Here is a 72,089-nt window from a genome sequence, read left to right as displayed (position 1 = left end):
CATCTTCCGACTCCATTTCTGGAGCTCAGCCACAGTGATCTTTGGGTTCTTCTTTACCTCTCTCACCAAGGCTCTTCTCCCCCGATAGCTCAGTTTGGCCGGACGGCCAGCTCTAGGAAGGGTTCTGGTCATCCCAAACGTCTTCCATTTAAGGATTATGGAGGCCACTGTACTCTTAGGAACCTTAAGTGCAGCAGAAATTTTTTTGTAACCTTGGCCAGATCTGTGCCTTGCCACAATTCTGTCTCTGAGCTCTTCAGGCAGTTCCTTTGACCTCATGATTCTCATTTGCTCTGACATGCACTGTGAGCTGTAAGGTCATATATAGACAGGTGTGTGGCTTTCCTAATCAAGTCCAATCAGTATAATCAAACACAGCTGGACTCAGATGAAGGTGTAGAACCATCTCAAGGATGATCAGAAGAAATGGACAGCACCTGAGTTATATATATGAGTGTCACAGCAAAGGGTCTGAATACTTAGGACCATGTGATATTTCAGTTCTTCTTTTTTAATAAATCTGCAAAAATGTCAACAATTCTGTGTTAATGAGGAAAAAAATGAACTTAAATGATTTTAGCAAATGGTTGCAATATAACAAAGAGTGAAAAATGTAAAGGGGGTCTGAATACTTTCCATTCCCACTGTATATATACATGTACATATTTTATAAATATACAATATATATGTACATAATAATCTGTATTAATTTTTGCACTTATTCGTTAGCCCTGAAGAAGGGGGAGTTCCCCTGAAACACACTGGAATGGTGTACATGTTTACACTTTTTACACCTACAATAAATGTCTTTTGAACCATGCAGCAAAAGTTGCAGTTTTCAGGACACCGGACCCATCTTCTTCCCTACCCAAGTCTTCTTGCTGAAAGACCGTATTGGAAAGATAGCAGCCAAGCCCTTAAGAGGGTCCACCACCATCACCACCTACTATTGGGTGAGCCCCATTCGAAAGGGATTTCTTCCCCTTTGCCCGCATAACCACCCAGCCATGACCATTGACTGGTCCAGTCAGTCCAGTGCAGTCTCCAACATAAATCAGACAAAAAAAAAGAAGGATACCAGAACCACAAAAATGTGTGTCCACTGGAAAAATGAAAACCTAGATAATCTGGGCTCAGTGTCCAAATAAAAATTGGCTGAAACAGTGCCTTGAAAAAGTATTCATACCCCTTGGAATTTTCCACATTTTGTCACGTTAGGACCAAAAACGTAAATGTGTTTTATTGGGGTTTTATGTAATAGACCAACACAAAGTGGCACATAATTGTGAAGTGGAAGGAAAATTATAAATGATTTTCAATTTTGTTTACAAATAAATATGTGAAAAGTGTGGTGTGCATTTGTATTCAGTCCCCTTTACTCTGATGCCCCTAACTAAAATCTAATGGAACCAATTGCCTTCAGAAGTCACCTAATTAGTAAATAGAGTCCACCTGTGTGTACTTTAATCTCAATATAAATATAGCTTTTCTGTGAAGCCCTCAGAGGTTTGTTAGAGAACCTTAGTGAACAAACAGCATCATGAAGGCCAAGGAACACACCAGACAGGTCAGGTATAAAGTTGTGGAGAAGTATAAAGCAGGGTTAGGTTATAAAAAAAATATCCCAAACTTTGAACATCTCACGGAGCTCTGTTCAAACCGTCATCCGTAAATGGAAAGAGTATGGCACAACTGCAAATCTACCAAGACATGGCCGTCCACCTAAACTGACCGGCCGGGCAAAGAGAGCATTCATCAGAGAAGCAGCCAAGAGGTCCATGATAACTCTGGAGGAGCTGCAGAGATCCACAGCTCAGGTGGGAGAATCTGTCCACAGGACAACTATTAGTCGTGCTCTCCACAAATCTGCCCTTTATGGAAGAGTGGCAAGAAGAAAGCCATTGTTGAAAGAAAGCCATAAGAAGTCCTGTTTGCGGTTTGAGAGAAGCCATGTGGGGGACACAGCAAATATGTGGAAGAAGGTGCTCTGGTCACATGGAACCAAAATTGAACTTTTTGGTCTAAAAGCAAAATGCTATGTGTGGCAGAATACGAACACTGCACATCACCCTGAACACACCATCCCCAACGTGAAACATGGTGGTGGCAGCATCATGTTGTGGGGATGTTTGTCTTCAGCAGGGACAGGGAAGCTGGTCAGAGTTGATGGGAAGATGGATGGAGACAAATACAGGGCAATCTTAGAAGAAAGCCTGTTAGAGTCTGCAAAAGACTTGAGACTGGGGAGGAGGTTCACCAGCAAGACAACGATCCTTTCTTTCAACAATGGCTTTCTTCTTGTCACTCTTCCATGAAGGCCCGATTTGTGGAGGGCACGACTAATAGTTGTCCTGTGGAAAGATTCTCCCACCTGAGCTGGTTTAGATGGTTTAGATCAAAGCATATTCATGTGTTAGAATGGCCCAGTCACAGTCCAGACCTAAATCCAATTGAAAATCTGTGGCAAGACTTGAAAATTGCTGTTCACAGACGCTCTCCATCCAATCTGACAGAGCTTGAGCTATTTTGCAGAATGGGCAAAAATGTCCCTCTCTAGATGTGGTAGAGACATCCCCAAAAAGACTTGCAACTGTAATTGCAGTGAAAGGCTGTTCTACAAAGGGGGGCGCCAAACAAATGCCCCCCCACACTTTTCACATATTTATTTGTAGAAAATGTTGAAAACCATTTATAATTTTCCGTCCACTTCAGAATTATGTGGCACTTTGTGTTGGTCGATCACATAAAATCCCAATAAAATATATTTACGTTTTTTGGTTGTAACATGACAAAATGTGGAAAATTGCAAGGGGTATGAATACTTTTTCAAGGCACTATATATCTGAATATACCAAATACCAAATCATACATAACAACTCAATTAATATGATAATTCACAGGTGACCAATCTGTGAATAATGAAACAGCAGCACTTGCTGGTAAAGAAATACACATACATACAGATGCCACTTTATTAGGTACCAATTACCTATTACCAATTGCTTGGTAATAGTGATGGGCAAATGGTTGGGGCCGAGCATCAGTTCGGCCCATGAACAGCACCCATTCGGGTGTTCGCAGAACACCCCAAATTTATGGGCCATTCGGTGGGATTTTGACCCTCTGAGCTCCCCACAATGCACTGCACTACACTGCACAGTACATTCTAAGCCATAATTGGTTGAACCAATGCACCTGGCTGCTGGTCAGGTTCAAGGCTTTACCCAATTAGGGCACAGTGAATAGCTGATTGTTAACAAGCAGGCCAGGAAGCTGGATTATCAGCTGTCAGCCGGCCCTTTGGGTTTGGTATGAATTTTAAGGGGAACCCCATGCCAAAATAAAAAAAAGTGGCGTGGATTCCCCCCCAAAATCCATACCGTCTGGTATAGATTTTGAGGGTAACCCCATGCCAATTTTTTTTTTTTAAAAGGCGAGGGGTCACCCCAAAATTGAGCACCCCTCTCCATTCCTGAACCATACTAGGCCACATGCCCTCAACATTGGGGGATGTGTGCTTTGGGGCAGGGGGGGTCAGTGGCCGGTGGGTGTATATCTGGTGTTGCGCTGTCTCTATGATATGTCTCTATAATATATATATATAAAACCCTCATATAATTAAATATTATATATACAAAGTGAAAAAAATGTCATCCAATAAGTTAATTAGGAGCTCAAACACAGTGTGATGTAAATACAGTCCAATAAATAATGGTGCAGCTGTGATCTTCAATGTCAGGGCTTCTTTCTTCCTCCTAATCCACATGCAGGGCCAATTGCCAGATACCCGGACCTTGTGAACGGTCTCAATGTGCTTTATCTCAATAATGTAGAACACAGGCAGCCATGATGTCATCCACCCGCATATGGGCTCCAACCAACGCAAGCCAAACTATAATATATCATAGGGTAAAGAAAGCAAACACTCTATAATATACTGAAACTTCAACTCGGTTTACTAACATGAAAAGAGGTACTCACAAGGCTAGGAGTAATAAAAACATGTAACACAGAAACTTCGATTTGCTCTGGATGGCAAGCAAGCTTGATGACGTCAAACGCAATAGCTCCAGCTGGCGCATTTCGTCAAAACTGATGTCGTTTAGGGGCACAGGCAAAGTGGTGGACTCATTCCCAGACTCTATAAAGGATACCTGAGGACAGAACTAGAGGGCGCGCCAATCAATACTAGAAAACCAAAATGGCGCAGGTGATGGTATGAAGGGCAATCAAGCTCATGCAATACTTATATTTCCAAAAACGAGTATCAATCTTAAATAAAAAAATTTAAACAATCAACATATAATAAATCAGCCAGAAATATATATTAAATAGAAATTAAAAATTGGTTTGAAAATGAAATTAACTCAATAAAAATTTTTAAAAAAGAAACAAGCGGCATCTTGTGGTCAGAAAAGGGTATGACATCCAACTCCTATAAAAAAAAATAAAAACCTATAAAAGGATGAGCTCAATAAAGTATTTATATACATAATAATGATGTGAATGTACAAACCAAAATACATTTTCCTGTTCCCAATGATCACAGCGATATGACTTATGTGTTCTTCATTTGTTGTTTGTACCTGTAGTAGGGCCCAGAAACAATGGTGCAAGTTTAGTTTTTTTTTTTTATCCTACCTAAAACACACTGACACTGATAATAATTTCAAAAATGCATTTTTTTTATCCTACTTAAAATATACTGACCCCCACCTTTAATCCTGACCATTACATTGTATACAATGTATTATATAATATATCCTGTATGTATATAATGTTTTATATAATATATCCTGTATGTATACAGTGTACTATATAATGTGTCCTGTATGTATACAATGTATTATATAATATATCCTGTATGTTTACAATGTATTATATAATGGAACCTGTATGTATACAATGTATAATATAATATATCCTGTATGTATACAATGTATTATATAATGGAACCTGTATGTATACAATGTATTTTATAATATAACCTGTATGTATACAATGTATGATATAATGTAACCTGTATTTATACAACATATTATATAATGGATCCTGTCTGTATACCATGTATTATATAATATATATGTATGAATGTGAGTTAAGGACCTTAGATTTTAAGCTCCTTGAGGGTAGGGACTGATGTAAATGTACTATATATACTGTATATATATATATATATATATATATATATATATATATATATATATGTAAAGCTCTGCGTAAATTGACATTGCTATATAAGTACCTGAAATAATAATAATATCCTGTATGTATACAATGTATTATATAATGGATCCTGTATGTATACAATGTATTATATAATGGATCCTGTATGTATACAATGTATTATATAATATATCCTGTATGTATACAATATATTATATAATGGATCCTGTATGTATACAATGTATTATATAATGGATTCTGTATATATATATATATATATATATATATATATATATATATATATATATATATACAATGTATTATATAATATAATGGATCCTGTATGTATACAATGTATTATATAATGGATCCTGTATGTATACAATGTATTATATAATATATCCTGTATGTATACAATGTATTATATAATATATCCTGTATGTATACATTGTATTATAAAAACATATCCTGTATGTATACAATGTATTATATAATATATCCTTTATGTGTACTATGTATTATATAATGGATCCTGTATGTATACAATGTATTATATAATGGATCCTGTATGTATACAATGTATCATATAATGGATCCTGTGTGTATACAATGTATCATATAATGTATCCTGTATGTATACAATGTATTATATAATATATATGTATGAATGTGAGTTAGGGACCTTAGATTGTAAGCTCCTTGAGGGTAGGTATATATGGATATAGATATATCTATATATCTATAAATGTACTATATATATAGATATAGATATAGATATATCTATATATCTATATCTATAGATATAGATATATAGATATATCTATATCTATAGATATATATAGATATCTATATATATATATAGATATATAGATATCTATATATATATATAGATATCTATATATCTATATATCTATAGATATAGATATATAGATAGATAGATAGATAGATAGATAGATAGATAGATAGATATAGATATATATATATCTATATCTATCTATCTATCTATCTATCTATCTATCTATCTATCTATCTATCTATCTATCTATCTATCTATCTATCTATCTCTCTCTCTCTCTCTCTCTCTCTCTCTCTCTCTATATATATATATATCTATATCTAGATATATATATATATAGATATATATATATCTAGATATAGATATATATATTTATATATCTATATATATGTAAAGCACTGCATAAATTGACAGTGCTATATAAGTACCTGAAATAATAATAATAATATCCTGTATGTATACAATGTATTATATAATGGATCCTGTATGTATACATTATAGAATATATCCTGTATGTATAGGGACTGACCATTGTATTATCCAATCAGAGGCTATTACAGTGATCAGGTGATCAGGAACCGGGAGTTTCGTTCTCGTCTCGGGAGGATCGTTAGTTGGAGATCCAGGGGTTTCGGTGAGAGTTCGGTCTCTGTGCACAAACACAAGAACCCATATATGTAATGTAGAAACAAAAGAAAATGGTCATGGGACGTTAAATGGGTCACAAACTGAGCACAACTTGTATACAATTGATGATTTATTATAAGTTCATGGTATACAAAAATACGTAAAAATGTTTTATATATATATATATATATATATATATATATATACACACACACACACACACACACACACACAGTGCATATATATATATATATATATATATATATATATATACAAACATACATACATATATACATATATACATACACACACACATACATACAAGAAAATCGTATAAACATTAACAGTAAAAAAATCCATATGATGATGAAACACCATACGTATATAAATAATCATGAAAATATCACAATGCACAATTGGTCCTTAAATGAGCGAATGTGTTGTAGCATCTGTGGAGCTCTACGCGTTTTGTGGATCTCACTAGGGTCTACTCATCAGGAGTTTGATGCAGCAATTCATCTATGAAAATATATTTTATATACATATATCTATATATATATATATATAGATATATATATATATATATATATATATATATCTATATCTATATCTATATCTATATATATAGATCTATATATATATCTATATATATAGATCTATATATATAGATCTATATATATAGATAGATCTATATATATATATATCTATATATATATATATAGATATATATATATATAGATATATATATATAGAGATATATATAGAGAGATATATATATTGATATATATATATATATATCTATATATATATAGATATATATATATATCTATATATATATAATGCCCAGGTTTAAAGCACCTAGACATCACATATCTGTCCGTTTCTTTCATAAAGAAGTCTATACAGGCAATAATATTCCTCACATCATGAGAAGGATCCAACTAGTCTCACATTGATAGGAATTGGTAGGTTTGTACCTCACTGGCGGGGTTCCAATCACAAAAGGGAAATCTCACGTTTGCAAGTGAAATGGATCTATGAAATGAAGTCCTAAAATCTCTATGGATTAAATGTGGAGTGTGATATAAATTATCTTATTACTAATAGTCTAGTTAGGTGGATGAATATTTTTATGTGTGTATGTTATCTTCAGATTATTTTGCTTTCATGTATAATTTTTATGAAATTAATTAGTAATGATTTTTTATAAATGTATTATTATGTACAGTATATACACGCTCTATTGAGCTCATCCTTTGGATTGCAGTTTTTAAGAGGTGGATGTCACACCCTTTTCTGACCACAAGATTCCGCTGGTCTTTTGATCCTATTGAGTGAATTTCACCAATACATTTTTTAATGTTTGTTCAATATATATTTCGCATCGATTTATTATATCTTCATTGTTTAAATCCTCCTTTCAGTTTGATACTCGTTTTTGGAAACGTAAGTATTGCATGAGCTTGATTGCCGTTTCTACCATCAGCTGCGTCATTATGGTTTCCTAGTTTTGATTGCTGCATCTTCTAGTCCTGTCCTCAGTTATCTTTTTAGGGGTCTGGGAGCTATGCCTGTGCCCCTGGATGATGTCAGTTGTGACGAAGCACGTCGGACGGAGCTACAGTGGTGACATCATCTCGCTCGCTCACCACCAGAGAGAAAAGGAGTTTCCGTGTTACATGCTTTTATTACTCCTAGCCCTGTGAGTACCTCTTTTCTTGATAATAAACTGAGTTGCAGTTTTATTACACCATGGGGTGTTCTCTTTCTCTTCCCTATGATGCATTATAGTATAGTCTGGATTGCTTTGGTTGGAGTCCATATGTGGGTGGATGGACATCCTGGCTGCCTGCGTTCTACACTATTGAGATAAAACACAATGGGGTTGATTTGCTAAGACTGGAGCGTGCAAAGTCTGATGCAGCTGTGCATGGTAACCAGTGCTGGGACAAGGTCATCTAAAGCCCAGGGCAAAAAGCTTGAATTTTTGTGCCCCCCCATCAGATTTCTGTGCATTACATGTCATTAAAATTGAGCACTAATCTGCATGCTTACCCCCTAGCATATATTCCCCCTCCTCCCAGTACAAATCCGCCCCTTACTTAAAATGATTGTAAACCTTTGTTTATTGTTTTTTTAAATAACAAACACATTATACTTACCTCCACTGTGCAGTTCGTTTTGCACAGTGTGGCCCCGAACCTCGTCTTCTGGGGTCCCCGGCGGTGCTCGCGGCTCCTCCTCCATCGGTAAACCCCCTATGAAAGCGCTCTCCCAGGGGGTTACCTTACGGGCGCGCTCCAGAGTCCAGCATTTGCGTGCATAGACACAGAATGCTGGACTCAGCCCCGACCCCTGGCACCCGCGTCTTTGGATTTGATTGACAACAGCGGGAGCTGATGGCTGCGCTGCTATCAATCTATCCAATCAAGAGCCGAGAACCCCGGGCAGAGAGGAAGAGCGCATCTCCGCCAAGGGAAGAAGGGCTCAGGTGAGTAAAACGGGGGGAGGGGCAGCTGGGGGGCCGGTTACTGTCAAAAGTTTTTTCACCTTACTGCATCCTATGAAAAAACACGAGGGTTTACAACCCCTTTAAATTCCCCATCTCAGCAAAAATCTTTGCCCCCAGCTCAAATCCACTCTGTTTATATGCCCCCAGCAAAAATCTCCCTCCCCCTCACAGCACAAGTTCCCCTTCTCCAGTCCCCCATTCTAGCAAAATCCCCCCCAATTTCCCCTCCTGGGACAAATCCCTTCCCCCCACTATATCAGTTTTTCTAGCACAAATCCTCCCCTCCTCCCAGTACAAATTCACTCCCCTGCTTAAATCCCCCATCCCAGCAAAAATATTTGCCCCCAGCTCAAATCCTCCCTGCCCATATGCCCCCAGCAGAAATCACCCCCACACCCCACACCAAAAAAATAAAAAAAAGTTACATCCTAGCAAAAATCCTCTACCCCTCAAATTTCCCCTCCGAGCACAAATCCCCCCTCACTTCAAATCAAGTTCCCCTTTCCCCCACTACCATATTATATTTTTAGCACAAATTCCCCCCAGCACAAGTTTCCCTTCTCCAATCCCCCATCATCCTAGCACAAATCCACCCCAATCTTTCCTCCTAGCACATCCCCCCAACCATACTATGACCTTTTCTAGCACAAATCCCCCCTCCCAGCTCAAGTTCCCTTTCTCCCATCCCCATCCTAGCACACATCCCCCCTCCCCCAAATTTCTCTTCCTAGGACAAATCCCCTCCCCTCCTCTACCATATCACCTTTTCTAGCACAAACCCCACCCCCCTCCAACCCCCCATCCTAGCACAAATCCCCACCCCAATTTCTCTTCCTAGGACAAATCTCTCCCCCTCTACCATATTACCTTTTCTAGCACAAGCCCCCCCCCTCTCAGCACAAGTTTCCCGTCTCCAATCCCCCATCATCCTAGCACAAATCCCCCCCAATATCCCTTCCTAGCACAATCCTCCCCAAATATTTTTTTCCCCTCCTAGGACAAATCCCCTCCCCTGCTCTACCATATCACCTTTTCGAGCACAAATTCCCCCTCCAACCCCCAATTTTAGCACAAATCCCCACCCCAATTTCTCTTCCTAGGAAAAATCCCCTCCCCCACCATATCACCTTTTCTAGCACAAATTCCCCCTCCCAACACAAATTCTCTTCCCCCTCCCAACACAAATCCACCCAAATTTCCCCTCCTAGCACTATTCTCCCCCACCATATCACCTTTTATAGCACAAATCCCCCTCCCAGCAGAAGTTCCCTTTCTTCCATCCCCTGCTAGCACAAATCTCCCATCCCCCCAAAATTCCCCCTCCTAGGACAAATCCCCTCCCCTCCTCTACCATATCACCTTTTCTAGCACAAATCCCCCCCTCCGATCCCCCACTCCCCCTCCTAACCCCACCCCAATTTCTCTTCCTAGGAAAAATCTCCCCCCCCTCTATCATATCACCTTTTCTAGCACAAATTACCCCTCCAACTCAAATCCCCACAATTTCACCTTCTAGAGCAATTCTTACCCCCTGCCCCCTCCCAAAACAAATCTCCACCCTCGATCTCCTCATGGTGCCCCCCACCTCACATGAACACAGTGCCCATGGCTGCTGCCCCTCTTGCCCACCCCTTGTACCGGCCCTGAAGGTAACTGATCAGTCTTCAGCTTGTTCAATTAAAGTGATTGTAAGGCTTTGTGTTTTATTTTTTTAAATAACAAACATGTCATACTTATCCCCGCTGTGCAGCTCGTTTTGCACAGAGTGGCCCCGAAAATCCTCTTCTGGGGTCCCCCGATGGCTCTTGTGGCTCCTCCCTGCATCAGATAACCCCCTAGGAGAAGCGCTCTGCCGAGGGGGTTACCTTGCGGGTGCGCTCCCGAGTCCATCATTTGCGTCCATAGACACGAATGCCAGACTAGACCACGCCCCCCCCCCCCCGGCGCCCGCATCAATGCATTTGATTGACAGCAATGGGAGCCAATGTCTGAGCTGCTATCAATCTATCCAATCAAGAGCCGGGACCCTGAGCAGAGAGGGAGAGCGCATCTCCGCCGAGGAAATGTATGGGAGTCAGGTAAGTAAAACAGGTAGCTGGGGGGCCGGTCACTGCCAGAAGTTTTTTCACCTTATTGCAAAGGATACATCAAGGTGAAAAAACATGAAGCATTATAACCCCTTTAAAGGGGTTGTAAAGGTAATTTTTTTTTTTTTTTAAATAACAAACATGTTATACTTACCTTCACTGTGCAGCTCTTCTGCACAGAGTGGCCCCGAACATCCTATTCTGGGGTCCCTCGGCGGCTGTTTCAGCTCCTCCCCGCAAGAACTAACCACCTTAATGCGAGCTCCCTCGCATGGTGGTTAGTTATTGCGGGCGTGCTCCCGTGATACAACCGGCGGCTATAGCCGCTCGCTGTATCACTCGGCCCCGCCCCCCGGTGCGCAGCGTCATTGGATGTGATTGACAGCAGCGCGAGCCAATGGCTGCGCTGCTTTCAATCCATCCACTATAGCCAATCAGCGAACAGGCTGAGCGGCGAACTGGAGGTCGGGAGCGAGCGGCTGAGTTTCGAGGTGTCAGGTAAGTAAAACGGGGGGGCTGGGGGCGGCGGTATTGTCAAAAGTTTTTTCACCTTAATGCATAGAATGCATTAAGGTGAAAAAATGTATACCTTTACAACCCCCTTAAGCTTTAACAATAAAACATGGAAGCTGATTGGTTTCTATGCAGAACTGCACCTGATTTTTCACTCTTTTAGTAAATCATCCCATTGAGAGCGATCACAAGGTCCGGGTATCTGGTAAGTGGCTTTGTGTGTGGATTAGGTGAAAGAAAGAAGCCGTGGCACCATTTTTTATTGGACGGTATTTACATCACACTGTGTGTGAGCTCCTAATTCACGTATTGGATGACATTTTCTCACTTGGCTCACATTATTTTTTTCATTATATGAGTGTTTTATAAATATTTATGATTTAAAGAGACAGAGAAACACTATCTATTTCTTGAATGTTATTTTTGATGAGGAGTAATGCACAATAATTTATTATAAACCAATCAGAGTCCAGAACCCGCTGAGATAACATATCACGTTCACGAGCGGAACACGTTTTTCTGCTGTAATATTATACAGAATATTGCAGAAATTCCCACACTTCCCTTTTGTTTATTTTTAGCATTTTTTTTGTAAACTTTGCAAAAATTAAAAAAATGAAAAACAGGGCAACACCTTCTTTTAAGAAGGTTATAAAAATAACAACGTATGTTGAAGACGCAGATTGTGCAGAACACGGAATCGGGTTTGACCGCATCGTACAATGAGAGGAGCTGAGAAACTGGAGATGGAAACAGGTAGGTGGTAGATGTGATCATTGATTAATATTGAGGGGGGAGGGGGGAGAGATCCTGCAAAAATAACATGTGATATCCTTAAATATTCCCACGAAATATTTTTGTTAAGTCTGTTTAATTAGAGTAAAGAATTTTAGAAACACTTATAGCCAGCACTGACTGGCATCACTAATGGGCACTGGTGGTGGCACTTGTGGGCACTGATTGCTGGCACTGGAGGGCAATGGTGGGCACCGATTGCTGGCACTGATTAATGACACTAGTGGCACTATAATGTAAACAGTGCCCTGATTACATGTTTTGTTATCCCCTGGGAGGAGATTCCGCTGATCGGCTCTCCTCGCCACACACTCTGTCAGTGTGAGGCGAGGAGCGCCGATTACCAGCATCTCGGTGTTTACATGTGACCGGCTGTGATTGGACACAGCCGATCACATGGTTAAAGAGCCGTGGACACGGCTCCTTACAGAGATGGGGTCACACCATGTCCTAGCGACACGGCACGGCCACGATCGCCACGCTGCACGCCCCCTGCAGGCACGTGAGAGCGGAAGTTCTGGGATGACATCATATGATTTCGATATGACCACTTGAAGTCGAATGGCGTACCAGGTACGTGATTTGGTGGCCAGTGGTTAAAAAAAAAAATTGTATTTTGTTTTCATTTTTTTTCTTTACAAGCAGAGCAGAGCACTGTACTACTCTAGGAAAGTGATCAAGATTTTTTTATTATTATTATTTACACTATGATTGCTTAAAACAGTGATAATCATTTTTATGACTGGCATCCATTCATGTGCCATTATGTGCAATTGTGATTAGCTGTGATTGACCAGCTATCACATGGCACAGGTGGGCTGTGATTTGCCCTGACACTACTGTGGGCGGTGATATGAAGGGGGCAGAGGACACTACTGTGGGGGGTGATGTGATCGACACTGCATTGGGAGGGTACAGAACACTACTGTGGGGGGAAGAGGACACTACTGTGGGCGGTAATGTGAAGGGGGGCAGAGGACACTAAAGTGGGGGGGTGATGTCATGGACACTGCATTGGGAGGGTACAGAACACTACTGTGGGGGGCAGAGGACATTAAAGTGGGAGATAATGCAAAGGGGGCAGAGGACACTAAAGTCTGAGGTAATGCGAAGGGGGGCAGAGGACACTACTGTAGGTGGTGATGTGAAGGGGGCAGAGGACACTACTGTAGGTGGTGATGTGAAGGGGGGCAGAGGACACTACTGTAGGTGGTGATGTGAAGGGGGGCTGAGGACACTACTGTGGGTGGTGATGTGAAGGGGGCTGAGGACACTACTGTGGGCGGTGATGTGATGGAAACTGCATTGGGAGGGTACAGAACACTACTGTGGGGAGCAGAGGACACTACAGTGGGAGGTAATGTGAAGGGGGGCAGAGGACACTACTTTGGGGGTTGATGTGAAGGGGGGCAGGGGACACTACTGTGGGCGGTGATGTGAAGGGGGGCAGAGGACACTACTTTGGGGGTTGATGTTAAGGGGGGCAGGGGACACTACTGTGGGTGGTGATGTGAAGGTGGGAAGAGGACACTGCGTTTGGAAGGTAGAGAAAACTACATATATTTCTTTATTGGGAGCTTGATATTTTTTGTTTGCTTTTGTTTAAGGGCTCCGCCTAGTACACCCTGGGGATCTTTGCTTTCCTCCATCTTGTTCAGGTAGATCCCAACCTCCAAAAGGTTGCCTACACCCCCCCCCCCCCCCCCCCTTTACACAGCCCTGTGTTTTTTAATAAAGATTTGATAGAAAGTATATTTTATTGTGGTGGACATTTCCTGTATACTTTTGATTGGTGGCTGATAGTCTAGCCCTGTGAGACAATGTCTGAAGTACCTCACCAATATTATAAGTATTAATAACCCAGCCCCCTCACTAATTAGAGGTGGACCTAGAGGGTAGATCTCTGAAGCTTAGACGGTATAACAGAACATATGGTGTGCAGTAGACATTCAGTTCTGAAGAAGAAGGGCACCCTTGAAACACATCAACATCTGCAGGTCTTCGTGACATCTTCCCAGTCCATCTGGAGGCGTGTGTGATTTCTTCTTGAGATCTGTGATGAACCTTTTGTGAATAACCGTTTGTGAGTATATTACCTATTTTTACTATGGAAATAAATGTCATCTTGGTTAATGCAGGATGCTGGTGTGCCCTCTTTTGTTTTTTTGCATGTAGTACCTATAGATACTGCAGTCTGGTGGACACCAGAGGACTGAGACCATAAACTTGTGATGCCTCAAATACAGAGGGTCTTACCACAGCATTGGTGCCATACTTGAGTGGAGATGTAGTAATATTATTATTATTATTATTAGCATTGCAAACTTATATACAAAATGGAACAAGATTTTTTTTTTCCAATGTTTTTTAAATACCAAAATAATCATATTAAGAAAAATAAAATGCAGTAAAAAGAATTAGTGCCTTAAACATAGTCCCCGTTTTCCGTTGTAACACTTGAATTTGGTCGGAGGTATTACATGTTTTGTGATAGTAAAATTAACTTTTATTAATCTCTGCCTAAAATGTTTTATTTAATTCTGATGAATTCCTCAAATGTGTAAATATAGATTGTTATGTGGGTCCATATACAGTATCATATTATGTATTATTGGTTAAATAATAAGGTGGAACTCTCTGTTACTCTACAAGTCTTCATGAATAAATTCCTGGCATCAGAATATACAGAATACACAGAATATGTAGTAGCAGTATCGTTTTTTTTTCTCTTAACTTTTTATTAGGTTTTCAACCAAATGTCATATCCTGAACTTCAACATAGATGGTACGACACGCAACTGGTTACGATTGAAGTACCCATATGTGTGGAATGATACAGGCATAGGTTACCTAAGTGTTACTCTAACTAAGTCCACCAAAGGATTTTACAAAGAAAACTATATACCTTTGAGAGCACAAATGGTGTGGGACCTAGATAACCTAGCCAAATATGACTTTTCATGGGCAGGCCGCCTAGCAACGTTCAAAATGAAAATACTTCCACAGCTATTGTACTTCTTCCGAACTCTGCCTATTCATATCCCACATATCCCATATGCTAAAGGTCTCTCTCCAAAAGTCTCTCCGTATCCTCTCCAGCATAGATGCGGGAGGTGTGGATGGAATGAAGAGATTTGTTGTGATGTGAGGTACCATTGCTGGGAATTTTCTTCTGTCAGTTCCCAGAGGGAGGTGCTGTGTGCTGTATGGTAGATTGACTTAAATGCATGTTGCCATTGGGATGTAGTGAATTGGGTTCCAATGTCCTTTTCCCATGTAGTAAAGAGGAGGGACTTCTCAAACGTCCTTTTTCCTGTACAAGATTATAAAAAAGAGATATCCATTTTTTGTTGGGGGATAGGGACTTGAGGTATAGCCATGCTAGAGTTGGAATTTAGTTTGTTAGATGTGTCTGCTTAGCTAGACAGTGGCTAATTTTCAAGTATTGGAACAGGTCTGGGGGGTCCATTAACCGGTCTTGTTGCATCTGAGGGAAGGATTTAAATTTATCTCTATTATAAAGGTCACTTATCTCTCTATGGGGGACATCCAGCAATGCTGGAAGACATAAGATGGGTATCATCAGCTTTAGTGTTGAGTATTTTCAGTGAGGATGTGGGAGTCTGTTTCCACTGGGAGGTTATGAATTTCCACCAGGTAAGAGTGGCGGCTTTGAGTGTAAGTGGTAGATGTTGTGGGATATTGCCTCTAGGGCCTGTACTATATAGCCATTTTTTTTTAGGTTCTTCCCTGGCACCATTGTTCCAGTTCACACCAGTGGGTACTATAAGTTGATCAGAACCAGCTTCTCAACTGTGCTAGGATTGTAGATTGATAGTAGTCTTTGATTTCCACTAGTCCGGAGCCTCCCGCTAACCTGTGTTTGATGAGAATACTGTGCGCTCTACGGGGTGTTTTCCCTTTCCATATGTAAGAGTTTAGGTGTTTTTGTAAGGAGGAAAGGTAGGAAAGTGGGATATGAATAGGCAAAGTTCAGAAGAAGTACAATAGCTGTGGAAGTATTTTCATTTTGAATGCTGCTAGGTGGCCTGCCCATGAAAATTCATATTTGGCTAGGTTATCTAGGTCCCGCACCATTTGTGATCTCAAGGGTAGTTTTCTTTGTACAATCCTTTGGAGGACTTAGAGTAACACTTAGGTAACCTATGCCTGTATCATTCCACACATTTGGGTACTTCAGTTGTAACCAGTTGTGTGTCGTACCATCTATGTTGAAGTCCAGAATATGACATTTGGTTCTGTTCACCTTATAATAGGAAACGTTAACAAACTGTGTCAGCACATCTTGTACCGCAGCCAGGGAAGACGAGGGGTTTGTGAGCATTAGAATTACATCATCTGCAAAGAGACTAATTTTGTGTTCTTGTGAGCTAATTTGGAATCCAGTGATTTAGGGGTGTGACCTAATGTATTCAGCAAGGGGTTCCATGACCAGGTTTAAAATCAGAGGGGACAGAGGACACCCCTGTCTGATGCCGTTAGAAATGTGAAAGGGGGTGGAGAGCATTTCTGAAACATAAACCTGAGCTGAGGGGTTGGAATAAAGTGCCATGATGGCTGAGATAATTCTATTTTTGTATTCAAACTTCTGGAGGACAGCTCTCAGATATGTCCAGGGCACCCTGTCGAACGCCTTCTCTGCATCCAAAGAGGGGAGCAGAGAAAGAGTTTGAGTGCGTTCCATCAATTTAATAATGTTTATTAGGTGCCTGGTTGCATCCGAGGCCTGCCTCCCCGCAGCGAAGCTGGTTTGGTCCTTGTTGATTAGGTTGGGTAATATATGCATAAGTCTAGAGGCGATGAATTTAGCATAAACCTTGATATTGGAATTAAGAAGGGAAATGGGATGGAAATTTTGGGGGGAAGTTGGGTCCTTCCCTGGCTTTGTTAGTGTAACAATCAATGCTCTCAACATGTCTTCAGGTAACACAGAGGAGGAGGCATTGTCATTAATCAGGTTGCAAAGATATGGGGCTAGGATTAGTTTTGTATTGCTTATAGTATTCACCTGGTAGCCCATCAGGGCCAGGAGTTTTGTTGTTTGGCAGAGATTCAATGGCGGAGTAAATCTCATCTAGGGTAAAAGGTTTGTTTAACGTGGTCAGTTGCTCATTTGATAGGGATGGAAGTTTGGTGTTGTTTAAGAAGGCATTAATAAGGTCTGGGTCTGGTTGTGTGGTGTCTGCATCTTCTTTGATATTATAATGGAATTATGAGGGAATTATAATATGTGCTGAAGGCGTCTGCTATCTTCTGGGGGTCTACCAGTATGATTTTCATTATAGCGCGAGTTAGAAAGGGAATCTTACGGGGCGTACACATGGTCGGACTTTTCGACCGGACTGGTCTGATGAACGCCGACGGACCAAATCCGGCAAACAATCCGATCGTGTGTGGGCTTCACAGGACCTTCAGCGGACTTTTCCAGTCGCAAATCTGACGGACTTTAGATTTGGAACACGCTTCAAATCTTTACGTCGTAACTCCGCCGGACCCAGAAATCCGCTCGTCTGTATGCTAGTCCGACGGACAAAAACCGGCGCTAGGGCAGCTATTGGCTACTGGCTATCAACTTCCTTATTTTAGTCCGGTGTATGTCTTCACGTACGAATCCGTCGGACTTTGGTGTGATTGTGTGTAGGCAAGTCCGGTCATTAGAAACTCCGTCAAAAGTCTGCCAAAAGTCCGTCAAAAGTCTGTCAAAAGTCTGTCGGACAGGCTGTCGGACTTTTGTAGCTGAAAAGTCCGACTGTGTGTACACGGCATTAGCCTTATTCCTCACACCTCTGATATGTGTGGCCATGGCCTTACCAGCTTTATTGCTTGTGTTGTAGTAGGTGGCTTGTAATTTCCTCTGTGACTTTTTGTAATATTCTAGCAGGAGAGTTCTAAGTTCCTGCCAAAGGGAAAGCAACTGTTTCTTGTGGTCACAGAGTGGTTGTTCAGGTCTTCTATTCTGTTAATAAAAGAGAGTAATTGGTCAAGAGGCTGTGTCCTCCTTTTTTTTTGCTTGTGAGCTCATTTGGTGCAGCACACCCCTGGCGAATGCCTTGTGGGCGTTCCATATGTTTGTAACCTCCCTCACAGAGCTTACATTGTGTTGAAAAATCTCTAGTTCTTTATTTATAAGGGGAAGAACGGAGGATAAAGGTATTGGCTCACCAGATTTTAGGAGTAGTAGAGTGGGGGCTTGCATGTAGGGATATGCAGATGGGAGCATGGTCTGACCAGGAGATGGTTGAGATGTCAGAGCTGCACACTGCTTGAAGTAACCACTTGTCCACGAAAAAGTGGTCAATACATGAGTAAGAGTTATGTGTCGCTGAAAAGAAAGTATAGTCACATTCTTGTGGGTGATGGCAGCGCCAAACATCAAATAGGTCATTGGCATGAATGACTGTGGACATAGGGGACTGCAGTCTCAAGTGTGAGGAGGAGTCCATTTGGTAGTCAGGAACTATGTTAAAGTCCCCAATTAGGATAAGGTGGCCTTTGTGTAGTCGGCGGATCCGCTTAATAAGTTTGTCTAAGAAATGGATTTGACCGGAATTGGGGGCATAGAGAGAGACTAGTGTATAGACAATAGAGTCAATCTTGCAAACTAGGATTAAAAAGGCGGCCATTTGGGTCCAAGTTGCTATCCAGGAGTTAAAAGGATACGGTATCATGTATGGTAATAAGTACACCCCTTTTTTTCTCTGGGCTGTTAGCTGTAAAGATGTGGGGGAAGGCTTTTTGTGTACATTGCGGCGCAGATGTGATTTGGAAATGCAGAGTGTGCAGAGGATGTCACACCTACGCGGTAAAGCCATCTTCCACAAGGAGGCTCTCTTGGCCGGGTGATTTAACACTTTGGCATAAAGGGATAGTATTTTAAGTCCCATTGGTATGTGTGGAGTGCTGGGTGGGAGATTCTATACTCATAGTTAGAATGCGTATGAGGTAGTTGATAGACCAGATTACCAAGAAGCCTGGGAGATCATTTCTACTTGCAGGGAGGGTGGGGTGCGGGTAACCATTCGACGAAGAGACAAAGTGGATGGTGTGTTCCTTAGGAGATTCAAAAGAAGAAAGGTAATATAAGAAGAGCTGTAATAAAACAAAGCATACAAAATACAGACAGCGGTGGCATATGCTGTGACTAATACTGTGGGTAATCAAAGGGGATAGTGTCCATGAGACCAAAGCTAGGCACTCTATGGTGACATCCAGGGAAGAGGGCTAATATGTTGAAGGATGGAACTAAATTCCAAGGAGGGGGACCCTGTGAGCAATTATTTGTTTCTGCATTGCAGGCGATGGGTGGATTTTTGCCAGGGGGTTGTTACTCTCCGGGTTTATGCATATCCACTTGTGGTGGTGGCTCAGGAATGATGCTCCAGGTATGCAGAATATCTAAGCCCTTATTCACACAGGCGATATTATGAGATACACAATTTCTTTCCACAATGAGTTTGTTGGGATTGCCCCATTTGTAGGGGATGTTGTGATTACAACATGCTTTTGTCACTGTGGAAAGTTGCCTCCTCATGTCCAAGATGTATTTGGAGAGCTCCACATAGGGAGATGGAAACTGGCCAATTGACCTGGATTTTGCTAGGAGTTGCTCTTTAATGTGAAAAAAAGTGTATGCGAATGATGACATCCCGTGAAATGGTTTCTGACAAGTGATTCGGTTTAGGCAGGTGGTGTATGCGGTCAATGGTTAGGTCCAAAGGAGTTGCATCAGGTAGAAAGGAAATGAACATTTTAGTGGCGTAGCGTTTTTAAATTGCCAGGTTGCACTGACTCCAGGATCCCCCTTAGCTTTAAATTATTGCGCCTGAACCTTCTAAATCTGCAATTTTTGCTTTCATCCACTGTCTGTCTTCTAAGTTGTCATCATAAGCATCCATCAGGTCATTTATTGTAGTAGTGATTTCTCCCATGGAATCCTCTATGCGATTCACTCTCTCACCTAGTGAGTTTATTTCAGAGGAGAAATTATGGGTCAGAGTGTCAAAATCAGCATGCAGAGAATTTTGCAGTGATATTAGCATATCCTTCAGCAATGTGTCCATCACTGGCTGATTAGAGGTAGGAAATGAGGCTATAGAGCAGGGGCGGACTGACAACTCATGGGGCCCCAAGGCAATAGGAGATTATGGGGCCCCCGGGCAATAGGAGAAGATTATGGGGCCCCTGGGCAATAAGAGATTATGGGGCCCCCAGGCAATAGGAGATTATGGGGCCCCCAGGCAATAGATTATGGGGACACACAGTATACACAATCACACATACAGTACACACACACACAGACATAGAATATACACACACAGTATACACACACAGAATACACATACACACACTGAAAAGGTACTGGAGAGGCGGGGCAGTTATAATCTTGGGATTTTTAAAAAAAAAGATTTTTACATACTGTCCCTGGTTTTATTGAGGCTGGCAACCCTGATGGGGCCCCCAGTGGCATGGGGCCCTTGGGCAGTGCCCGAGTGCTCGAATGGTCAGTCCGCCCCTGCTATAGAGGAGTGGTGGGGAGATTGCATCATGTGTTCAGGGACAGCATGGCTCACCTCTGATTCTTGTGAACTGTCATCCAAGCACATTCTAGCTTTAGCAGGACTGGCACACAGCTGGCTGGGTGATGAGGGTGGGTTTGGTGAAAAGCCCTCATTTTGGAATCCTTCACTCCCAGGCTGGCCATCTGGCAGGTCTGTGTAGGAGCCCATTCTGAGAGAGGAGGAGGCAGGGCCCAAGGTGGCGGTGTCATCTTTTTGGCCTCCTCGCGTGGGCAGAAGGAAGAATTTGGTTAGCCTCTGCAGGCGCCGATCGTCCTTCCTCTTCCTGGACATATCAGCAGTGTTCCTGCGGGTGTCAGTCAGGTGCTGAGGTATGTCGGTTGCGGCTCAGGTCCCCCAAACCTCATTGGAAGCCCTAAATTCTCCGGAGCTCGGTTCCTATGCTGCCATACAGTGCGTGCGCTGGCCACACCCGCCCTATCCTTTCCTTCTTTCTCCCTCCATCCCCCTCTATCTTTATATCCTTCTTTCTTTCCTTCTTTCTCCCTCCATTCCCCTCTATCTTTATATCCTTCTTTCTTTCCTTCTTTTTCCCTCCACCGCTCTCTCTCTTTCTATCCTTCTTTCTCCATCCCCCTCTCTTTCTACCTGCATCCTCCTCTCTTTCTTTCGCCATCCATCCCCCTTTATTTCTCTCTTTCTGTGACAGCTTGCCAGAATAGGTAGGATCTGTGAGAGCAGCTTCCCTGTGCAGCTCTGCTTGAGGAGAACATATCTAAATTATTAATTACTGCCCCTATACTGTGCCCTCCTGCCCCCTGCACTGTGCCCACTTACCTACCCCCTGTACTGTCCACTTACTCTCCCGCCTCCTGTACCGTATCCTCCTAATAAACATTAACTGTATCACTTGAATTATTTTTCCCATTATGGGTGTAAGGGGGGCCTGATGTTTAAGTTTTGCCTAAGGCCTCACAAAGCCTAGAGCCACCTCTGAAGGCAGGAGTCTAGTGAAGGGGGAAGTCTAATAGTAGGTTTGTAGCTGCAATATAGGAGACTTACTGAATTTAAGTTACAAGTGCAGTCGACCTTGCTGGGTTTGTTATCACAACTTATGTCATGTCAGTGGAGCCTAGTACAAAGGTGTAGAGACATAAATTTCGATTAGGGGACAATTTTTTCTGCCCTAGCATCAGCAGGCCAGGGGGACCAGTCTAGGAGGAATTTTGTCATGGTTAGATTGACTTTGGTGAACATGTGTTCCAGGTGCATGTGTTGGTTGACAGTGTCTATAGCTTGTTGAAGGGTTGGAAGGGTACTGCTTTTCCATTAACAGGCTATGGTTAGACGAGCAGCAATGAGGATGTGTGTCAGGATAGGATGGGAATGTCTGGGCCAATCTTCTAAACCCAAGGCCAACCGCGGTAGTAATATTTCTCTCCTACCAGCAATATGATTAATCAAAGACTAAATTTCTGTCCAGAATTGTGCAAGACCTGAGCATGTCAGTTTCAACGTTTATCATGTAAAGTCATCCTTGAGCTCCAGTCAGGGACTTTGCCTAGGGCATGGGTGCTCAACCTGAGGCCCTCCAGCTGTCGCGGAACTACAAGTCCCATGGGGCATTGCAAGGCTGACAGGTACAAGCATGACTCCCAAGGGAAGAGGCATGATGGAACTTGCAATCCTACAACAGCTGGATGGCCACAGGTTGAGCACTTATGGCCTAGGATGAGAATATGTCATCAGTCTGATGGAAGGAATATTGAGTGGAGAGTATACATCGCTCTCACAGAGCTCCATTATATCTGCATTGCATTGCCTGAATGTCCTCCCTGGAATCTTAGGTTTTCATATGAAGGTCTCTGTTCCCTTATAGATCAACTTTGTGAGGACAATGTATATACCAAAACATGTGATCGCGATATATGGAGGATGAGGAATACATCAACAGCCAAAGGTGAGTTATTATAATGAGGGGTATCCTCTTCATTCATTATAGACAGCTGAGGACCCGGGTCTCCATTTATAGGACACATGTCTACTAATACTGCTATACTAGATCTATAAACCAAATGAACCAATCAGATATCACCTCTTACTATCTCTGTATAGAGGTAATAAAAGCCAGTATCTCATTGGTTGCCATGCTTCAGTATAAATTTCACACCCAGATATGATATACTGTATGCTGCGTGACATAATATATTGATTTATGTGAAATAACAATGTGATAGAGATATACTGTATAACACAGATAGATATAAAATGTCTTTATGTGAGATAAGAATTCTGGAGGATCATTATACTGGCTGATACACGCAGGGTTATTCACTATTCTTTGTCTGTAGAGATTCCGGCTGCTAGGAGTAGAAAGCACCGGGTGATACTGATCCTGGGAGTCCTCCTAATATTGGCCTTCATTACTGTGGTCACCCTCATAAGTTTCCTCTTCATTTACTGTGAGTATCTCTATTATAATTAACATTTGGGTTATTACATGAAATTAAAAGAGAAGGGAAAACTGTACTATTTGAGCATTGGCAGTGCAGGGATGTATTTACCATAATTGCATTACAAATTGTGATAACGTTTCCTTATTTTTCTTCTCTGTTCTGTTCACCTCTGGACACTGATAATTGTATTCAATATAAAGAAAATGAAAGGGTGTGCAGAGGGTATGCAGAGGGGTTGGAGGGGGTGTAAGGGAAAAGGGTGTAAGAGATGTTAGAGGGAAATACACACAGGAGATGTAGGGTTCAGGAGATGAGTAGTGAAGAGGGAAGTTGGTTCAGGGAATGTAAGAAGAAGGGGCGTGCATGGGATGTAGAAAGAAATACAGGGCCACCACTAAATCATGGGACCCTGTACAGGTCTACAAGCTGTAAGCCAAAAGGTTTAGGTTGTTCATTGTGGAGAAACATGGCAGCTTCCTGCTATCAATGGTTGCTAGGGGAGCAGCAGATGCAGGCACCCACCATGAGCTTAGCATCTGTGGCCATGTAGATGAATGGATTTTTTATTAAGACTTAAATTGAAACATTACAAATGCACAAGTCCTTTAAATAACATGACTGGTGAATGCCCTAAACCTGCCTGTGAAATCAGGCACTTGTAGGAGGTATTAAAGTGTTATTTCAAAAGAAAATGTGCTGCTAAATGATAGTTCCAATCCTCCTCCTGTTTCTATTTGTAAGATAAGTGGGATCCCTGATGACATCATTGACGCCATATTGTCATGGTCATATAGGATCAATGGAGTCATCCAGACAAAAAGGAAAAGAGAGAGGCAGCAAGTGTATGGCCTTCATGCACTATAACAGTCCTTATTCCCTCATCAGTTGGTGGATCCCTTGCTACAGGGGGCCCTCTTAGTAAGGCACTATGTCTCTATATTGATGGGAACAAGGGCCTCATCCACCCAGTTCTCAGCCATGGTAGTGAGGATCTGCAGGGGGGGTTATAAGAATCTGGAAGCCCTCTTTAAAATAGGGAGGTCCCCATATATACCACTGCCCCCTACTTGATTAAGTAAGGGTTTCCTTGTACTCTTGGTTACTAAATACACAAACTGTAATTTTATTTAAAGTGGATGTAAACCCAATGTCATCCTTTCTAAACTACTGCCATAGGGGTTATCTATAAGGATATACATGCCTCTTACATGTATCTTTACCTGTCAAATGTCTCCCCTCTGTCTGTTATGAGACCCGAAAAACTGCAGATTCTGTGGGCGGGTCTGTTGTCTGGAGCTCGGTGGGTGGAGTCATGATGTCAGTAGACACCCCACCCACCTCTACACTCCCTTTGTCAATATGCATTTTCTCTTGTGTATTTCTAACACTGAACTTCTGTTATGATCTCTAACATCCAGTGAAAAGACAGGAAAATGACCACATGAGCTGGTTAAACTCTGTGTGGCAAGACTGGGCTCAAATGATAGGAAATCTTATACTCTACATTATGACATAGAAAAAAAAAATTTGGGTTTACATCCACTTTAAGAAAAATTCCCATGGTGTAAATAGTAAATCATGCTGGTAAGCAATGCTGATCCATCATCAATCGAGGAAGGAAGGAAGGAAGGAAGGAAGGAAGGATGTGTGGCCATCAGGCTCCGTCCTTTCTTCCGCTTGAGTGCTTCTTTCAGTACACTGCTTCCTCTTCCTCCAGTATGGATCTTCAGATATTACAGCCCATATATTGTAAGAACCAGGCGAGACTAGCTCAGTTACAAAACTGCAACATGGAACTATTTATTGAAACACAGGTACACAGAGATATTCAAAAATCTTCTCAGTAGACTGTCCAATCAGTACTATCAATACTATATTCTTTAGAAAGTGAACATCGTGTTAGAGATTTTTTTTTCCTGTTCAGCACTGGGTATGGATTCTTGGCATACACTGTGTGACAGCTGATTGGAGGAAATGCACACACCCCCACTCCACATAGAGGAAGGAAGGAATGTGCAGAGCTGTGCTGTGAATAGACCAGCTTTCTGCTAATCTATTTATTGCACCCACCCCGACACAAATCTCAGGCTGGTTTTATCTCTTTGTCGGAGAACTTGTCAGAAGTTATCATGCTGATAACAGAGGAACGAAACAGCAGAAAGACATGGGACTCAGGGCTTTGGAGAGAGATAAGAAAACACTACAAATATATGTGCTTAGGTCAAATTTCATAAATCAGGTTCACATCCACTTTAAACTCTTCACTACCGCACCACTGGATCCTACCTTCCCTCCTTTCATTCACAAGTCTTCCTTGCTCACCCCCCACCAACTCCCAGTCTATTGTCTCCTGAATCAAAACCATATAAATATCTTTCCATATCTTGCCAGCTTCATTTGACCCCTGTGATCCATCATAACTTAGGGTTTCCACCTGTCCAGGATTCACCCGGACAGTTCAGGTTCGGAACCATGCGTCTGGGTTTCAGACTGCCTGAAACCCGGACACAATATTCAGACCGGACTATGACTTCCCTGTAGGGTTGCTGGCTGCAGTTGTCTAAGCTGAGAAAGTCTGTTACACTCTATTTCACCGCGCCCAAAGCCGGCACTAACAATACCCCCTCCCTAACACACACACACACAGACGGGGGAGGAGAGAGGGATCGATCTGCACCTCTTCCTCCTCCCCACCCCTTGGCGCTGTGCCTCAGAAAAGAAAAGTGGGGGCAGGAAATTTGAAGTCCAGCAGCCTCAGATACATCTGGATGAGAGGTGCTGACTGCCAAGGGGTGAGTGAGCTCACCATCCGTCCCTGTCTATGACCAAAGTCACCCACCTTCTCTCTCCTGCCTCTGAGTGAGTACACTAAGGTAATTCAGGGTTCTCAGTGCACCCCTTACATCACAGGCCGCAGAGTTCCCCTTACATCAGAGTACTCAGTGTTCCCCCTTAAATCAGGGTTCCCAAAGCATCCCTTATGTTATAGTCCCCATAGTTCTCCCTTATATCAGAGTCTGCAGAGTCCCGCCTTACAGTGAATGGGAACTCTGAGAGTTCAAATGTAAAAGAGGAACTCTGGATTCAGATGTAAAAGGGGAACTCTTGTTATTAGCTTCATATGATTTTATAAATATCATTTAATAGCAAAATATATGTATAGTTTATACAAAAAATTTTAAAAAATTCTGTGCGCCGCTTAAGTGTTCGGGTTTGACTTGAAGAAAAGGTGGCATCCCTATTATAACTCCACATATACTGTGCCAAAGGATTTATGGATTCTTCCCATCTTAGACATCTAATGTACATTGAACAATGCTGCCCTATATTTGACTTGCTAATCCCAGGCCCTTTATTTTTATTTTATTTTCATAGGCAGTTTTCTAGTAAATGTCCTCCATTCTACTATTTCACTTCCCTCCACATCCCTTATATCCCCTCCCACATTCCTATATTGACTTTGAATATGCATAGTTTACCCATGCTATACTTACACCGATTGTGAAATGTAGCGATGTTTATGTACTAAAGTGTATCTTTTGTTCTTATATTTTTTACTTGAAAATCAATAAAAAACTCAGAGTAAAAAAAAAAAAAGTGCTAGTAACACACATGGATAAAACAAATAAGTGCCCATGCTAGTGCATTGGCTAGGTCTTGTGTCCTGGTAACAAAAATTGCCCTGATCAGCCCTAGCCCAAGAAAAAGCAACAAATAACGTGGCCATGTGCTCATTCTCACAATGGGTTTCCCAGGTGATAATTAGAGCACCCCTGGAGTGACCAAATCCCAGGGGGCACTGACAACTTGGGCTCTCTGCCTTCCCAGCTCATGAACAGACCAGGTAGCACCATTCAAATCAGGAGGCACTGGGTCCCTCAAGTACATCACCATAGAATTCTTCCTGTGCCCCACCTTACCTAGGGAGCACCCCAGTTTCTGTTCCTACAGGACAAACCTTTAGAGTCCCCATCATACCAGAAATAATATACAGCCAGCAAAACCAACCAAAAGCCTAGAGTGACAGCAGAGCATCCCTACTGGACACCGCCAACAACAGATACTACACTTGATCTTAGCCAAAAGGCCAAGACGAAAGGTGGGATGTGGAATGGCTTGTTTACTATATGAAACAAACTGGCAACCAGCAGTCTCATTAGTTGCTAGAATGCTGGCAGCCATCTGCAGATGTGTGGCCCAATGGGAGCCTGGGACCATGGTAAATGCTTTCAGAATGGAAAGTGGGAGGATCTTTGGGAACATCCATTCTCTGGTCTCCTCTGTGATGAATGAGCCTGGAAGCAGCAAGCATTTTGTCAATTACAGGTTCAGAACCATCATTCCGTGGATGCTGTGGCTGATTAGCTGCAGTGGAGGGCAAGGTAGACAATAGGGGTCTAATAGACCCATGATGTTTCCAAAAAGAGAACCTGCCCATGCTATTACATAAGGGGCTTGTTAGCCCCCTTGTGATAGTAATAAAGTTAAACAAATAAATAAAAAGCATGTTAAAAAAAATAATAAAATTCATAAAAATTATAGGAAATCTTTAAAAACACCACATTATCCCATGTACACAGTCATAAAGCTTGACATGTTGGGTTTCCATTTACAGAGCGAAAGCTCATCTTTTGTATTTTACAGAAAAAAAAATTGTGAAGATCCACAGCATTCAGACTTCGGTGCAATCTGTTGATAATGCCTTTAGACTTTTTTTTTCTAGCTGCATTTGCTTTTCTGAGCTCCCCAACAGTCAAGGGATCTTTTCTGACATGATTTTATTTTTTCTCATTAGATAAAAGTTTACAAAAGGAAATGCTACAGATGAAGAATGGTGAGTGTTTAGGAATTCAGGGTTGCTATTGAGTGGCTTCATAAGTTACTTCCAATATATGCAAAACATTTTTTGTGGAAATAGCAGAAGACATGATTCTGTAAAGGAGGAGGGTAGTGGAAGCATATCCTGCATACATAATTCTGTGGAGGAGGAGGGTAGTGGAAGGAGATCCTGCATACATAATTCTGTGGAGGAGGAGGTAGTGGAAGAAGATCCTGCATACATAATTCTGTGGAGGAGGAGGTAGTGGAAGAAGATCCTGCATACATAATTCTGTGGAGGAGGAGGGTAGTGGAAGGAGATCCTGCATACATAATTCTGTGGAGGAGAAGGTAATGGAAGGAGATCCTGCATACATAATACTGTGGAGGAGGGTAGTTGTAGGAGATCCTGCATACATAATTCTGTGGAGGAGGAGGTAGTGGAAGGAGATCCTGCATACATAATTCTGTGGAGGAGGGTAGTTGTAGGAGATCCTGCATACATAATTCTGTGGAGGAGGAGGTAGTGGAAGGAGATCCTGCATACATAATTCTGTGGAGGAGGAGGGTAGTGGAAGGAGATCCTGCATACATAATTCTATGGAGGAGGAGGTAGTGGAAGGAGATCCTGCATACATAATTCTGTGGAGGAGGAGGGTAGTGGAAGGAGATCCTGCATACATAATTCTGTGGAGGAGAAGGTAATGGAAGGAGATCCTGCATACATAATACTGTGGAGGAGGGTAGTTGTAGGAGATCCTGCATACATAATTCTGTGGAGGAGGAGGTAGTGGAAGGAGATCCTGCATACATAATTCTGTGGAGGAGGGTAGTTGTAGGAGATCCTGCATACATAATTCTGTGGAGGAGGAGGTAGTGGAAGGAGATCCTGCATACATAATTCTGTGGAGGAGGAGGGTAGTGGAAGGAGATCCTGCATACATAATTCTATGGAGGAGGAGGTAGTGGAAGGAGATCCTGCATACATAATTCTGTGGAGGAGGAGGGTAGTGGAAGGAGATCCTGCATACATAATTCTGTGGAGGAGAAGGTAATGGAAGGAGATCCTGCATACATAATACTGTGGAGGAGGAGGTAGTGGAAGGATATCCTGCATGCATAATTCTGTGGAGAAGGAGGTAGTTTGAAGGAGATCCTGCATACATAATTCTGTAGAGGAGGAGGTAGTGGAAGGAGATCCTGCATACATAATTCTGTGGAGGAGGAGGTGGTGGAAGGAGATCCTGCATACATAATTTTGTAGAGGAGGAGGCAGAAGGATGTTCCCCCATGTGATTCCATCACTATAAAACACTCAGCCTGTTACTGGAAGATGTTCATCTCTTATATTTAAAGAGATAAAAAAAAAAACGCTCAACGTGTATAGGTCTTTAGGAGTCACAAACGCAAGCTGATAAGGTCCTCAGGAACTCCAACCAGCCAGACACTAAGGGGTTAATAGTGTGGCTTGTGCAGTACATGAATCCCTTAAACAAGAGCCAAAGGAGCCGGCATAGTGTTACACCACCAAAACAGGTTTATTACAACACTGTAGTGCAATAGGCAAACACTTACACAGGGGTGGAGACAGAGTTTCACAAACTGAAACTGCAACACTATCCAAACATGGCAGGTCAGGTTTCCTGTCTGGCCACAGGACATCACAGGCCCTCTTCTGCCCTCAGCACTGGGTGGGCCCTGATGTCGTGGACCTTTGAAGTCATGGACCCTCTTCTTTCCTCAGTAGTAGGAGCATTCTGACATTCTGACATCATGGGCCCATTACATCACAGGTCCCCTCCTTTCTTCAGCAGTGGGTGGATCCTGACATCATGGGTCCCCAACTTGACAGGTCTGTTTTTGTCCTCAGCAGTGTATTTTATTAAACTAAAGTTGTGCTTTAAAGCAGAGCCATTATCAGATAAGACTTCCACTGCCCAGCCCACCATGTTCCATGGTAACAATCATGTTCACCACTTCTCCAAAATCCCACTATGGTCACATGACTAAGTCCCTAGAATCAGAGTTCAGACTGCTTGATCCTTCTCTTTAGTAGAAGAGTGTGACCCCCCAATTGGGGTGGGTAGAGTTGTGGGCAGGGCTTAATGTGCTCCTGGCGCTTGCTAATGCCTGTGCTCACAAGCACAGGCCTTGGTCACTGGAAAACAGTCTTAAGACTGCACTCTAATTTAGAATCAAGCATGTTCGGCTTGCACAGTAAACCCTTTGTGAAGGTCACACTCCTTAGTGACCCACGCTTCACTTTAACTGTACTCTGACTTCTCCCAATGGATGCTGCAATTCTGAGTGGGCACCAGGGAGCCTGTACCCCACTCACCAGCACAGCCCAACATGTCACCTCACTCCCACTATGAGGCTTCTCCCAGACACATACAGAGATCATCTCTTCACATGTTCCCAAGCTTCTCCACTCCCGAGGGCACTCCTTTCCTCTAGCCTTCTCTGACCTCCAGGCTGGGTACATGGGGTACCCTGTGTCGCAATATCAGTCCCTGGATGTAGGGTATTATTCGCTAGGGTGGGGGTTAAACTCACAAACTCCCTCACCACAAGGGACTTCTGTCACCTAAGCCAGGCCACCACCACTTCCTTCTGACTGGCTACTTTATTATTAAGTGTTCTTGCATAGCAAGACCACTTACTGTTATCTCACATATATATTATTCTTATTATTATAGCCAAATTTACCACCCTAACTCCTCCCACAGTTTTTACACTACATAGACAAGTAATATACCGAAACGTGCGGATTGTTCCCGAATGGTGTGCTATTACTTTGTGGAACGTTTCGCCGAATGGTTCACGAAATATCGTCGTTTTTGCGGCGAAATTGGTCCCATAGGAATGAATGGGGAAACTAGAGTGGGAGATGACAAAAGCTGGAAAATCAGAACATGATTTCTAAACTGCCGCCACTCCCTCATTTTCAAGCCCACCTACACAAATCTTATATCAAAACGTTCAGCTATCCCTGCTGCCACTAAACATGTCCACGGCTAAGCCATAGTCCTGATAGTTTTCACAATATGACCATTTGTTTGTAACTCACGCCGTCCATTGACATTCATTGAAACTACACTCTAGCCCCCTCCAAATTTGAAGGGCAATTTCTAAACTGCGACCGTGCCTTCATTTTTAATATTTCAGAGACATACTATACATCAAAATCTAGGTCTGGGTCTTGTGATTCTCACAATATAAAGATCTTCGCTGTAGGATGTATAGTTTTTAAAATACGGCCATTTGTTTAGAGGTCATTTCAGGAAATTTTAGCCATTAATCAGAGTGTACTGTTAGTGTTTGTTTTGTTGCCATGGTTACCAAAGCTTCTGTTATACACAGGGGGAAGGTGGCTGGAGCATCTCAGCTGATTACAGAGCCCGGGGGAGGGGACAGACACACCATGTACTGATTTATAATAGAGGAATATGATGGGGCAGTTTTGATGGGGTAATTCTGATGGGGCAGTTTTGATGAAGCAGTATTTGGGAAGCATAAACAGGGCATGAGCGTTGCTAGGAAACAGTGGTTGTAAACACAAGATGCTGAGACACCCCAAATGCATGTGACTTCATCTGCTAGACTTGATAATGCTTGTAGACTCCTCCCACAGTTTTCACACTACATAGACAAGTAATATACCGAAACGTGCGGATTGTTCCCGATTGGTGTGTTATTACTTTGTGGAATGTTTTGCCGAATGGTCCACGAAATGACGTTTTTGCGGCGAAATTGGTCCCATAGGAATGAATGGCGAAATGTTCAAAACTAGAGTGGGAAGTGACAAAAGCTGACAACCCCATGATCAGCCAAAACATTATGACCACCCCATGATCAGCCAAAACATTATGACCGCCCCATGTAAAAAAAAAAAATATTTTTGAAAAAAAAAAGTAATTTTTGAAAAAAGTAAAAAAATAATTTTTGAAAAAAAAAAATCATTTTTGAAAAAAAAAAAATATATATTTTTGAAAAAAAAAATATTTTTGAAAAAAAAAAAATTATTTTTGAAAAAAAAAAATATTTTTGAAAAAAAAATTACTTTTAAAAAAAAAATTATTTTTGAAAAAAAAATATATTTGAAAAAAAAAATATTTTTGAAAAAAAAAAATTATTTTTGAAAAAAAAATTACTTTAAAAAAAATAATAATTTCGAAAAAAAAATTATTTTTGAAATAAAAAAATTCATTTTTGAAAAAAAAAATTACCTTTGAAAAAAAAAATTACTTTTGAAAAAAAAAATCATTTTTGAAGAAAAAAAAATCATTTTTGATTAAAAAAAATTCATTTTTGAAAAAAAAAATTACTTTTGAAAAAAATGTTCAGCTCTTTCAGCGAATGATGGAACTTTTTTACTACTATTTATACTTTTTAAAATATTAAGCTTTTTAACACTTTTCACAGTTACTCAAGCCACTCCACCCCACCCAGTTACTCCGCCCACTCCAGTTGTAGAGGGAAGAACACTTTCACAATTTCCCCAGAAATTGTACCTTTTCTAGTTATTATTATTATTATTCAGGATTTATATAGCACCAACAGTTTATGCAGCGCTTTACAATATAAAAGGGAGACAATACAGTTATAATACAATAAAATACAAGAGGATTAAGAGGGCCCTGCTCAGAAGAGCTTACAATCTAATAGGGTGGGGCAGGTGGTACAAAAGGTTGTAACTGTGGGGAATGAGCTGGTGGAAGTGGTAGGAGATTAGTTGGAGACGTGATAGGCTTTCCTGAAGAGATGAGTTTTCAGGGATCGCCTGAAGGTAGCAAGAGTAGGGGATAGCCGGATAGATGGAGGTAGCGAGTTCCAGAGGATGGGAGAGGCTCTGGAGAAATCCTGGAGATGAGCATGGGAGGAGGAGATGAGAGAGCTTGAAAGCAGGAGGTCTTGAGAGGAGCGGAGAGGTCAATTTGGATGACATTTGGAGACAAGATTAGTGATGTAGCTCGCGGGACTTTATCACCCAACATAACTCCAGTTACCCTTGACAGCTGCAATATCGCCTTCTCCACTCTACTGCAGACAAAATCGTTGTAATGTGTTCACCCCAAATTCTCTTCATCCCCCCCTCATCCTAAGCCCTGTTCTTTTGATATGCCATGGATGCACTTCTTTTGAATGAGCATCAGGCCAGACACTTTTAGAACTTTTACTGGAAACTTGTGCAGGTACAGAGCAATATAAACATCAGTCTCTCACAGATTCTTCCACACACATCTCTAGTTCATCCTAACTTCAGGCTGCCCTCGTTCATACCTTCAAATAGAGCAAAGTTCTTTGAGTAAAGACTATGAACCTGTCTATGGTACTCCGACTGGTTACCCACCAAGGGGGAGCCCCCAAAAGTTATAGCAAGAATATAGTACAGGTGTCTGCAGTCCTCCTTGCAATTCCCTATCAAAAGGGCACCGATAGGTTGCCTCTTGTATTTACAGCCCTCCATAAGGGAGCAGAACCATGACACAACACTTGAGAGTGGGCATCTTAACCCCCTCCTGACTTCTAGGCAGCTTAATAGATAAAACCCACTAACCATAATTGCTCGTTAAAAACAGTACAGAAATACAACATGAGGTAGAACTTGGCAAAGTAGGTGCTCCACAATTAGGCACCTGCCTACAGGTTAGTGGGTGTGTCTTGAATGAATGTATGTAGAGTACAGAGGGGTGTATAATGATAAACCTGAATATACTAATTGATATTGGTTTTCCTCTCTTTCTCAGATTCTGACGTGAAGCATAATTTAACAGATCGAATCATGGGTAATTATGTACTGCTCAAAGTATATTAGAAACGTTTTGATAGCTGTTATCTAAATATTCCAATCACCTTCTGTATCCAGTCCCTATTTATGGACCCACAAAGAATGGGGGAGTTTTTCTGAAGCATGTAGAAGATTGTCAGCTCTGGTCATTGCTTCAATGTATTGGGGATTCTCCTTAATGGATAGCGGCATATTTTTCAACTAGACTCGCCTCTGTTAGTGATGAGCCAAAGTCATCTGGGTTTGGTTCTAGCAGGGTCCAAAGCAGGGTTCCGAAGTATGGGAGGTGTGAAGTTTGCAGAACCATCCTGTTCTTGTTGCGTAATCCCATCCTTTGTGCCAGAAAGAGTTGGATACATTCAAATTTCTGAATAACGAAAAATGTGTCTGAATTTCGATTCAAAATGAGACCGACCACACATGTTTAGGATATACCATGCCTGAAATAGCCTCAGCCCCTTCTCCTCAACATGGTACTGCGAAGTGTGGTTTACAATCTCCATCAAAGTCCACCTTTACATCACATTCTCTCCTTACATCAGGTTCCCCATAAGTTTCCCCCAATACATTGGAGTCCCATCAGAGTCCCCTTTACATCACCCCTTATATTAGAATCCCCATCAGAGTATCAGATTTTCCCCTTTACACCAGAGTTCCCATTATAGTCCCTTTTCCATCAGAGTTCCCTCTTATATAAGGGTCCCCATTGGAGTCCTTCCTTACATCAGGGTGACCACCAGAGTCTCCCTTACATCGGAGTCCACCCTTATCTCACATGCTTACAATGTGGCTGTAGCAGCAAGTCTAGATGGAGGATGTGTGGTCCTGCTGTGAATACTATTTGATTGCATTTGATTGGTTGTTAGGACACCAGCAGTCCTAGCAACTGCAGTCCAGTGCAGCCGAGAGAACCTGCGCTGTGGACCAGGATGGGTGGATGTTGGTGAGAAATGAAGACTGTAGGCATGTGAGGGACTGCAAACCCCTCGCTACGGGCCAGATAAAATCTTAGTTTAGAGACCTCTGGTATAAAGGAAGTAAGCTCTTTCCACTTCTGTGTATTTCAGCTTATTATTCCAGCGACAATCGGAGGATTATGGAGTTGTTGGGGAAAGTGTCAGAAGATCTCCAGAACATGAAAAGTAAGTTTAACCTAAATTATTACATCCAAAATGTCTTCAAAGGCCCACAAATGATCTACTGAGAGCTGCACCTATGTAATTCCAGATAAATATAAAAGCACCAATAATTTATATTATAGTTATAATTGTATGTTGTACACCACAGAAAGGGACAAGAAAACATTTCCTAAAATATTTAACCTCAAAATGATAAATGGAACCCTGTTTCAGGGGGGTTGTGTGGGGTGATCCTCACCTTGAAACAATACCATTCCAATGCTGTAACTCCAGTATAAAAGGAAGCTGAGCCTCCTCTAAGTGAGAGTTCCAGCTACATTTCTGGGTTCTTAGATTAGAGAGACCATTTTACCATTTTAAAAAATGCAAGTAAAAGCACAGAAAAATCAAGACTTTAAAAAGCTTCCTTGCATTGTTTTTCTTTTCCATAAATACTTTTACTCACTTAAAATGTGCCTTTGTACTTGCCAGAAAAATCGACTAGTACATTAACTAGCACAGCCCCCTCCCTTCTTGCACATCATAGCCCTCTCCTCTTCTGGGAGTGTTCGTATACTGTCTGTGTGGGCGCAACTCCATCATCCCTTCCCCCACCTCCCTTATAACCTTTTATATAGCTGCTGGGGGAGGATACTTTAGAGTGCCACTGGAATGAGTCTGCTGGGGCTGCTGACATCACGTCCAAGATGCCTACAGCACCCAGCAGCAGCCTCAGGTTTTTGGATGCCTACATAAAGGAGGATCACACAGTCTTCATGCACAGGTAAATTAACCTCTAGGCCTGGGCTCCAGGTCCCTCACCCTCAAGGAGAGTATAGGAAAAAAAAACACCTTCCAGAACATTGCCTCCTTGTTTAATCAAAGATAGGTCCAATCCACAGATGAAAACTCATCTGGGTTTGACCGGATGAAGGACTTTCCAGAACATCACCTCCATGTTTAGTTAAAGCTTGGTCTAATCCCCTGATGAAAGCTCATCTAGGGTTGGCTGGTTAAAGGACCTTCTAGAACATTACCTCCATGTTTGGACAAAGCTAGGTCCAATCCACTAATAAAAGCTCACCAGGTTGAAGGACCTTCCAGGAAATTCATGTTTAGTCAAAGTAAGGTCCAATTTACTGATGAAAAATCACCTGGTGCTTGCTGGTTAAAGGGCCTTCTAGAACATTACCTCCATGTTTGGTCAAAGCTAGGTTTAATCGACTGATCAAAGCTTGCCTGGGGTTGGCATGTTGAAGGCCTTTTCAGAACATTGCCACCGTGTTTGATCAAAGATAGGTCAATCCACTGATAAAAAGCTCAACAGGTGTTTCCTGTTTGACAAATCACTGATCAAATTGTGCTTAAAAAGGTTAATTTTTTTGGACATTCATTACATTTTCTAATGGTTAGTGGGATAAAACTGATGTGCGTTTTTGAAAATGTGAATAAGCACAATGGAAAAAATTGAAAAATATGACTATGGTATTTGTTGTGAAAAATGTTACTTATTGTAATGAGGCCTGTTTAATAAATCTGGAATTCCATTCGAATAGCAGATCTGGATAAAATTTGGGGGTTTTTAAACAAGATTAGATGAAGTGATGACAAGAAAGAATGTTCTAATGTAATTATATACAAACATTCAAATGACAATCTAACTGTGTAAGGCCAACTTTACACAGGACTCTGAAGTCTCCTTAAATAAGTGAGCTGCAGCTGATGTTCTACAGGTCATCTCTGGCTGCAATGCTCCTAAGGGAATTTAAACAAAACACAGCAGGCTGCCACGGACTAAATCCCTACATAATGAAGTGTAGCTTTATTTCAACAGAGTGCAATAAGGATAGTCTCAATTACTTTAAATTCTAAGAGTAAATTTATGCCACAAAGAAGGAAGGAGAAGGCCACATTTGGCTCAAAAATACAAGCTTGAGAATAAAACCCCCTAACATTTTTTCAATCTCTTATTGAGATCTCTGCACTGGAGTTCTCCACTTGCAATACCCGATACTGTCATTAGGGGGCTCACACCAACCCTGTTCCTGGGTCTGTACACTTGTTGCTCTAATTATATGGAGTTTCCACCAAACCTGCGCTGACTTACCAGCTCTAAACACCAGCAGTGCCCAATATGAGTTTCTGTGTCTACACATCAGCTGTTCCCATTGTGAGGGTTCCCACATCCCTGTACCGAGTTCCTGGATCTGCATGCCTGTTGTGCCCAGACAGAGGAGTTCCCACCGTCCCAGGCCAGGTCTACCAGGATTGCCAGGTCTGTACTCCTGCTCTGCCCATTGTAAGGGGTTTCCACTCTCCCTTGTAACCTGGGGTACAGGTTTCAGGTACAAAGCTCCCTGGGATGAACAGTCTTTCAGGCACAGATACCAAATCCAGTGAGGTAGTGACAAGCAGTGCAGTGTTTATTTGTGATATATACAAGTGCTGTACAGTGTTCCAGAAAAACAAATAGGAACAAAAATAGCCAAACAAAAACCTAGCCATGTCTCGGCACTAATTATACAATATTTACAGGTTCTAACTGTGACAGACCTAGCCGGGAGAGAGACTTTTGGAGGGGACTGTATGCCAGCCTCTTGCCGATCGATCGGGGGCCCTAGCATTTGGGGGAATGGTGCTCTTTGTGAGCTGTATGCCTGGGGACCCTTGAGGTGGTATTACTGTGGATTCAGGTCCTGGTCCCCCAGGACACACAGACTCTGGGGACCCTGGATTTGCCATATTGGAATAGTGGCTGATTCATAATGCTGGGACAGATACTGTTAGGAGATGCTGATGTAAATTCCAACACCTGTCTGTCTATTGTCTGCTAAAATGTGTATTGTAAATAGGGATGAGCCGAACTCCCCCCTGTTCGGTTCGCACCAGAACATGCGAACAGGAAAAAAGTTTGTTCGAACACGCGAACACCGTTAAAGTCTATGGGACACGAACATGAATAATCAAAAGTGCTAATTTTAAAGGCTAATATGCAAGTTATTGTCATAAAAAGTGTTTGGGGACCTGGGTCCTGCCCCAGGGGACATGGATCAATGCAAAAAAAAGTTTTAAAAACGGCTGTTTTTTCAGGAGCAGTGATTTTAATAATGCTTAAAGTCAAACAATAAAAGTGTAATATCCCTTTAAATTTCGTACCTGGGGGGTGTCTATAGTATGCCTGTAAAGGGGCGTATGTTTCCTGTGTTTAGAACAGTCTGACAGCAAAATGACATTTTGAAGGAAAAAAGCCATTTAAAACTACCCGCGGCTATTGCATTGCCGACAATACACATAGAAGTTCATTGATAAAAACAGCATGGGAATTCCCCAAAGGGGAACCCCGAACCAAAATTTAAAAAAAATGACGTGGGAGTCCCCCTAAATTCCATGCCAGGCCCTTCAGGTCTGGTATGGATATTAAGGGGAACCCCGGCCAAAATTTAAAAAAAAATGACGTGGGGTTCCCCCTAAATTCCATACCAGACCCTTCAGGTCTGGTATGGATTTTAAGGGGAACCCCGCGCCAAAAAAAAAAAAACAGCGTGGGGTCCCCCCAAAAATCCATACCAGACCCTTATCCGAGCACGCAACCTGGCAGGCCGCAGAAAAGGAGGGGGGGATGAGAGTGCAGCCCCCCCCTCCTGAACCGTACCAGGCCACATGCCCTCAACATTGGGAGGGTGCTTTGGGGTAGCCCCCCAAAACACCTTGTCCCCATGTTGATGAGGACAAGGGCCTCATCCCCACAACCCTGGCCGGTGGTTGTGGGGGTCTGCGGGCGGGGGGCTTATCGGAATATGGAAGCCCCCTTTAACAAGGGGACCCCCAGATCCCGGCCCCCCCTCCTGTGTGAAATGGTAAGGGGGTACAAAAGTACCCCTACCATTTCACTAAAAAACTGTCAAAAATGTTAAAAATGACAAGAGACAGTTTTTGACAATTCCTTTATTTAAATACTTCTTCTTTCTTCTATCTTCCTTCATCTTCTGGTTCTTCTGGTTCTTCTGGCTCTTCTGGTTCTTCCTCCGGCGTTCTCGTCCAGAATCTCCTCCGCGGCGTCTTCTATCTTCTTCTCCTCGGGCCGCTCCGCACCCATGGCATGGGGGGAGGCTCCCGCTCTTCTCTTCATCTTCTTCATCTTCTTCTTTTCTTCTCTTCTTCTCTTCTTCATTTTCTTCTCCGGGCCGCTCCGCACCCATGCTGGCATGGAGGGAGGCTCCCGCTGTGTGACGGATCTCCTCGTCTGACAGTTCTTAAATAACGGGGGGTGGGGCCACCCAGTGACCCCGCCCCCCTCTGACGCACGGGACATGACGGGACTTCCCTGTGGCATTCCCCGTGACATCACAGGGAAGTCCCGTCAAGTCACCGTGCGTCAGAGGGGGGCGGGGTCACCGGGTGGCCCCGCCCCCCGTTATTTAAGAACTGTCAGACGAGGAGCGCCATCACACAGCGGGAGCCTCCCTCCATGCCAGCATGGGTGCGGAGCGGCCCGGAGAAGAAAATGAAGAAGAGAAGAAAAGAAGAAGAGAAGAAGAGAAGATGAAGAAGATGAAGAAGATGAAGAGCACCATGGGTGCGGAGCGGCCTGAGGAGAAGAAGATAGAAGACGCCGCGGAGGAGATGCTGGACGAGAACGCCGGAGGAAGAACCAGAAGAGCCAGAAGAACCAGAAGAACCAGAAGATGAAGGAAGATAGAAGAAAGAAGAAGTATTTAAATAAAGGAATTGTCAAAAACTGTCTCTTGTCATTTTTAACAATTTTGACAGTTTTTTAGTGAAATGGTAGAGGTACTTTTGTACCCCCTTACCATTTCACACAGGGGGGGCCGGGATCTGGGGGTCCCCTTGTTAAAGGGGGCTTCCAGATTCCGATAAGCCCCCCGCCCGCAGACCCCCACAACCACCGGCCAGGGTTGTGGGGATGAGGCCCTTGTCCTCATCAACATGGGGACAAGGTGTTTTGGGGGGCTACCCCAAAGCACCCTCCCAATGCTGAGGGCATGTGGCCTGGTACAGTTCAGGAGGGGGGGGCCGCACTCTCGTCCCCCCCTCTTTTCCTGCGGCCTGCCAGGTTGCTTGCTCGGATAAGGGTCTGGTATGGATTTTTGGGGGGACCCCCACGCCGTTTTTTTTTTTTTTTGGCGCGGGGTTCCCCTTAAAATCCATACCAGACCTGAAGGGTCTGGTATGGAATTCAGGGGGACTCCCACGTCATTTTTTTTTTTTAATTTTGGTTCGGGGTTCCCCTTTGGGGAATTTCCATGCCGTTTTTATCAATGAACTTCTATGTGTATTGTCGGCAATGCAATAGCCGCGGGTAGTTTTAAATGAGTTTTTTCCTTCAAAATGTCATTTTGCTGTCAGACTGTTCTAAACACAGAAAACATGTGCCTCTTTACTGGCATACTATAGACACCCCCCAGGTACGAAATTTAAAGGGATATTATTTATTGTTTGACTTTAAGCATTATTAAAATCACTGCTCCTGAAAAAACGGCCGTTTTTAAAACTTTTTTTTGCATTGATCCATGTCCCCTGGGGCAGGACCCAGGTCCCCAAACACTTTTTATGACAATAACTTGCATATTAGCCTTTAAAATTAGCACTTTTGATTTCTCCCATAGACTTTTAAAGGGTGTTCCGCGGCATTCGAATTTGCCGCGAACACCCCAAATTGTTCGCTGTTCGGCGAACTTGCGAACAGCCAATGTTCGAGTCGAACATGAGTTCGACTCGAACTCGAAGCTCATCCCTAATTGTAAATAAGTCTACTATGGGATCTAAGAGTCATTAGATCCCCATTGTTATTTGTGTTAATTAACTCTGCTATTGTGTGAAGAAGAGTCTATGTTGATTGTGATAATGTTCATTGGACTTTCTGAACTACAAGGCGGCCAGTTTGGCCTAACGGTCATGTCTGAGTCATCTAGGCTGTCTAAAGGGATTAGTTAATTAGCTCATATTAATTAGGTTAATTAGGTTACAGCTGTATTGTTAGAGTAATATGAGCAGGAGGTCTGCACCTCCACTTTTAGTGTATAAAAGCCTGTATTTTGCAATAAAAGAGATTCCTGTTTGAACTTACATACAGCCTGCCTGGTGTTTGTTCTGAGCTATCCCAACTGGACTAAAACGGCACAGAGCTGTAGTTTTAGTCCCGGAGCATTGGATGACCAAACCATCAGACGTTGCAATCTGATTTAATAGCTGCAGAGGAGTGTTGGGAGAGTGGAACCGAGCGAGCAAGGGGCTCGTTACACTAACTACCAGACCGAGCAAGCCTACAGCTTGTCAGCTTCCACATACACAGCTTAATATCTTTTACCAACCTTTTGCTCTCCTAGACAGAAGTTGTCTGAGGTTCCCAGACCAAGAGCACTGGTTGTCTGTCTCAGGTGAGCTTAAATTGGCCTGGGGGGGAAAACCAAGATCCGAACTGGACCATGGATCAGAAATCCCTGAATGTGTATGAAAAGAGCCTGGGAGACGTATAAACCCCGAACAGGACTTTTACCAGCTCTCTCTGGGACCAGATGTGTAAACCTGCTTTGTCCATTATGAGAAATTTCCACCATCACTGTTCTGACTCAACTACAAGGCAATAACTTTATCTTCAGCTCCATATAGGGCTTACATGACCTGGTGATCTATTTATCCCTTGCATCAATTTAGACAACTTAACTCAATGAATACACTCACTGTATGGAGACAGAATATGATCCTTTTGAATGTTCCGTTTAATGATGGATTTTCATAGGTAGAAAAACGGTGTTGTAAGCCACATGTAAAGATGTTACAGCTTGATGGTATACTGGGCACAATGAATAAGAGAGAGGAAGGGGAGGGGAAATATACAGAACTACGGTGGGAGAAAGAGTTCAGATAGACAGAAGGAACAAATCTTAAAGACACAGAGCATAATAAATCACATAGTGTAACACAACATTCCCCGTCTGAAATCTTTAGATTTCATAACCATAAACTACATATATATAATCAATAAGTCCAATACTGTTAAATGTCCTTGAACCTGTAATGAAAAACATGCAGCAAGCAAGCATAAACAAAAGTCCAAAAGGATTGAAGAACATGCAGTCTGACGTATCTTCAAAGAATTCCAAAGTTCAGAGTAGAACCTGTAGATAGCAGCAATGTACTCCTCACCATGCCAACAGCATGGCTAGTCCTTTCATAAGTCACTCACCTGGCAAAAGGAGAACTAACTCAGTAATTGGTCGAGTAAAGGTTTGTGTCGATCCTCCCTTGGATACCTTGACTTCTACCTTACGGACTTTGTTATCGTCACTGGGCATATCTTTAATAATAAGACCCATAGGCCACTCATTACAACAAACTTCCTTGTCTTTTAGAAGGATGAGATCTCCAACCTTAAGATTAGGCTTAGATAATTGCCATTTGTTATGGCTTTGAAGGTGATGAAGATACTCTGTCCTCCAACGATGCATCTAGCCAAAACACATTGGCTAGATGCTGCACCTGCTTCCATTGATGCCTGTAGATATCCTTGGGTTCGATCCCACTTGAAGATATTACAGCAGTCCCAATCTTTTGAGTAAGAATCAAAGCTGGATTAAGGATCACTGGAGCATCAGGATCTGAAGATAAAGGTCTTGCGTTCACTATGGCACACACTTCAGCGAGAAAGGTAGACAAAGTATCATGGGTGAGTGGTAAAGATTTGTGTGTCTGCAACATGAAGTCAAGAATTCTTCGTGCTACTCCAGTCATTCGTTCCCAGGATCCTAACATGTATGAAGAATGTGAAGGATTAAATAACCAAGTACATCCATTGTTGGCCAAGAAATTTTCCAATTGTAGCTCTACATGCTCCAACAAAGTTGGTACCACAGTCAAATCTCTGCTGCTTAACTGGTCCTCTGACAGAAAAGAATCTTCGTAGGGCACAGATGAAGGTAGAAGAATCCATAGACTTGATCACTTCTATGTATATTGCTCAGATGCTGAGACAGGTAAACAATACAGCCCACCTTTTACTATTGGCAGCTCCACCATGAGTTCTCCGAGTGATGACGGACCATGGGCCGAAAATATCTACTCCAACATAGGTGAAGGGTGGATCTGTACTAATGCGATCGACTGGAAGACTTTCCATTTGTTGCTGTTTTCCTCTTAACTTGTGGCACTTGACGCACCTGAAGAGCAAGGAGGAGACACACCTTTTCATACCAATGATCCACAAGCCAGCTGACCTGATGGCACCTTCTGTAAACTGACCTCCTTGATGATGTGCCAGTTCATGGTGATGATGAACCAGAAGGGTAGTAACATGATGTTGACCTGGGATGATTATAGGATTCTATTCTTTGCTGCATAAGTTGGATTTCGTTATATGGCCACCAACACTCAGCAGCTGATTGGCGTCAACTACAGGGTTTAGATTGAAGAGAGAACTGTTTTTAGACAATTCAGTTCCATTTCTGATTCTCTCGAATTCCTCCTGATACACCTCTTGTTGCGCGTGAAATATCTGCTGCTGTAAAGTGTCCAGAACATCTGTGCCAACCATGACACTCTGCCGCAGAGTTCTTCCTAAAGCTGCGAGCAATATGAATTAGGAGAGCGATGGCTCTTACAGCAGATGACCAGGTGGAAAAACGCTCAAAACGGTGTGTCCGCAGCTTCTGTTTTGTATTTACAGAAGTGTGGAGTGAGATGTTCACAGTTCTTATTTCCTTATCATCTTCAGGACTTACTAACCCATACTGTAGGTGTTGTCAGTAGGGGGTGAGTAGGAGTCCTCACACAAAAACCTTGGAGGTGACAGCCATAAGCTGTCCTGAAGAACATCAGATGACACGGCTTTGGTCCCACAGTCAGCTGGATTGAGTTCAGTGGGAACATAATGCCATTGACTTGGTAGAGAGAATCTCTTAATACGTTCAACCCTGTTGTTGACGTACACATTAAACTGTTTTGTTTGGTTGCATATGTAACCAAGTACTACCTTACTGTCTGTATAGAAGGTGAAAGAATCAATTCTAGGGTCCATTTCACTTTGTATAACTTTGGCAATTTCTACTGCTAGCACGGCTGCACAAAGTTCAAGTCTTGGTATGGTATGTGCAGGTTTGGGAGTGAGTTTTGCCTTGCCTAGGACAAAACTACAGTGTGATCTCCATTCATTTCAGAGGTCTTCAAATAGGCTACTGTAGCAATAGCTTCAACTGATGCATCGGAGAAAATATGAATTTCTCTCCGGTTAACAGTTGAAATGGAGCCTGGAACATAGCAATGGAAGATCTGAAGTTTTTCTAGTGACCTCAAAGAATGTCTCAACCTTTCCCACTTGTGTTGATTCTCACTAGGAAAGGGAGTATCCCAGTCTATGCTCTCAGTACTGTAGATAACTGTCTTAGCAGAATCCTACCTTGAATGGTAACTGTAGCAAGGAAACCCAGTGCGTCATAGATGCTATTCACCACCAACAGGACTCCTCTCTTAGTGAAGGATTCATCACAAGTTGACACTTGGAAGGTGAATGTGTCTTGTTTGATGTTCCACAATAAAACCAGACTTTGCTGTACAGGAGGCACATCTGTACCTAAATCAAGGTTATTTAGATTATTGGCATAGTCCTCAGAGTGGAAGGCATTCATAAGTTCCTGGTTGTTGGATATAATCTTATGCAGTCTAAGGTTTGCTGTAGACAGCATCTCCTTTGTTCTGGTGAGAAGATCAATTGCTTCTTTAGCAGTTGGAAAAGACTTGAGTGTGTCGTCAACCTAGAAGTTTCTTTCAACAAACTGACCAGCATCAGATCCATATTCTTCTTCTCCAGTCTGAGCTGTTCTCCTGCAGTGGCCCATAAGTTGCCACTGCAGGGGAAGGACTGTTACCAAAGACATGTACCTTCACTCGATAGTCTATAACATCTTTGTTGATGTCATTGTCTTTGTGCCATAGAAACCTGAGGTCGTTTCTGTTGTCTTCCCTGACAATGAAGCAGTGAAACATCTGTTGAATGTCTGCCATTACTGCTACAGGCTCTTGTCTGAAGCGAATCAATACTCCTATTAGACTGTTGTTCAAGTTGGGCCCTGTAAGGAGCATGTTGTTAAGAGAAACATCTTCATGCTGAGCACTGGAATCAAAGACATCTCTGATTTGGTCTGGTTTGTGTGGGTGATACACGCCAAAGGATGGAAGGTACCAGCATTCTTCTCCCTCCTTTAGTGGGGGTGCAGGCTCTGCATGATCTCTGTCAAATATATTTTGCACAAAGTCTACAAAGTGCTTTTGCATCTCTGGTTTCCTGCTTAAGTTTCGCTTTAAGGAGGAGAATCTACTGATGGCCTGCTGTAAGTTGTTGGGCAATCTCTCTCTTGGGAGACAAAAAGGTAGGAGCGCTACCCAGTTATTGTAGTCATCTAGAAAGAACTCATTGTCCATTACCTTGATGAATTCTTTGTCTTCCATTGAAGGAGCCAGTATGTCATCTTCACTGGTTGTATTAAACACTAGAGCTGAAGTCGTCATCATGGCAGGAGAAAGGGCTTGTGTTACCTGAGATACCATGTTGCCATCCGTGGCTGGCTATCTTCTCTTTCACCCAGTAGTGATGTGGGCATGGCTCAAAGTAAGTGTTTTGGCCATTTCGCAGAACATTTGTCTTGAATGACAAATGTTGGTAGGTCTCTTCATTTTGCCTATACAGACGTTGCCTATGATGACCCAACCTAGATCCATGCGCTGGGCAAATCGGGCATCTGGGGGTCCACTGACTTGTCTGTGTACCTTGTAAACTCTTAGAATGTCTCTTCCTAACAGAAGGATCTGAGCATCTTTGTCAAGCGGCGGTATCTCATTTGCTATTACCTTCAGATGAGTGTGATGGAATGCAGCAGCTGGAGTAGGGATTTCTTCCCTGTTAGCAGGTATCTGATTGCACTCAACAAGTGTAGGTAAGGGTAATTGCAAGTTACCTTTGAGAGAAGATACCCTTCTTCCTGAAACCTCTGTAGTTCCACTACAGGTATCCAAGGTGTAGGGATGAGCTTCGCCTTTTATTTCAAGTACATTAAACAGTTCTGATTTTGCTAGCGATCTATGTTCACCAAGCATATTTTAGCACAGGACTTATCACAGCGGTCTTCTCCACAAGCTTCAGTGCAGGATGAAGAAATTATGGTAGAATTAGGCACTTGGTCTGTATTCTCCCCGCCATGCGTTAACCTGAGAGGAGAGTTAGCAGGTTGTGCAGAGCTGGGCTCAAGTGGATGGAGGGCTTGCACATGCTCTTCAGAGCCACACTCTATGCACTTGATGGACACATTTACAGTCTCTTGCAAAATGTTCTGTAGAAGCACAGCACCTGAAACATACCCTAAATGTCTTTAAAAGCTCCTTACGCTCTTCAAGAGGCTTTGTCCTAAAGACGATACATTTTTTGAGGGGGTGTGGCTTCTTGTGAATGGGACACTCTCTGTTAGGGTTTTCAATCTTCCTACTCTGTTTGTTCGTGGCCACAACTGTGGAAGGAGTGGGAAGGATGTCAGTCTTTTTCACGGATACTGGGCCTCTATGGCTTCTATAGTTGCCCTGAAGACTGGTACTCTTAGGAAAGGGTGAGAGGAGACTGTACTCACCGTAGGAAAAACTTGGATCGTTCTTAGTCTCTGCAATTTTCCTGTTGAATTCACAGAAGAAAGAGAATGGAGGGAAGGAAACCTTGTTCTCTTTTTTGTATGATGACCCTAGTGCAGACCATTTCTCTTGTAAACCATACGGGAGCTTGGAGATGATTGGGTTTACCCCTCTTGCAGTGTCAAGGTAACTGAGTCCTGGTAGTTTTGGGTCTGCCTTGGCTAGCTGAAGCTCAAGGAGAAGGTCTCTGGAACTCTCTGGAACTCCTTGTTGTCCTTACCAGTTATCTTTGGGAAAGTTTCCAGATGCATGAACAAGGCATTTTCTATAACTTCTGGACTGCCATAACTTTGCTCTATTCGCTTCCATGCAGCTGTGAGGCCTGCAGTAAGATTGTCCATGAAAACTGATCTTAATGGCTTAACACGTGCAGCAGATAGAGGACCAAGCCATCTAATCAGCAGATCCAACTCTTCAGCAGCTGTAATGCCAAGATTGCTGATTGCGGTTCTGAAAGCACATTTCCAGCTTCATCAAAACTTGTAAGACCAGTCTTTGTGAGCGCTCTGCGAAGTATGTACCTCACAAACTCTGCTGTCTCAGTTGTCTCTGCCTTTATGCGAGGTGTTGTTGGCTGAATGGTGCTGATTGCGTTATCTTTGACGTTGTTGTTAAAGGACACAGGGAAATATGGTGTAGCAGATGCTTTCAGGTAAGTTGCTTGCTTGAAGCCAGTTGTTCCAATGGTGCTTTGATTTAAGACTGTACCGATGACTGGAAACTGTCTTGATGACTTGCTTGCAGCTTGCTCTGATGCTCTGTGACATAAGAAGGAAGGTTAGGTAGGCAGGCAGGAAATGCATTGGAGTGATTTTGAGTGCAGGAAGTTGCTGAAACCTCTTTAACTTGAAATTGTGAAGGAGTCTCTATGTTGTCAGGAGCATTGGAGAGGATGGAGTGTACACTGCAGTGGCTTAGGACATAGTCTTTAGTGTGTTTGAGGGGATTTTCAATATCTGCTATATTTAGGTTGATGCTGTCTTTCTCACTTGCACCTTCATCTGCACTGATAGCTAGCTCTAGGACCCTTAACTTTGCCATAGCTGCATGCTGTGCCGTGTGAGCTTCCAAATCTGTTCTTTGATGTGCTGACTTTGTTTCCAACTCTGCTGTTTGAGCTTCCAACTCTGCTTTCCTTTCTGCATATGCAACCTGCACCTTGCTGGCTTCCGCTTCAGCGCGGGCACTAATAAGTCGCTCACTGAATGTTGAGTATCTTGAACTATGACTTCTAGTTGACCTTTTAGAATGTCTGGTGGAAACAGATCTGTGAGATGCAGTGTCCTGTAGCAGCTCTACCTTTGCTTCTGCCTTTAATTTGGTTTGCTGGATAAAACTGTCTCTTTCTAAATTAAGAGCCTTGAAATTCTCTAATTCCTCCAGTGAACCTGCTGTGTTCATATTTTGTAAGACATTAATGAACTTGTCACTGGTAAGCTGATAGAGGTCATATGAGGCAGAAAGTTGTTTAAGGGTAGTTCACGTTCAACAGACACTGTATTAGATTCAGAAACAGTCTTCTCCCAAAATATTTTCAAGCTATTAAACAATTCAGTTCTTAACCACTTCAGCCCCGGAAGGTTTTACCCCCTTCCTGACCAGAGCACTTTTTACAATTTGGCACTGCGTCACTTTAACTGCTAATTGCATAGTCATGCAATGTTGTACCCAAATGAAATTTGCGTCCTTTTTTTCCCACAAATAGAGCTTTATTTTGATGGTATTTACTCACCTCTGCGTTTTTTATTTTTTGCGCTATAAACGGAAAAAGACCGAAACTTTTGAAAAAAAATGATATTTTCTACTTTTTGTTATAAAAAAATCCAATACGCTCAATTTTAGTCATACATTTAGGCCAAAATGTATTCAGCCACATGTCTTTGGTAAAAAAAAGTCAATAAGTGTAAATTTATTGGTTTGCGCAAAAGTTATAGCGTCTACAAACTAGGGTACATTTTCTGGAATTTACACAGCTTTTAGTTTATGACTGCCTATGTCATTTCTTGAGGTGCTAAAATGTCAGGGCAGTACAACCCCCCCCCCCCAAATGACCCCATTTTGGAAAGTAGACACCCCAAGGAAATTGCTGAGAGGCATGTTGAGCCCATTGAATATTTTGTTTTTTGTCCCAAGTGATTGAATAATGACAAAAAAAAAATATTTTACAAAAAGTTGTCACTAAATGATATATTGCTCACACATGCCATGGTTATATGTGGAATTGCACCCCAAAAAACATTCTGCTGCTTCTCCTGAGTACGGGGATACCACATGTGTGGGACTTCTTGGGAGCCTAGCCGCGTACAGGGCCCCGAAAACCAATCACCGCCTTCAGGATTTCTAAGGGCGTAAATTTTTTATTTCACTCCTCACTACCTAATCACAGTTTTGAAAGCCATAAAATGCTAAGGTGGCACAAAAAACCCCAAATGACCCCATTTTGGAAAGTAGACACCCCAAGCTATTTGCTGAGAGGCATGTTGAGTCCATGGAATATTTTATATTTTGCCACAAGTTGCGGGAAAATGACAAAGTTTTTTTTTTTTACACAAAGTTGTCACTAAATGATATATTGCTCACACAGGCCATGGGCATATGTGGAATTACACCCCAAAATACATTCTGCTGCTTCTCCTGAGTACGGGGATACCACATGTGTGGGACTTTTTGGGAGCCTAGCCACGTACGGGGCCCCGAAAACCAATCACTGCCTTCAGGATTTCTAAGGGCATAAATTTTTGATTTCACTCCTCACTACCTATCACAGTTTCAAAGGCCATAAAATGCCAAGATGGCACAAACCCCCCCCCAAATTACCCCATTTTGGAAAGTGGACACCCCAAGCTATTTGCTGCGAGGCATGGTGAGTATTTTGCAGCTCTCATTTGTTTTTGAAAATGAAGAAAGAAAAGAAAAATTTTTTTTTTTCTTTTTTCAAATTTCAAAACTTTGTGACAAAAAGTGAGGTCTGCAAAATACTCACTATACCTCTCAGCAAATAGCTTGGGGTGTCTACTTTCCAAAATGTGGTCATTTGGGGGGGGGGGGTTTGTGCCATCTGGGCATTCCATGGCCACCGAAACTGTGATAGGCAGTGAAGAGTGAAAACAAAAATTTACACCCTTAGAAACCCTGAAGGCGGTGCTTGGTTTTCGGGTCCTGTACGCGGCTAGGCTCCCAAAAAGTCTCACACATGTGGTATCCCTGTACTCAGGAGAAGCAGCAGAATATATTTTGGGGTGTAATTCCACATATACCCATGGCATGTTTGAGCAATATATCATTTAGTGACAACTTTGTGCAAAAAAAAAATTAAAAAATTGTCTTTTTCCCACAACTTGTGTCACAATATAAAATATTCCATGGACTCAACATGCCTCTCAGCAAATAGCTTGGGGTGTCTACTTTCCAAAATGGGGTCATTTGGGGGGGAGGTTTGAACTGTCCTGACATTTTATGCACAACATTTAGAAGCTTATGTCACACATCACCCACTCTTCTAACCAAAAAGCCCTTTCTGACACTTTTTGTTTACATGAAAACATTTTTTTTTTTTTGCAAGAAAATTACTTTGAACCCCCAAACATTATATATTTTTTTAAAGCAAAGGCCCTACAGATTAAAATGGTGGGTGTTTCATTTTTTTTTTCATTTGCGCAGTGATTTTTCAAATGCATTTTTTGGGGAAAAAACACACTTGATCTTAGGCGGAGGGCATAGATACCAAATACGACATGCTTTAAAATTGTGCACAAACGTGCAGTGGCAACAAACTACATACATTTTTAAAAGCCTTTACAGGTTACCACTTTAGATTTACAGAGGAGGTCTACTGCTAAAATTACTTCCCTCGATCTGACCTTCGTGGTGATACCTCACATGCCTGGTGCAATTGCTGTTTACATTTGACACTAGACCGACGCTTGCATTCACCTTTGGGCGAGAGCAGGCAGGGACAGGGGTGCTTTTTTTGTTTTTTGTTTTTTTATTTATTTATTTTTTTTGCTTTTTTTATCTTATTTTTAAACTGTTCCTTTCATATTTTTTTTTATCATTTTTATTGTTATCTCAGGGAATGTAAATATCCCCTATGATAGCAATAGGTAGTGACAGGTACTCTTTTTTTAAAAATTGGGGTCTGTTAAACCCTAGATCTCTCCTCTGCCCTCAAAGCATCTGACCACACCAAGATCGGTGTGATAAAATGATTTCCCAATGGCGCTGTTTACATCCGGAGAAATCTAAGTCATGAAATGCTCATAGCTTCCGGTTTCTTAGGCCATAGATATGATTGGAGCCATTCTGGTCTCTGATCAGCTCTATGGTCAGCTGGCTGAATCACCGGCTGCATACTCGGGTTCCCTGTTGGGACAGGAGAGCCAGAGAAAACCATGGAAGACGGTGGGGGGGGGAAACATTCCCTCCCACTGCTTGTAAAAGCAGTCTAGAGGCTAATTAGCTGCTAGGATTGCTTTTACATGAAAGCCGACCGCTGGCTGAAAAGAATGATACCAAGATGATACCTAAACCTGCAGGCATCATTCTGGTATAACCACTCAAAGTCCAGCAACATACCAGTACATTGCTGGTCCTTGTTGGGCATATATTGTAATCTTTTTTTCATGCAGCCTGTGGGCGGAACGAAAAAAAGATATTGATCGGTGGGTATGCCCACCATTAGAATACCTCCCTTCATCCACCCACTTCTAATGATGGGCATACATGCACTGTTTATATATGCCGAAGCATTGGGGCATCCGCCCCAAAAGTTAGGAGCAAATCGCTCCTCCACCCCTGCTGCCCCCATGCTTTTTTTTAACTGTGGTGGTGAAATCACCTCCTACAGCGCTGGAGTCACGGCTTTATGTATCTTGGGAGCAAAAGCTGTTGCTGTCAAGATAAATAAATCCGCGCTGCAAATGAATGGCGTACCTGCTAAACAAATGATGGTTAACAAAAAAACAAAGTAACATTACAGTATAACAGTAAGACATACCATACCTGCAAAGCAAATACAAAAAAAACAGTAAAAAATAAAACATTTTTTAACGCAACCTGTGCCTAAAATATATATATGCTGAAGCATGGGGGCATCCACCCGCAAAAGGTAGGAGCAAATCGCTCCTCTGCCCCTGCTGCCCCCATGCTTTGGCATATATGCTCTTTTTTTTAACTGTGGTGGTGAAATCACCTTTGACAGCGCTGGAGTCATGGCTTTATGTATCGTGGGAGCAAACGCTGTAGCTGTCAAGATAAATAAATCCACTCTGCAGCTGAATGGCGTACCTGAAAACAAAAAAATGGTTAACAATAAAACACAGTAAACAGTAAAGTATAAAAAAAATTGCATATCTGAAAAGCAAACATAATAAAACATAATAACAATAAAACATTGCAGAATAGAAACCAGTAAAAAAGAGCAGAACAATAGAGAGAGAATAGAGAGAGAGAGAATAATAAAACGACAACTATTTTTGTTTTTTTATTTTATATTTTTTTGTACCTTTTTTTTTTTTTTTACTTTTTTTTTTTTTATAACTGTAACTTTTGTAACTGTAACTGGTTCCAGGTTCGGGTCTCTCAAAATGCGATGGCATCTTGGGAGACCCTTTGAAAGTGTGCCTAGTCTCTGCAATGCTAAAACTCAACTAGTGTATGGTAGCGCTCAATATATTCACCAATGCAAAGACCAGGATTGTCAGGACAGGAGGGACAATAATAGCGAGTGCCACGCCTATATCCGCGCTTTTTACAGACAAGACACCTTTTTTGGGGGGCTCGTTGGGTAGGGGTGCTCGGGAGGACATAAGGAAAATGCCTCTCATGCAGCCGGCTTACTGCATTTGGTTGGGGAAGGTGAGGTGGAGCACCGTCTGGATACAGAAGGGCTCTGACGATCTCTTCCTGGAATTTAAGGAAGGATCCAGTCCATCCTGAATCTCTGTATAGCACAGGAGCGTTCAGAAAAGCCAATTGAAATAAGTATACAGACACTTTTTTATACCAGCGTCTGGCCTTACGGGCAACTAGGTAAGGCACCAACAACTGGTTGTTGAGGTCCACCCCTCCCATATTGAGGTTATATTCGTGGACACAGAGGGGTTTCTCCACAACACCAGTCGCCGTAGGAATTTGGACCATCGTGTCTGCATGAAGGGAGGTGAGAACGAAAACATTCTTATTATCCCTCCACTTCATAGCGAGCAAGTTATTATACTTCAAGCAGGCTCTCTCCCCCAGCCTAAGATGGGAATCTACAAGCTGCTGGGGACAGCCTTGGCGATTAGGTCGCACAGTGCTACATGCTCCAATCTGATGATCAAACAAGTGACTAAAAAGTGGCACACTTGTGTAATAATTGTCCAAGTACAAGTGGTACCCCTTTCTGAATAAGGGTGACACCAAGTCCCACACAATCTTGCCAGCGCTTCCTATGTAGTCAGGGCAGTTTGTTGGCTCTACGTGACTATCTCTTCCCTCGTAAACCATAAAACTACATCTATAGCCTGTGGCCCTATAACAGAACTTATACATCTTGACCCCGTATCTGGAACGCTTGCTGGGAAGGTACTGTTTGAATGACAAGCGGCCAGAAAACTTAATCAGGGACTCGTCAACGCAGACAACTTGATGGGGAGTAAACAAGTCTGCAAAACGTGGGTTGAAGTGGTTTACGAGGGGCCGAATTTTGTAGAGCCAATCGTATTCAGGGTCTCCACGAGGACGACAGAGTTCATTGTCATTGAAGTCCATGAACCGCAAAATCTGCTCGTATCGTGCCCTGGTCATGGAGGCAGAGAACACGGGCATATGGTGAATTGGGTCAGTGGACCAATATGACCGCAACTCACTCTTTTTGGTTATGCCCATGAGGAGGGATAGGCCCAGAAAGATCTTAAATTCGGAAACCGTAATTGGTCTCCAATCTCTGGTAAGGGAGGCCTGGGGAACAGTGGCGATGTGTTGACTAGCGTATAAATTGCTGTGGTCCACAATAGATCTATAGAGATCTTCGGTGAAAAACAGCGAATAAAAATCAAGTGACGTAAAATCAACTGTTTCCACCTGAATGCCGGGTTGGCCAGTGAATGGGGGAAGTACGGGTGCTGCAGAAGTGGTGGGTTCCCAATTAGGATTGGCGAATGCAGCAGGAAGGGCACTATGGGCACGACGGGTCTGTGTTCGTCTTCTTGGTGGCAGTGGGAAACTACTTGTGCTTGCCACCTCACCAGCTTGAACTGCACTTATGGGACTAGCCACATCACCAAGTGTTACTGCAGTGCTGGATGTACGACCAGGGTGTACTAGGCCTCTGGTGCTTGCCAGTTCACCAGAAGGAATAGCGGCGCTAGTACTGCTCTGCTCCATACGAGGGACCTGCCGTTCTTGCACTTCAAGGACAGAAGAAGATTGGGGTCTGGTACGCCTGACCTTGGCAGGGACCACAACTCCGTCGTCAGAGCTATCTGTCATGGAGCCGCTGTCCTCTACAGGATCGTATTCTGAGCCTGAATCTGACAGATGAGTGACTTCCTCTTCACTATCTGTCATGCTCAGAAACGTGTAGGCCTCTTCACTAGTGTACCTTCGATTTGCCATTTTGGGCTCTAAATTTAGGGGTACACTAGTGAGACTCACAGGTAAAAAAGCTCCTGACTGTTAGCGACTGATTCAAAACGCTACCAAAAAACTGTTAGCGATCGCAGGGATCAGGCCTGACTCTGCGAACGCTGCAATTATGTGTTTAGTGTTTTGTAAGTGACAGTGATCGATCGATACTGCACTTGGGTGGGCTGGGCGGAGGGGCAAAACGCAGGTATCTGGGCTGATTCTGCTAACACTGCATTTTTGGGAACCCTAAACTGCTGGGGACGCTAGTATAGATCTGATCGGATCAGATATTGATCTGTTCAGATACTACACCACTAAGGGAGGTGTATGCTGTGTGCGTGGTTGTTAGCGCTAATCGTACTAACCTGACACTGCCTGGGGCGACGCAGACCCTATCTGATCCTAAAACCTAACTTGTATCACCCGCAGGGGGTTAAACCATTATTAGGTAATAAACGGCGGGTGCCCTGACACTATAAAAAAACTAACTAACTAACCAGCGTCACCCGTAACAGTTGTACGGTGATCACTGGTGAAAGGGTTAACTAGGGGGCAATCGGGGGTTAAAACCTTTACTAGGTAGTATATGGTGGTACCTGACGCTATAAACACCTGACGGGAACCTAAATACTTACCTGCCTAACTAGCGTCACCTGTGACACTAATACAGCGATTAGATAAATGATCTCTTAGTGACACTGGCAATGGGGGGTGATCAAGGGGTTAAAACTTTATTAGGGGGGGTTAGGGGGGTACCCTAGAACTAAAGGGGCTACCACTAACTGCCCTACCACTTATAACTGTCACAAAATGACACCATTGCAATAATCAGAAAAAAAAAACTGCTATTGGTGTCACTGTGACAGGGGGTACAGGGGGGTGATTGGGGGGTGATTAGTGTGCCCAGAGTGTTCTACTGTACGTGTGGTGTTTGGTGCACTTAATTGATGTCTTCTCTCCTCGGAAGCCGGAACGAAAAGGCTTCACGAGGAGCGATGACATAACTTCCTCTGCCGTTTACATTACAGTAGCAGAGGAAGATTCTCATTCGCCAGGAGCAATCGTGAGGGTGTGGCAATGAATCAGTGGCCTCCCCCTCACCTCGGATCGCTCCTGACGGTGCCGCCGCAGGCACCGGTGGGGATCCGATCGGACCCCCCGCCCACTGACAGGCAGGGACGTAAAGGTAAGCCCTTATGCCTGCCCGTGCCATTGTGCCAACGTACATCGGTGTGCGGCGGGCGGCAACTGGTTAAAGCTTCATAATTCTTCATTACTTTCCAAGTTGGTTTGACTGAGCCTTTGAGTAACTCAGTTGGCTCAGGATCTTGTGCTGGGTTTGCTGTGTATTCACATTCAGAGTCGTGGTAACCCATGCCAGATAAATGTCTGAGTAATAAGCAGGCAGGATCTGTGTGCTATAATTTGACACCCTGCATCCTGGACTCAGGTTATGAGGCTTCCACGTGCTGCAGACTCATTATTTCTTGCAATGAGAGCAGCAAATCTTGTCTGTATCAGTACTGTCATGCAGAAATCTTAATTAGGCTGTGGAACTCCCTTGTGGAACTCATATAGGGCTTACATGACCTGGTGATCTATTTAGCCCTTGCATCAATTCAGACAGCTTAACTCAATGAATAAACTCACTGTATGGAGACAGACGATGATTCTTTCGAATGCTCCGTTTAATGATGGATTTTCATAGGTAGAAAAACATTGGTGTTGTAAGCCACATGTAAAGTTGTTACAGCAATGAGGTATACTGAGCACAATGAACCAGAGAGAGGAAGGGGAGGAGAATATACAGAACTATGGTAGGAGAGAGAGTTCAGATAGACAGAGGGAACAAATCTTGAAGGCACAGAGCGATAATAAATCACATAGTGTAACAAAACAGTACTAATAAAAGTATTACATAATTTTAAATATATGTGTTTTGATGATAAGTGCCCTTTAAATTCCCATTAAGGGAAATTTACAATTTTTTCAGTGATAAAGGGATGTTGGCATGTAGTAGAGTAGCCCCATTGTCCCCACAAAATTTACGTCTGCGTGCTGTGCCTGATTTCCTTTTATTATAATTTTACCATCTTGGCTGAACTGTACGGCTATAACCATAACAATCCAGCGTCACCCACATAATCCTCTTTCTTGCTCCCTCAGGCTCCTCCAATCCATTATGCAGTGAGGGATGGAGACACTATGGACCCAGCTGTTACTACTTGTCTTCAGGCTCAAAACCATGGAACACCTCTAATAAAGAGTGCGAGAACAAGGAGGCCCATCTGGTGGTCATTAACAGCGAGGAAGAGATGGTATGCACAGATATACACTTCCTATTGTAATAGTCCCACTGTCAGATCACATCACTACCAGCAGTGTATAATTTTCCTGGACCTCCCCATGTCAGCCTACTATGGGTCAGCTCCACCCTCTCTGACCCCTCCAGGACCACCTTTTTTTTTAGCCCATAAAGGGAGGCTGTCTGCCCACACAGTGTTATTTTTTCGTACTCCCTCCGGACGCCTTTTAAAGATTATTATTATTTTTATTTATTTAATTTTTTTCTCCATCCACCATCCATCCTGTTCGGGTTCAGCCTCTCCCGTTTCAGAAGAACCCCCATATAGGCTGTAAATCTCCTGAGGAGGTGGGTTCCCGTGGTGCTGGGATATTAAGCTGCAGTATAAATGACTATGTATTACTGGCAAAGTTCACTGGCAGTATAAATGACTGTATATACCTTTGTTAGGCAGGTGCTCGCACTCTCTCCTTCCATGTTTTTGTGTGTTCAGGCAGTGGTTTGGCTCACTGGGACTTGTAGTTTACCGCCCCCACATGTATTCCTTTCAGGAAGGTCTTTGGGTTGCCTAGCAAACACCAGAATGTTCATTGCTGATTTGCAGCAGGCTCTGTCCTCTAGGCGTGTTTCGTCAGATTAGGCGACACGTCAGAATGTGTAACGGAAGTGACGTTTCATCACCGCCATTTTGCTACACCCCGCACTCCTCCACAGTAAGGATATACTGAGAAGGGGAAGCAGACATCTTGTTACACCCACCGGAGTTTTGCATTTTACACTTATTTTTAACAGTAAAGTGAGTATATATAGTGAAATACAGTACTTAGAACTCTGTCTGAATGTTTAGATGTTTCATTTTAAAAGCATTAAACTTCTGTCAGATTAGCAAACCTGTGGGATCAGCAGGCTTGCCGCTGCTTTTAAAATTCAACATCTAACCAGTCAGACAGAGTTTTAACTACTGTATTTCACTATATAAACTCAGTTTACTGTTAAACATAAAAATAAAATGCAAAACTCCGGTGGGTGTAACAAGATGTCCGCTTTCCCCTTCTCACTGTATCCTTACTATGGAGGATTGCGGGGTGTAGCAAGATGACGGCGACAAAACGTCACTTCCGTTACACATTCTGACGGGTCGCCAAATCTGACGAAACACTGGCATGCCAGGGCACTCTCTGAGCCTCTCTGTGTGCAGGAGGACTCATCACTGCTCTACTACTCTAATCTCAGCCTCCAACTGATCAATCTGCTGCACTGCTCTGGTAAGCCTCACTTCCAGGACTCTCATTGATTACTGCTGTGTTAGTTGTCTGTCAGAGTGTTTATATTATTCCGTGCCTTATAGGTCTGGGGAATTGTGCCTGCCTGCCTAGCTGCCTTAGCACTGAAGATTTGGATTGAGAAGTTTATTTTAATTGATTTTATTTTTTGTTTAAAAAAAAAAAAAAAAAAAGTTATTTATTTATTTTATTTATTTATAAAAGAAAAAAAAAAGAGAGCACATCCTCTGTGTTTTACAGAGAGAAGGGCCCAGTGCGGGATAAACACCCGCAAAGAGGTTCCAAATCAGCATTCCAGTCTCAATGGAGTAAAAAAGGGACTTGACATGACAAGTCACAGAGTTGCATGCAGCTGGATAGATGCCCGTTGTCATGGCATTCCAGACCTCCCTCGCCCTTACCTCATTTTAGTCGCTCGGACCCGAGCCAAGAGAGGTCAAGACATCGGAAAGCCTCTAGAAAGAGCAAATCCGGGAGCAGACACAGAAGAAAGATCCTCTTCTTCTGATAAGTCTTCATTGCCAGCCCAGGCAGAAGAAAGACCCTGTTGGGCCTGCTCAGCTGAGGTCCTCCCAGGAAAGCTGGTATGTGCATCCTGCTTCAAGGAGGTGGCTCAGGACAATGCTGAGAAAGCATGCCAGGTTAAATCCTACATTAAGCACGCAGTCAAGGAAGGGTTAAAGAGTGTTTCAAGGAATCTTGCTCATCCTGCTGTATCTTCAGCATCTGCAGATTCAGATCATGTGTTTTCAGTGCGTTTTAACTCTGAAGTCGTTTCAGATCCATCTGAGGCAGAAATGGTCTCGGAATCGCATACATTTGATTCTTGCTCTGGTTCCCCCCTTGGTGGAGGCTGTTAAGGATGCGATGGAGTGGCAGGAAGAATCGTCGCCTCCTAAGAAACAGCAGAGATACTACCTGTATTTAAAGAAATCATTTCCTTCCTTCCCATTAATTTCTGAGATTAAAGAAGTAATTGACGATGAGTAGGCGAGGCCTGAGAAGAAGCTCAATGTACATAATAGAGTATTGAAGCTGTACCCCTTGGGACACTACGCCTAAGGTGGATGCTTCATTACAGAGATTTGCCCGCCACTTTAGGCTTCTGCTGGGGGATTCGGTCTCTTTTAGGGATCCTATGGATCGCAGAATAAATGCAGACCTAAAAAGGTTGTATAGTTTGGCCGGAGCAGCCTGCAGACCGGCGGTAGCACTCGCTTCTGTGGCAGCAGCCCTTAGAGTGTGGGTAGCGGAGCTGGTGGATGGATGTTCGGATGAAAGTCGGGGAAGTGGCAGTTCTTCTCCTTTACAGTTTGTCAAGACTGCTGTAGAGCTTGTGGCTGAAGTGGCTGTCGACCAGGTCAAGATGACAGCAAATATAATGGCTCATTCCGTCACAGCCTGCAGAGTCTTATGGTTGAAGCATTGGTCGGCCGGTAAGGCTCCTAAGCACAGTCTGTGTTCGGTTCTATTTGACGGAAGCTGCTCTTCGGGAAGACTTTAGAATCAGCAATTCAGCAGGTTTCCGGCAGTAGATCTGGCCTAATCCCGCAGAAGAGAAAAAGACAATGGCAGCCCTTTTGGTTTAACAAGAGATCCAAAAAAGGTTTCAGAGAGGCTAGTGCTTACAGACCTGGTAGGCCATTTTTTCAGTCAGTGGAAGGGAGCCGGTTCAACCTTCCAGAAGCGTTCCAAGCCCAGGGCCAACAAAGCTCCTAAGGCTTCAAATAAGTTCTTCTGAAGGTGTCTCCGCTCAACCCTCTCAAGTAGGAGCAAGACTATCCCAATTCGGGGGGGTTTGGGTGGACAAAATAAGGGATGCCTGGATTGTAGTCATCATTCGATCACGTTATCATCTTGAGTTCAGAACCAGGCTGCCTCAGACCTTCTTTGTAGAAACTCGATTTCCTACAGTTTTGGAAAGGAGGCAATGTTTGCAAGGATATATAGGGGTGCTGTTGGCAGCAAGGGCCATCATTCCGGTTCCAAGGCAGTAATTGGGTCAAAGAGTATGTTCCCCTCCGTTTTTTGGCCCCAGAGGCTTCAGGGGGTTTCAGACCAGTTTTGGACTTCAAAGTCCGGAATTCTTACATGAAGGTTCCACCATTCAAAATGGAGTCATTGGAAAGGATCATTTCGGTTATGGAGTCAGGAGACTGGATGGTTTCCATCGATCTGGCGGATGCGTATCTTCATGTTTCCATTTTCAATTTCAGTGTCTCCCATTCGGTCTCTGCATGGCTCCGAGAACATTTTCAAAGCTACTATCTGCTATCATCGCGACTCTCAGGGTCAAGAGAGTGCAAATATTCCATTATCTAGACAACATGCTACTTCTGGGTCTGTCAAAAGAGCTCCTTCTAGATCATGTGAATCTCACCTGCAAAACACTAGCTCGTTTTGTTTGGTTGATCAACTTTCGGAAGAGCCAGAGGGTCGTGGGTCGTGTTCCTCTTCCTCAGAGGAAGGTCCATGAGATCCAGTCTCAGACAAAAGCAGTGATGACCAGGCCTTCTATGATGGTGAAGGAATGCATGCAGTATCCGGGGGTTCTATCGGCCACAATTCCAGTAGTCCTGTGGGTCAGGTGGCGCAGAAGGAGGTTTCAATGCAACTTTCTTCTTCAGTGGGATCGTCACTCCTTGTTCCAGAAAATCTATCTGCCAATTCCGATAATCTGGTCCCTGGTTTGGTGGTCAGTAGCTCACAATCTTTCCCATGGAGTTCCATTGAAGGCCTCAGAACCAATAGTGGTGACGACCAATGCCAGTCTGGCAGGCTGGGGGGCACACTGCCTGGGACAGCAGGTTCAAGGCCAATGGAACCTTTGTGGTGCGAGGAGTTAAAATTTCCTGGGATTGGATGCTGTCAGACGCGCTCTCTTAGCATTCCAACCTATGTTGCGTGGTCGAGCTGCCAAGATCCATTTGGACAACAAAACTACGGTGGCTTTTGTATCTCATCAACGGGGCACAAGAAGTTGCCCTCTCCATCAGGTGGCATGTCAAATCTTCCTATGGGCAGAAGAAGAATCTTGGCTCTCTTACAGCATCTTATCTCTCAGGGCCCGGGAATGTTTTAGCAGATCGCTTGAGTCAAAGCTTTGGGGATTACAACGAATGTGGCCTCAACCCCAAGTACCTACGCAAGATCTTCAGGGTCTGGGAGACGCCTTCAATAGATCTTATGGCATCGGAGGAGAATTGTCAACTTCCTTGGTTCTTCTCCCGGACCTGGCATCCACAGACGTTGGGTCAGGGTGCTCTGACCAGGCCTTGAAACTTCCCCTTGGTGTATGTGTTCCCGCCGCTTCCACTGGCTCTCAATCCTGCTGAAGATTCAGCGAGAAAGGGTCACAGCAATAGTAGTCCTACCTGGCTTAGGAAGCTGCGGTTTCCTCTGGCTTGGAGGATAAAGTTGGGCTCAAAAATCCCACTGTCTCCTTGTCAGAATCTCTTTCTGCAGAGTGGGGCCTGACACCCGAACCCCAGGAGTTTGAAGTTAATGACTTGGAAGTGAAAGGGGGGCTTTACCTGGCTTGGATCTCTTGGGCCGTGTAGTGGAGACATTATTACAGGCTCGTAAGAGGTCCATGAATGTAACCTATCACCGGATCTGGAATACTACAGAAAGGGGTTGGGACCTTGGATCTCCTTCAGTATCAAACATTTTGGAGTTTCTGCAGAGTTGTCTCAAGAAAGGGTTAGCTTACAATTCCCTGAAGGGTCAAATCCCCGCCTTGTTGGCTATGTCATGTACAAGATGTGCTCTACATCTGTTGGTGATCTGATTTTTAGGGGCAGCCATAGAAATCAGACCTCCATTGAAATTGTTTTTTCCAAAATGGGACTTAACACTAGTCTTGAGAACCTTGCCTGTTCCGCCGCTTGATCAAGCTTTCTCTTGTTCATTATTTCTTTTAACAGTTTTTTTGTTTTTGTTAGCCGGTGCCTCGGCTAGAAGAGTCTCCGAGTTGTGCGCCTTCTCATCTAAAGAACCATATTGCTTGGTGCTCCCAGACAAGATAGTCCTTAGGCCGGTACCAAGCTTTCTACCTAAGGTGGCCACATAATTTCTTATGAACTGGGAGATCAATCTCCCAGCCTTTCCAGCAGATACAGCTGATGATGAGTGGAGTAGGTTAGACCTGGTTTCTGGTTTTATCAACTTACCTGAAATGGACTAAAAGCTTTTGAAAACAAGATCAGCTGTAGGTTTTCCCAATGGTGCCTTAAAAGGGTATGCCAGCAACATCTAGAGTTGTGTCTTCCTGGATTGTCAAGACCTGGCATATTGCATTCAGAACACTGGGCCTTCCTCCTCCTTCAGAGATCAAAGCACATTCGATACGGGGTATGGCAGCATCCTGGGCAGCATACGCGAAGGTCGCCCCTGAGGTAGTTTGCAGAGCAGCAAGCTGAAGTGCGCCCAACACATTTTTCATTAGGCATTACAGACTTAATGTGGCTTGTTCGCCTGAGGAAACATTTGGCTTTACGGTTATTACGGCGGCTGCTGCCCATTAAAAAATTTGAGTAGCATTGCATTGAGGGTTTGGCTTATTTTTTATTTTTTGTCTTCCCTCCCTTCTTAATATTGCTTGGTACATCCCATAGTAGGCTGACATGGGGAGGTCCAGGAATAAGGAAAATTGTTATCCATACTTACCGTAATTTTCCTTTCCTGGATCCTCCCCATGTCAGCCGGGGATTCTCACTTATCACAAGGTGGGTATTTTTGAACACTGGTGTGGGCAGACAGCCGCCCTTTATGGGCTAAAAAAGAGGTGGTCCTGGAGGGGTCAGAGAGGGTGGAGCTAACCCATAGTAGGCTGACACTGGGAGGATCCAGGAAAGGAAAATTACGGTAAGTATGGATAACAATTTTCCTTAATTATGCGCCCAGCCTCACCCTGTGAAGAGATTGTCCAGTTTGGAGGACAACAATCTAAGCACTAGTAGACTGAGAGAGATTATGACTGCGTCAGGTCAAATGAATAGTTAACCCTTTTCACACACACGGTAGCCAACACTACATGTTTTAACAGAAATCTGCACCCTTGTAGAATCTCTTGGTGAAATTCTGACATTTAAAAAAATGTGTGTGTCACTTGCTGCCTCATCCAGACAGGAATGTTACAGAGCTTACACTGCTGTAGCTTCTTCACAGAGACAAAGTTCTTTGATTTCTAAATGAAAAATGATTATCAAACATTGAAAAAAAAAGTGCTGAATTATATACAGACAAAAATGAACTTTAATGACATCCCAGTCTTAGTCCATGGGGTTCAATATTGAGTTGGCCCACCCTTTGCAGCTATAACAGCTTCAACTCTTCTGGGAAGACTGTCTACAAGGTTTAGGAGTGTGTCTATGGGAATGTTTGACCTTTCTTCTAGAAGCGCATTTGTGTGGTCAGGCACTGATGTTGTATGAGAAAGCCTGACTTGGAGTCTCCTGCTGTCCAGAAGGTTTTGGAGTGTGTCTATGGGAATGTTTGACTATTCTTACAGAGCATTTTTGAGGTCAGGCACTGATGTTGGACGAGAAGGTCTGTTTTGCAGTCTCCAATCTAATTCATCCCAAAGATGTTCTGTTGGATTGAGGTCAGGACTCTGTGTAGGCCAGTCAAGTTCCTCCACCCCAAACTCGCTCACCCATGTCTTTATGGACCTTGCTTTGTGCACTGGTGCGCAGTAATGTTAGAACAGGAAAAGGCCATCTCCAAACTGTTCCCACAATGGAGCCTGGAATTGTCCAAAATGTCTTGGTATGCTGACGCCTTAAAAGTTCCCTTCACTGGAACTAAGGGGCCAAGCCCCACCCCTGAAAAACAACCCCACACCATAATCCCCTCTCCACCAAATGATATGGACCAGTGCACAAAGCAAGGTCCATAAAGACATTGGAGATTGGGGCCGGGTGCATTGATTAGGGGGGCGGCGCCCCTTCGCCCCTAATGGAGCGGCCGCCACTGCAATCCAGTGCTCCTCATCTCTTTTCATGTTACAATGAAGACTTGATGGAGGTTCTATTTCCTTCCCGGTATGTTAAAAAGTAGAAAGAAAACGTTTTGGCTGGAGTTCTAGCCAGGCCACTGGCATGTTTAGGAGGTAAGCAAGGAAAACCTATGTTCTTCTCTAATTATAGGTTTCCTTTAGGGAAAAAAACAACAATTTTCTTATGAATATCCTTCTGGCTTCATGATTGAAGTATTACCAATACACCTGAGTAATTAAAAAAAAAACCCTCTTTATTCTATGAATGGGAAATGATCTCTGAATGGAGGATGGGTGGATGATCATTAGGTCTGCCCCCTCCATTCATAGTTGGTGTTCCATTCATAGAAGCTGTAGTATATCTTCTATGAATGGATGAATGGAGCAGCTGGGTGGAAAAAGAGGCCATAGTCAATGAGAACCCTTAATTGTGTTAACACCTACCATATACACAAGTAAGTCCAAAAGTCACAAACATGACACAATAGTGAAAGTTTGAATGCTGTGCCACCAACTTCCTCTACCTTGTGCGACTACCACCAAAAAAATAGGATGTGCCCTTACCAAACAGCGTTGACCACCTATTATGGGGGGGTCAACATAGGCTTGTATGTCTGGAAAAACTCCACGTCTGTAAGGAGGTCCGCTCAACAGAAACTTCAAGCCACCACTAGGGAAAACATCAGATTTCTTTTACTCCAACCGTGACCTCAGGTCATATACCCCAAATGAGAGACAAAAGCCACAATAGTGTAAAACCTTTTTTTACCAAGATTTAATAAAGAGAATGCACTTACATGAAAAGACAATTAAAACAGCATGTACTGGACACAGTGGTTTCAGAGGTAGATTCTCCAAACGCGATAACAGGAAATGACGCTAGTGATAGCGTCATTTCCTGTCATCGTGTTTGGAGAATCTACCTCTGAAACCACTGTGTCCAGTACATGCTGTTTTAATCGTCTTTTCATGTAAGTGCATTTCCTTTAATAAATCAGTAGCAGTAGAAATGGTTGTTTTATTCCAAGTCTTGCACAAAAAAAACAAAGAAATCGATACAGACACAGCCGCGAGCTTTCAGACTGCCAGCTGATGCGTGGTGACGTCACAAAAAGTCTCTTCAACCAATGGTGGAATAGTACGCCAGATGGCAGCGGATCTCCTGAGGGCAGGAACAGGCTGGGAGTTTTAGCCGTAGAGCGGGTTCCAGTGGCAGATGGACGGGTGCTGGCAACATGGCAGCTCCAAATAGGCTGGAACATAAGCAGAGTCAGACAAGCCAGGTCACACACAGAACGATCAGATCAAGTACAGATGCGGAGGCAGGAGAATGGTCAAAGAACAAACCTGGGTTGAATCAGGTGGATAGCAGGAATAATTAGGAACAAACCGTGTCAGTATTTCAAGAGCAGATGCAGATAACAGGGAACAGGACAAATCGCAGAACACTGTAGATGAGACGGCACTGATCCTGGGTGCTGATCCAGCTTAAATAGTCCATTTGGTGCCCTTATCTATCCTGAGATGCGCCACGCACATTTGTACATGCATGAGCATATTTGTTGGCATTCTGGACATGCGCATATGCGTTCGCACGTTAGCACGCACTAATGCACCTCTTCTAGATATTCAGGGAACAGGGATTTGTCTGACACTATTATTCTGTCTTCTGACAGAGCCTTCCTGACAGCACCCAAACCGAACCACAGCTCTGTGTGTCCATTCAGACATGGGGCCGCGGCTCAGCACCATCACCTCTCTCTCCTCATTGGCTGGCTGATTGACTTTGCTTGACAGCAGCGGGAGCCAATGGGGAAGTCTCGGCAGCCGAGACTCTCCTGCAACATCGCCGGATCTAGAGGGACCTCAGGTAAGTATTGAGGGGGGCTGCTGCACACAGAAGGTTTTTTATCTTAATGCATAGAATGCACCTTCTGCCTTTACAATCACTGATTTTATTATTAAATTCCTTAAAACCATAGTACCATCATTAAAATCAAGTCAACAGGATAAACTGGTCACATCAAACAGGTAGCAATTGTAAAACAAACACTGTACAAAGAAGCATATCGGATGACGCGTTTCGCAACAAATTGCTTTCTCATGGTTAACACTTGATGATGACCAGCTGAGATATATGAAAAACACTCAACACCAGAATATGAATGCAATCTACACACTGGGGGGAGAACCTCTGGGGGAAATCTAGGATGGAAAAGGACCTGGGGGTCCTAGTAGATGATAGGCTCAGCAAAAGTATGCAATGCCAAGCTGCTGCAAGCAAAGCAAACAGAATATTGGCATTAAAAAGGGATCAACTCCAGAGATAAAACGATAATTCTCCCACTCTACAAGAGTCTGTGTTCTTTACTGTAAGAGCGGTTAGGATGTGGAATTCCCTTCCACAGGCGGTGGTCTCAGCGGGGAGCATTGATAGCTTCAAGAAACTATTAGATAAGCACCTGAATGACCACAACATACAGGGATATACAATATAATACTGACATAATATATCACACACATAGTTTGGACTTGATGGACTTATGTCTTTATTCAACCACGCCTACTATGTAACTATGTAATAGCATATTAAATACATACATAACACAATATATGCAAAAAATCCTTTGTCAAGTATAAATAATGCAAATAGATATAATGCAGCAGAGAGAATGCAAAAAAAAAAAACAGCCAGTAGAAGAGGGGGGCAGAGGGAAATTGGGGGGAGGGGGGGATAAGAAAGGAAGGAAGGAAAGAAAGGGGAGAGGGAGACACAAGGGGATACTCCATGGGGGAGACATAAACCAAAAAAGGAAAAGATCCAATACACGCATCAAAGGGCCAAAAAAGAAGGGTGCTCTTCTGTCTAACAACCAAACTTACCTCGTCTCAAAAGGAACATAGAACTAGGTTGTCATCCCAAATAGTAATAAGCCACAAAAAAAGAAGCCCAACTTGAAATACCAGTACCAAATTTTCCATCCTTCCCCTGTTCTTCTATACATTTTTGGGATGGTGCCATTGTGGATGTTTCACAGCATAATGCTCTGACCGCACACATACATTTACAACACTAAAGGAAACCTGTCCTAAGAGAAACACGGAGTCGGCTATTTTTGACGTCTCCCTATAAATTATGAGTTTTCAGGCTCTCATGCTGACTCTGTGGCTTTGGTGTTTTGATTCACCGACCCGGAATAAGAATTCATCCAAGGATACCAGTAGGCTAAAGTAGAATATACCAATCTGGTATATTTAGTAGGAGATCAGCAGTGGCACCTCCTGTGTTTATATTAGGACAAGTTTACATAATTTTTTTGTGGAAATATTTTTTCTTTTTTCAGAATGAATTGGTTTCTAGGCATGATCCTCAGATGTTAATGTCATGAGGTTATAATGAATCACCACACACAGCCAAAACATTGCTATTGTAGAATAAATTTCCTCTCTTCTCAATTTTTCAACCTTGACTTTGCTGTCTATTTTCTAAGGCTGACCTCAGGGGTGTCATGAGCCTGGAGATAAGTTGTACCATGTCTTTGTCTCCGGGGGAAGATTACATTTGTGTTGGGGTGTGACGTGTTCTCATCATTTTAGTGGATTTCCTCCCAGTTCCCCAGTTTCCTCCCAAACCCTAAAATATACTGGTAGCCCAACTGTCATGTGACCTAATCAGCCATTGTGTGTATAATAATTCATCTTCTAACAACTTCTATATTTTGTCTTTCTTAAGAATTTTCTGCGTGGGATTGCAAACAAAGAATTCTTTTGGATCGGTCTAACAGATGCGGATGGAACCTGGAGATGGGTGGATGGAACGCCTTATGACATAACTCCAAAGTAAGACAATGAAACCTCAAATATCAGAATCCTTCTCACATATCTCTAAGATCTGGCAAAATGATCTGAAAAGGTGGCACACCTATGGATCCTTGAGCACATTGTTAAGACTTTAATTCACTCCACCCAGTGCTGTACAATACTTTGTCACCCAGAAAACAATACTGTACTGTGACATAGGGTGACTGGACTCAGTGGTAGATGCGTTTTTTTAGTGAAATCCAAGCCAGTTTTAAGGGCCTGGTAGCCCACTTTTATGAAAACAGATTACTGTAAAGTCCACAGCATAAACAGGCAAAAAAATATCAAGCCACCTGGCTCTTTCTTCAGCAGTACTTCTGCTCTTAGTAATGTGTCCCTCAGACCAACGTCTCTTCAATGCACATATCTTCAAGCCTGTCAATGAACACAGTTCCTCATTAGGGCACACAGCTCCTCCTTAATGCGCCCATTGATACTGGCTCTCACCCGTCTCCTAAGGTGAAGCCCTGTCTACAAAATGGGAGCACACCTCCCTCGTGGATGAAGCCCTGAAATTTTCTCAGTTCTTCACACACACCCTGCTGGTCTTCAACAAAGCCCGGACACTGGGTTGGAGATTTCTTCTCTCCCACGGCACTTTGAAATCCCCAAACGTTCAGAAATACCAAAATCCCGGGAAAGCTGTAAGAATTTTTTTTTCAGCTCAAAATCCATACTCCGGAGTCCCACACTCTGCACATGTGCGAACCCTGTGTCGTTTTTCATCCATTTTTCCAGTGGCATCCATTTTTCCAGAGTCAGTCTTTATGAGCAAGCCCTTTTGAGCAGAACATACCAGGGGGGGGCTGGGTAGAGGGACTGACTCTGTAGAAAAAGGTTCCAGCGGGGTGTTGCCTCTTCTCCTGATCTATGTACTTGATTTGCACCCTCTTGCCTCTTTGTGTGAGTGAAAGGTGAGTATCCTAAAACTTGTGGATCCTATTGGCAATGCTTTCATATCCTTAAAGTGATACTAAAGTTTCAGTTTTTTTTCTTTAAAAAAAAACAAACATGTCATACTTATCTGCCCTGGGTAATGGTTTTGCACAGAGCAGCTCAGATCCTCCTCTTCACGGGTCCCCGTCGACGTTCCTGGCCCCTCCTTCCTGTCGAGTGCCCCCACAAGGGGGCAGACATGGAGGCACAGTTTAGCCCCGCCCCTCTCGCTCCTCATTGGCTGAATTACTTTGATTGACAGCAACAGGAGCCAATGGTGTTGCATTTCTGTCACAGCCAATGAGAAGGGAGAGTCCCAGGCAGCCAAAACACTCCTGCAACATTGCTGGTTCGAGATGGGGCTTAGGCAAGTATTAGGGCTGAGGGAGGCTGCTGCACACAGAAGGCTTTTTAACTTAATTAGGGATGGGCGGAACGCCCCCGTTTCAGTTTTTTTTCACCCTCCTGAGCGATGCTAGGCCACATGACCTTAACTTGGAGGGATGCCATGCCAGGGAGGACCCCCTGGCAAAGCACCTTATCCTCATGTTGATGAAGATAAGGTCCTGTTCCCTAGGATTATGGGGGGAGCTCATCAGAATTTGGAAGCCCCTGTTAAAAATATGGGGGCCTACACATACCGCCTCCCGTCATGTTAATGAGTAGGAAGTGCATATTAACTGTGTAACCCATAAATAAAAACTAAAAATACCCAAAAAAAAGTCCCTCCTTGTAAATCCATCATATATCAGGATGCCCTATGCCTGCCGGCTTGTCAGAATTAAAAATTGGGTTGACCTGATGTACATGGCTATTCCCAATGGTACTGCTCGCTATATAAGGGGAGGGGAAAGTAGTGACATCATTAACCAAATATGGCCAGTGGCAGTTGCTGTTATCCCTGTCCCTTTGCTAATGTAATTGTAGATTCCCACCCATGTGAGTAATGTGCCAGAGATGGTTGCTAGGGACGCAGCGGGTACCAGCACTTGCTGCTTCTTTAGGAACCACTGACAGTAGGAAGCTGTTAAAATAGAAGCGGTAGAAATACCATTTCTATAGATGATGCTCAGCTCCCAGCGCACAGGGGGCCAAAAGTTTGGCCATTCTTCCAAACACCCTAAGAGCCTGTTTGGCCATTCTTCCAAACACCCTAAGAGCCTAGGTTTAAGGCAAACCATTGGCTGATCCCTACTCCTCACATAGCCAATGTAGGAAAGAGATGAGGGAAAGAACTCCTCACATAGACCAATAGGTAAAGGAGTGAAGGGGAAGAACTTCTCATATAAAGGACCTGGAGGAGTAAACTCTTCACATATTCAATCAGGGAAAGAGGTGGGAGGAAGATGTATGTATATAGGGTTGGCCACCACTGATCTAACCTTAGTAGATTGTACCATTAAATTGTAGTGTTTGGTGAGTTCCCTTGCAGCCGATCACAGTTGTTGGGCTCACACCTGTTAAATCTCATTTTATAGCATTTCTGAGGTCCCAGTTCTGCTCAGTTCCTGTATTGGTCTAAAACCCTATTGTCACTTCTGTCCTTCAGGTTCTGGGGGGAGGATCAGCCCGATGATTGGGAGGATCATGGTCTCGGAGGAGGGGAAGACTGTGCTGCGTTAAGGTATGGATATGACTGGAATGATGCTCACTGTTCTGAAAAAGTAAAGTACATCTGTGAGAAGAAGATGACCTTCTGATATGGACTGAAGGACACCAGAGGACACCTGATATCTCTATCTACTGTACCTTTTCTGCTCCTCCATCATACTACAGTCATATAGAATCTACTACTGTATAACACAATGGTGCAGGATATGCTGGGACTTGTTGTTCTTCTAGAACTGGAAGATCTCAGAGTGTCCAATCTGCAGTTTTCAAGTTGAACTCCAACCTTGTCTTTAGTCTTGCACAGTTGTATAGGGTCCTGTATTTCACCACATGCTGTGAGCTTCTCACAATGTGCATTACAAGCTACAAAGAGTCAGAAAGAGCCCCGCCTAATTTCTTGGCTGGAGGAGGTCCAGTGTCACCTAGGTCTCTCCTCCCCAGCCTGACTGTCCCTGACCCACCACAAGTCATTCATTGATTTTCAGTTCTTTCAAACATGGAGGCTCAGCATCACATGTGGGTGTTATCTAGGGTGATCTGCATGCAAACGAGTGAGTCACCCTCCTTCTTGAGACATACCATTTCACATGTTATCAACATGGGGGGGGGTTACCTTGCCAGAGGGGACAAGGCCTTTAACTACTTCAATACCGGGCACTTTCACCCCCTTCCTGCTCAGGCCAATTTTAAGCTTTCAGCACTGTCGCACTTTGAATGACAATTGCACGGTCATGCAGAACTGTACACAAATTAAATTTTTATCATTTTTTTCACATAAATAAAGCTTTCTTTTGGGGGTATTTTATCCCCACTGGGTTTTCTACTTTTTGCTAAATTAACAAAAAAAAAATTGAACATTTTGGAAAATAATGTGTTTTTCTTCATTGCTGTTATAAAACCTTGCAAATAAAAAATCGTTCTTCATAAATTTAGACCAAAATGTATTCTGCTCCATTTCTTTGGAGAAAATAACCCAAATCAGTGTATATTATTTAGTCTATAGGAAAGTTATAGAGTTCACAAACTATGGCATGTATATCTGAAAATTGATCAGTCCTGATGTACTGACGGCCTATCTCATTTTTGAGGCCCGAAAACAGGACAGAACAGTACAAAAACTCCCCAAATGACCCCTTTTTGAAAAGTAGACAGTCCAAGGTATTTAGTAAAAGGCATGGCAAGTTTTTTGAAGTTGTAATTTATCACAATTTTTTGGAAAATGAAGAAATAAAAAAAAAACATTCACAATTTTTTATTTTTACATACTGTCACCAGTATAATAGTACATCATATAACCGGTGTGGCGATGATCAGGGACACTGACTAGTGATAGTATGTAAAAAAAAACAAATAATAATATTTTTTTTCCATTTTAAAAAATATTTTTTTTCTTTTTCATTACATTTTTTTCTTTTTTTTTTAAGATTTTTTTTGCATACTGTGACCAGAACAACCCAGTGTTACCATAGTAACACTATACTACTCTTGGAGGTGATCAGGATTTTTTTTTTACACACTATAATTGAATGCCACACTATGAGCGAATATCACTGGTATAAACAACCTTTTTTGTGAATTAA

At 42.9% G+C, this 72,089-nt stretch overlaps 1 protein-coding gene and 1 pseudogene across 1 annotated transcript; one reads left to right on the top strand and one right to left on the bottom strand.

Annotated features, from left to right (window-relative positions):
• The first annotated feature begins 12,349 nt into the window (after nt 1-12,349).
• LOC141134931 (C-type lectin domain family 10 member A-like) lies at nt 12,350-71,260 on the top strand. The gene is made up of 9 exons (XM_073624363.1): nt 12,350-12,457; nt 22,913-22,993; nt 23,385-23,495; nt 28,285-28,323; nt 34,058-34,096; nt 35,166-35,240; nt 56,682-56,833; nt 67,835-67,941; nt 70,448-71,260. The coding sequence occupies exons 1-9, from the start codon at nt 12,424-12,426 to the stop codon at nt 70,596-70,598; spliced, it is 789 nt and encodes a 262-aa protein (XP_073480464.1). The 5' UTR covers nt 12,350-12,423; the 3' UTR covers nt 70,599-71,260.
• Nucleotides 27,450-27,588, bottom strand: LOC141135873 (U2 spliceosomal RNA; annotated as a pseudogene).
• Nucleotides 71,261-72,089: the final 829 nt, after the last annotated feature.

This window comes from Aquarana catesbeiana, linkage group LG03 (genome assembly GCF_042186555.1).
Source record: "Aquarana catesbeiana isolate 2022-GZ linkage group LG03, ASM4218655v1, whole genome shotgun sequence".
NCBI lineage: Eukaryota > Metazoa > Chordata > Amphibia > Anura > Ranidae > Aquarana > Aquarana catesbeiana.
This window is presented reverse-complemented; position numbering and strand designations above follow the sequence as displayed.

Excerpts from the sequence above, each read along its gene's own strand:
- LOC141134931 (XM_073624363.1), top strand. The coding sequence starts at position 12,424 with ATGAGAGGAGCTGAGAAACTGGAGATGGAAACAG. Across the intron at positions 22,994-23,384 it reads GAATACATCAACAGCCAAAG|AGATTCCGGCTGCTAGGAGT; the intron begins GTGAGTTATTAT and ends CTTTGTCTGTAG. Across the intron at positions 23,496-28,284 it reads AAGTTTCCTCTTCATTTACT|ATAAAAGTTTACAAAAGGAA; the intron begins GTGAGTATCTCT and ends TTTTCTCATTAG.